Below are 72,089 nucleotides of genomic sequence, written 5' to 3'. Positions count from 1 at the left end.
GATTATGCCAAACATCGTGCGGAAAGTGTCATTTTATGACGTCAGTTTCGTTACCTTCGGAAATTTCCGGGACATTGCCACACGGCTATGGAAGCAATCCGATGTTTTCGGAGATACTACCGCCGCACGGTTTCAATTCTGACGGTCATGTTAGTGACTGTGTTGTGTTGTTTTGCAAAAATGTACTCAAATACCAACGATCGTAGAACAAGTAGACAATGCCACACGTTTGGTAAACTGTTTAAGTCACTCGATTATTAAGCATTCGCTCCGCTCGTGAGTCAAATGCCGTTTACCGCACTTGTTGGATAATATACTATTATTGTATTTGTCTTAAAAATATTTTTCTACATTTACCGCACTTGTTCCTTAATATACTATTTCCGACGGATTTGAGAGCAATCGGATGTTTTGGAAGATATTTCCCACAGCTTAAAGTTTGAAGTTTGTCAATTCTGATGGTATTGTCAGTGAAAACTACCGTAGAAAAAGTATAGTATGCAACAAGCTTGGCAAACTATTTGTCACTCGTTTATTACTATTGGCACACCTGTTTGGTAATACACTATTTCTTTTTTTTATATTATTGTTATATATATAATTTGTTGCTTTTACCGAAGTTGTAAACATTTCTTGATGGCTACAATTTAGTATAATTTTATGTTACACTGTAGCTAATACATAGTATTCATGCTCTGTATGCTCTTTCTTCCACGTGCGACGTTGAGGTTACTCTTGTGGAATAAAAACTATATTTATTGTCTTAGTATTGGATCTGTAATAATATAGTGTAATGTAATAAATGCTATATAATAATCTTAATAATAATTATTATTATAACAAGAGTTCGTCTGATTATCATCATATTAACCATAATGTTATTGCTTTCAAATTTGTTTCATTTTAAAATAATCTTAGTATACCCTCAATATTTGCGAAAGTGTACGGGTCAGAAGGGAAAAAATGCGCCATATCAAAAATATTAAATTTCCGTCAAATACCTTAAGGATGGCGTTTGAACTCTGTTTAGGACATACGTTCAAGTTAATTCTTCAGCCCCTCAGAGAACGCCTTGTAAAAAGCCGTACGTTCCGAGGAAAACCGTTGGGGCAATTAAAAAGCAGGCATAACTCTTAAATGGTCTACCGTCTATAGCAGGGGTTCCCAAAGTGTGCGCCGCGGCGCCCTGGTGCGCCGTAGAATGTAAAGAGGGGCGCCGTAAGTCCATCATCATTCATTATCCGAAACATGTCCGAAACAAATATACGCGGGTACCTTATTTGAGCCCTCGCATCTATAAAAACATAGTTACCTACTAACCATCGCGTCGCGGCGTTTCTCACTCGCCAAAAAACCTACGCCCGCGCCGCCCTGATACCCTACCCCCCCTCCTAAGTCTTTAGTAGCATCGGGCGAGCTGCGACGGACGGACGTGTCATAGTGTTTTCTTTCGCTTTGTTTTTCGTCAAATATCTCACGCAAAATGGACAGATTTTTATTAAATAAACAAGTTGGCAGTCCAAATGACAGTGATAATGCATCAACTAGTAATGGCAAGGAAGCAAAGAAGCGGAAATATCGTAAATACGATGATAGCTATTTGGACTTTGGTTTTACTTCAATAGAAGTTAATAATGAAGAAAGACCGCAGTGTGTGCTTTGTTTAAAAATATTGTCATCCGAAAGTATGCTTCCAAGTAAGTTAAAGCGACATCTTGAGACAATTCATCCAACTATGGTTGAAAAATCGCGTGATTTTTTTCACCGAAAATTACAAAATTTAAATAAAACAAAAAACGTATTCACTCAGCAAGCCTCAGTACCTAACAACGCACTGTTAGCATCATTCAAGGTAGCATACAGGGTGGCAAAATGCAAAAAACCTCATACTATTGCAGAAGAGCTTATTCTACCGGCTGCTCTCGACATGGTAAACATTATGGTTGGAGAATCGGCAGGAAAATTAATTTCCAAGGTACCCTTATCTAACAACACGATCGGTCGAAGAATCCATGACATAGCTGAGGATCTCAATTACCAATTAATAGAAAAAATCAAAAACAATTATTTTGGTTTGCAACTTGATGAGGCTACTGACAGTAATAATGATGCGCATCTTATTTGCTACGTACGCTTTCTGACTGACAATATTATTGTCGAAGATCTGTTATTCTGCAAAACCATTACCGAAAGTGCGAAGGCCCAAGACTTATTTGAAATTATTGACAATTTTTTTGTAGAAAATGGTTTGAATTGGGAAAAGTGTATTGGTATTTGTACTGATGGCGCTCGATCCATGTCTGGCAGGTATGGAGGAGTACAAGCGCTTATTCGTAAAAAAGCACCGAATGCTTTGTGGACCCATTGCATCATCCATAGAGAAGCTCTTGCATCAAAATCTATGAGCTCCGAACTTAACCAAGTACTGGAATCTGTAATTAACGTAGTAAACTACATAAAAACTAGGCCTCTTAAGGCCAGACTTTTTAAAAAACTATGCTTGGATATGGGGGCTGAGCATACGGCCCTGCTGTATTATTGCAATTCACGGTGGCTATCACGTGGAAATGTTTTATTTCGTGTGTTCGAATTACACGAAGAAATTCGAACTTTTTTACAGCAAGAACGTCATGAAAGCGCCAAATATTTTACTGAACCAGACTTTTTGTTAAAACTAGCATATTTGTGCGATATATTTGAGAAACTAAATAATTTGAATCTGTCTTTGCAAGGTAATAACACGCACATTCTGAAACTATCGGAGAGAATTGCGGCATTTAAAAAGAAACTACAGTTGTGGATAAATAAAATGAATGAAGGCGGCGGTCAAGATTGCTTCCCGCAGCTGTATAAATATGCGGCATCTAATGAATTGGTTGTCTCACCAGACCTGATTGCCCTCTTCACGGAACACCTATTGAAGCTCAGCGAATGGTTTTCGGCGTACTTTAAAGATGATGATGTTGAAAAATTTGCATGGATCAAAGATCCTTTCCACGCACAAGCTCCACCAGGGTTCACATCACAAGATGAAGAGAGTCTCATTGAGCTCTCTTGCGACAGCAGTCTTAAAACTAGATTCATCACTTCCGACTTGTTGGAGTTTTGGTTATCAATTCAAAATGAATATCCAAATTTAGCTTCAAAAGCTTTAAGAATTTTCATTCCGTTTGCAACGTCATATTTATGCGAGTCTGGTTTTTCAGCTGTAGCTGTAATTAAGAACAAATATCGCTCGAGAATCAATGTGGAGAAAGAAATGAGAGTAGCAGTGTCAAGTCTTATTCCCCGCTTTGAAAAACTGTGTGCATATCACCAAGCTCACCCATCACATTGATTTGACTGACAATCGTACATATTTTATTTTTGTTTTTCATAAGACTTAAGAAATACACAAGTTATTTCCAGTTTTAATTATTTTATAATATTAAAAAGTCTGTTTGATTGTAAGTGTTTTAATTTATAATCCTATCTAACCTAACTACTATCATAAACAATTATTATAGGTGCCTATTTCTTCTTTTTTAAAGAGCAGGGCGCCGTGATAAAGTACTAAATTTGTAACTGCGCCGCGGGATAAAAAAGATTGGGAACCCCTGGTCTATAGTACTAAATCGCGTCTGTTTGCTCTATATATAAACGGCAGCTAAAGGCGCGCATCCGTGAAAAATTGACGCGTTCGTACGGAAAATTCCCGCGCCTACGCGACTTTTATACGAGTCCGGACGAAAATTCTAGATAATGTTCTTTACAATATGTTAATAAGTTAGTTATCCAATTTTAAATAATTTCGATTACTTTCGGTATTGACTTACCTGGTCGTTTTAATCCGGTATCGTTATATAACCAATTACTCAACAAAAGCAAAAGAGAATTATTAAGAGTAATAACTAAAAATAAAATATAAGGAGAGAATATAAAGAATTCTAAAAATGAAATCAAAACTACACGCGGAATAGTACTTTCTATCTGAAATCATTAACAGAGTTGCCGATAATTTCTATTTTACGCTATTTAAACTAAAAACATTTCAAGCTGTCAAATAATTTCCACCTATTGCTTAATTTCGGTCTTCATACTCCACGTTATACCGTCTCCCGGCTTCCGTGACACCCGATCGTTTCTCGCGCCCTCCGGTAGGGGGCGAATCTACCTGCATTGTATCTTACCGGAATTAAATTACCCCCTTACTCAACAATTAAGCCCTTTCAAAGGCACGTACGGGAGGCGAACGCCTCAGAGGTACGTCCGTGATTTTTGGGATGAATGGAGATCATCCAGCCATTATCGGCAGTTTGGGGTGGGGGCGTTTTGCTTGTGTTGAAGTTCTCCCGTTTAACGAACAGAACGTGCAAAAATTATCGCACCTCTTTTAACAGAAAAAGCCCCCTCGTCTTGCTTAATACATTTGTTCAATTGGAAATTTAAAAATAAAAGTAGAACTAATAGAAAACAGAGGATACAAAAGTTAAATTTATACTTATATACTTATATATATATATATATATATATATATATATATATATATATATATATATATATATATATATATATATATATATATATATATATATATATATATATATATATAAAAGTATGCGTTTTCCCTTGCCTGTTGTTTGTATTTCTAAGTCCTTAAGTTCAACTTGTTGTATTTCAACTAAACTTTCCTGTACTCTCAAAATTGCAAATATTCTATTACTTACTGTGAATATTACAGACCTCGATGAAAAGAAAGCTACGATCGCCATAGCAACCAACGAAAGTTAAACAGCGAAAAAATTGAATTAAAATAGAAAACGTTCTTTATGATCTTAATTAATGACCAAATAACAGAAGAACTTTTTCTGGCATTAAGGTAGTTTCATGAAGTTGAGAATATTTCTTCATTTTTTATCCAACTTCATAGGAAAAATCGCCATTAAATACCCCATAAATATTATACGGTAGGATTAATCCATTAATTAATTAATACTTATTTCGCTAGGTCAATTTTAGTTAACCTTCCTTAGGTTTTTCTATTATTTTTTATATTATTTTCTTATACTGTTTATAAATAAAGGAAAGTTGGATTCAATGATCATGAGAATATTGTCTCAATTTAAGCGGAGACAGCATTATTGTTTTTCTCTTCTCATTCTTCAATATATTATATTATTATTAATCACAGGGTGGATGGATCTTTTTGCATGAGTCTTCCGAGACTTTGTGTAATGGGTTTTTATAACTTTTAAATGGTCCTGTTTGTCTAACGACCAGAGTTGTGGTATTGACCGGTAATTTTTTTTGTGTCAATTAACCGAAATAATTTTTAACACGCAATGAAATTTATATTTATTTATTTATATTGTGCGTTAAGTTGTTCTGAGAACTAAATGGAGTGGATATTTTTATTGGGGTATTGGTATTGGTATTCGGGTATGCCTTGAAGATGGACACTGGACATCACAATCTCATAATGAAATATAATAAAATACATATTATTATTAAATAACGGTAGATAACAATCTAAAATTGGTATTTAAAACATTTTGAACCAATTTGATTATTCAATTAAGAAACTGTCAATTATCGGTTAATTGACAATTAGAAAGTGGTCCTTTGATCAGCCCCAACAGTATTTACGACAAATAGACTATTTTGATTTGATTTTGATTGAATAAATTATTAAGCAAGACTTTTTCCACCCCCGTATGATCCTTGCTTCCGCTACACGACAACTTCGTAAACATTTGCACATTGGCGATTATAACTACTGGCGCGAAAATTCCTCTGGATCGTTTCCAAACCCGCATTATCGTCACGCATTTCTTAATCGTGGCGTTCGCGTTTCTCAAATCGCAACTCTTCGGATTAGGGCTAAACTTCACGGACGTGCGAACGCAAAGTCCTTTTTTCCTCTCTGGTTTAACTAACTATAGTTTTACGACGTACTTTTTCTTTAATAAATAATCCTTTATTATTTATTTATATTATTATAATTATATTGTAATAGACTATTATACTATCTAGACATGTATTAAGGTAACTTTCTAAACAATGCATTAGCATTGGTACAGAAACCATTTTAAGTGAATTATCTAATAATAATTTAATATAATAGGTTCGAGTTTTGCAAGAATTTAATTAAATGTACTATTTCTTTGCATACATATCTTTACTTTTTAGCAAAAATATTATAAGAAGTCTCATGTTTCACAATGTTGTTGCATGTCTTTGAGGCCGCACTTGTTAGATTTTGCAAGCAATTCCTTATTTGTTCTGGCATTCCGTAAATGTACGCTAGTGTAATTTCTTAAGTTGTGTGAGTGTATTTCATTGTTATGGGTTATTTTGGTGTTGCTTTTAGTTTTGTTCTGTATTATTTTAAAGATTACTTTACATTGCTTAAATTTTAATATAATTTGAAGTGAATAATATAATAATAATTTAAATTAAATAGAGTTTTAAGGAAAATAAATAAGAACTAAAAGTTCAAATTTTCATGAAATTATATATTTTTACAAGACAATTGTTTCGACAACACCGTGTCTTTATCAGATGTAATATTTAGTAAAAGTTTTCTATGGTGGTATAGATACGTGGATGATGTCTTTGCTTGCTTTGTTGGAACGCACTGACAATTTAATTCTTTTATAAATTACATTAACTCATTATATAATCGTATAAAATTCACTATCAAGATATTGAGCAGGATAACTCTATTAATATTTTAGACTTAACTATTACGAAAGCGGAAAACCAATTAGATTTTTCAATTTATTATAAACCTTCACACACGGACACAGTCATACATAACAGCTCAAATTACCCTTATACAAACAAAATGGCTGCATTTCACTCTTTTATACACAGACTTCTTAATACGCCACTCTCAACAGAAAATTACAACAAAAAACTTAATATCATCAAACAAATTGCACTGAACAACGGCTGCAATCCGTCCATTATAGATAAAATTATAAATAAAAAACAAATCCAGACAACAGTAAACTCTATTTATCCGAAACCTAATACAGAACGCGAACAATTAAAAACAATTACATACATAGTAGAACCTAGTGAAAAAGTTTCAAAACATTTGTTTAAATGTGATTTAAAAATAGCTTTCAGAACTAACAACACAATAGGAATATATTTAAAAAACAATAAAACGAAATGTCCAAAATCCCAAAAATCAGGTGTCTACAGGTTGAAATGTGGATCTTGTCCTGAAATTTATATTGGACAAACAGATAGATCCTTCAAGAAACGCATTAACGAACATAAAAGAGCGTTTAAAAACAGTAGTCTAGATTCTAATTATGCTACACACTTAAACACAGAAAAACACATTTTTAACGACAATTTTGATATTTTACATACAGCCACAAAAAGTAGAAAATTAAATTTATTGAAAGCCATGGAGAATAACAAAATGAGATATTCAAATGTATTGCTTAACTATCAATTAGAGTTAAATACCTCTCCTTTATTGAACTTAAATTCTCACAACAACGTTAATTATGGTTTTATGGTCATTTTTCGGTATATATAGTAGCAGGTAGTTTGCAAATATTACATTGAGACAAAGACACGGTGTTGTGGAAACAATTGTCATGTAAAAATATATAATTTCGTGAAAATCCGAACTTTTAGTTCTTATTTATTTTGATAAATGGATTTTCATCAAGTAAAAGCCACCTCAGTTCAAAAGTTTTAAGGATTTTGTTTTGTATTATTCTTATTTTATTAAAATTTGTTTAATTACATGTGCCCCAGACTGCCATAACATATCTTATAACCGACAAGAAACACGCATTATAAATTCTATATCTGCAATTTCACTTACAAAATAGTTCCATTTGTATAACGAGCCTTCCAATTTAGCTGCTCGTCAAGCATAAGGCCTAAATATTTTATTTTATTAACTCTTTCCAAAGTAAAATCATTTATCTTAATGTTAAAGTGATTAATTGTTGTTGAAATAAAATGTATTTAGTTGTTTCAATGTTTTATTTTTAATTTTAATTTTTAATTATATTGTAATACACTTTTATACTACTACTATCTAAACAATGCATTATGCATTGGTACCGTGGTATACATACATAAATAAAATAAATAAATATTGTTTAGTATCTCTCCTAACAAAACCCCAAATAATTAAATTCTAAGCATTCGGCCATATTTCATTCTTACGGCTTGCCCGGGTCTTTCCTTAATTCGTATCAGTTAGTCACTTTCTTATATCTATGAACAGACCTTACCTTCGAGGCGTTCGCCTCTCGTACGTGCCTTTGAAATGCCTTAATTGATGAGGAAGGAGGTAATTTAATTCCGGCAAGATACAATGCACGAAGGTTCGCCCACTACGGGCGTACGCGAGGAACGATCGGGCGTCGCGGAAGCCGGCAGACATACGTCGTAGAGAGAATGAAGACCGAAATTAACCAATAGGTAGACGTTATTTGACAAATTTCTAGAAATAATTTCAGTTTAACGTAGAATAGAAATTATTGCCAACTTCTTAAAGTTTGCCTGAGTAGTTTCTAACGTTTCTAAAGTTATAATTCATAATTAATTTTAGTATTCTATTTTGTTTACTATATAATCATAATAAAAAATAAACGAGTCTTTATTTTTCAGAAAATTAGCGTCATAAAACAATAAATCAAAAAATTGTGACATTTTTCTCTAAGTACAACTTCGATAAGTTTCACCTGTGGCTATAAATCTCATAGTTTATCTTTAGCACTTACCGCATCTCCAAAACTTGCGTTCATTTTCTCTATCTGGATTTTCACACAACTGGGTATTTCATCTTTTCAACTGTTCAAACTGTTTATTATCCTTTTTAAACTATTTTTTAAAAAATTTAACCCCACCCCCTTTAATTTTATTAAATAAAAAATTATTATCAGCAATGATTGCAATTCTTGTATAATTTTAATTTTCCTGAGGGGCAGACTGAGGCTAAATAAAGACGAATGAATATTGTTCCAAAGCCACAAAAACAGTCACACATAATCTCGAAATACTATAAGTCGATTGAAATGTCTATTTACATTTTGGGGTAGCAAATTCATTGACGAAGCTCATTCCTATGAAAGCGCTGCAGGGCCAGCAAAAATAAAATATATAATTAAAATACTTCTATATAATAATTGATAATTCTTTCAAATTTCAATCAAATAAGTATCAACTTCGTAATTGCAAAAAATTGCCAATTTTTATAATTATATTAAAAAGACTTTCCCCATTAATAAAAAAAAATCAGAATAAAAGAAAAACATTGAACGCCCTGTATCTTCGCGCGCGCGCGCGCGCGTGTGTGTGTGTGTGTGTGTGTGTGTGTGTGTGTGTGTGTGTGTGTGTGTTATGTTGTCACAATAGGTATGAAAAGCTTCTTAATTTTTTTATCATACTTATGTCCGTTCATTCTATTTTTTAAATACTGGCTTGTTTGTCCTATATACACACTGTCACAATTGCAGCATGGAATTTCGTATAGTATATTACTTCTTTTTTCAACCGGAATTTTTGCTTTCAGTTTAGTGAAGAGATTTGTTTTTTGCAAATTATAACTTTTGTGTCCTGAATTTTGAATTAAGAACAAGTTGGTATACTAAAAAAACAAAATATAGACCAAACGCAATTGAAAAAGTAAAACGCGCACTTCTAGAAAATAATTATCCCAAAAACTTGATTAATAATAACTTTGGTAAATGTACCAACAAATTTTATAATAAACAAAAACCAACATACAAAAAAACTGTCTCTTCACTAAACTCAAAGCAAAAAATAAATAAATTAGTAATTACTTTTTAGATACGTTATCAAACAGAAAAGACATAGTAGTATCTCAAAGATGGAAATGGGGCATCTATCGTTTCACAAAAAGTTACCATGCTGTTGGTAAGCGTTTTAACGTCGAAACTGCCTAAAATGGGACACCCTGTATCTCGAGGCCGCAATATGCCGACATCAACTGACGAAATCCTTTAAAGTAAATCCAATTCGGTTATAATTAATGTTACTTACACAACGTTCGTCTGGGACTACGCCCCCCCCCCCACCCACCCACTTGCCACCAACCCTTCGTCAGTCAACGTTTCGAAACATAAATTATAAATTACACTAATTTGGCGAAAATACCGCGCCGCAAGCGGGCAGGTGGGGATGAGGCACCGCGGGCGGGGGCGGCAAACCGCCGCCTCCCCGTCGCTAAAAGCTCTTTGTTGCAAAAAGGTCGCCTTCCAAAGGAAATTAGTTACGAGGGTGGGTTTCTTATTTGTTTTCGTTTCGAGTCGCCCGGAGACTTTGAAGTTACGAGTACGAGTGGCTGACGAGAGTGTCCCTCATTTGATAAATAACAAACCCGAGTCGACGAGGCACCTGTATACAGGGTGTCGTTGAAATGATTTTTAAAAAATCCTCCGCAGCACTCCTGAAACACTTATTAGCAATAAATTTTTCCTTGTTTTTTTTCTCCTACGCGGATTCGTGTTTCAGAAACCGCGCACCTCATTCTGACATTAAAAAGATACTTGAAGCAAAACGCTTAGAATAACTGTTTTCTAAAACATTGAAAGTGAAAAAAATGCCATTTCCTTCTCTTGGTTGGGACACAAATCACCATATATTTTGTTACTTGATGACGATATCCCTCCAGACTAAAGGCGTAGGCTCATTAATGGGCGGCACCCAATCCAAATTCAATGTTGATCATAAAAGCAGTCTCGGAGGTGATCATCGACAAAAATTGGAGATTCAAATCCCATGTTAACAGATCTGTATCCATTTGCTAACATGGCTAACAGAACGCTATGCCAATTTGAAAATATTTGTCTTTTTAAGTCATTTCAATTACGCTTACGATTTATCAGGAGGATTGGAAAAGAATAAAAAAGCCCGTTTTAGATATGCTTAAAACATTATAACAAAGTAACTCATCAAGTGAAAGCTGCACGGCATCACAGGATATCCTACAGGACCGATGTCTTTGATACCAATGCGGAATATGAAACTGATTAAAATGTCATTTACATTAGACTGTGCCAAATTATTCGAATATTTTTTTTGTCGGTCCCATATCAAAATTTGGTTGATAATCATGAAAAAAAATTATATCAAAACTACAGCCCATTATATCAATTTTTGAGTCAGCGCCCAGAATTTTTCAAAAATATTTTTTTTTGCTTATTTTTTGTTTATAATATAAATATATAAAATAATTAAATAAATAATAACCCTCGATATGGTTTCTTCTACAGCTAATTAAAGTTCAATTTTCTTTAAGATTTTTGTTCTCATTTTCACTTACTAAAAAGTTTTTTAAAGCAAAAAACTGACTCACATAATTTTTGTTATTATATTTAGGATCCAAATAAATAGTTTTCGTGAATTAATGAATATCAATAGTCATTTTTTATGTAAAACTTAGTAAAATCACTGTTTATGGTATAAGTTCTACAATTCCATGAATGTATGAATAATCATTAGTATTGTGACATAATAGACAAAATAGTTTACGAGAGTTTACATCTTAAAAAAAAAACATTAATGTGATTACAATATGCCTATTGCTACTCAATTTATAAAGGAAAGTGATACGATTATCACATTAATTATTTTAAAATTAATTGTAACGAAAAGAAAATTATGCGCACAAATTTTGTTTACTACATTTAGGATATTTTTTGCGATGTTCAGCTACAGCTTGTAACAAAAACTGTCTTCGTTCTTCATTATAAGTGAGACTATCATTATACTTATCAATCAATGCCACAGCTCTTTCGGCTATGCCATTTACAACCTTAATTGATCGAACAATTTCTAAAGCCTGATAATTGTCATCAAATTCCCATAGATCTACAGGTAAACCAAGAAAACTTGTAGACAAACCGAATTTCTCAAATAAAATCATTGACTTCTTAGTAACAAAATCACTTAAATCTTTCGACCTGAATGACTTTCAATCTTCTTGCGTCGTACTGTCTCGATTTTTTATTTGCTTGAACCATTTTTATCTTAATGGCTGATGGGATTCTTTCATCGAAAAATGATAACGCCACAAGATCTTCGGATAAATACTAGAGATGACGAAGAAATTTTGTTGAGGCAGCATTTGAAAATTTTACGTCTACGTGTTTAAAATCTATCAAGCTATTCAAAAACGGAACGTAGATACTGATTGGTGCATGATACCAACCTTTAATGTAAACATCAAATATAAAAATACAAAGTTGCGATAGTTTTGGAATTTCAAGTTTGACAATAGATTGCTTTTGACAGCCATCGAGCCTGGTGATGTGCTCCGGGAGTCTTGAAAGAAACACCTTGAGGTAGAATTTCTCCCAAAAATATGTAAGCTAATATCAGAAGCTCTTTAAAATCTCCTCTTGTTTGGAATATCAAGGAAAAATAAATTTTAAGAATTTTATAGCGACAATAATTTTTAAGCTAATAAAATTTATTAACATCCGACACGATCATCAATTAAAGCACGAAAACTGTTTACTTAGGTCCTAAACATATTTTAAAAAAATATATGTGAGTCAATTTTTTGTCTTAAAAAACTTTTTAGTAAGTGTTAATAAAAAAATGAAAACAAAAATCTTAAAGAAAATTGAACTGTATAAGAAACGGTGTTGATCTTTCGAATTCGACCAAAGATAATTCTATAGAGAATTTAATTCTCTACAAAACCATATCCAGGGTTATTTTTCATTTAATGTGTTTGATTAATTATAAACAAAAAATTAGCAAAAAAAATGATTTTTTCAAAAATTCTTATTTTTGGCAGCGCTAACTCGAAAATTGAGATAATGGGTTGTAGTTTTGACATAATTTCTTTTTATGATTATCAACGAACTTTTGATATGGGACCGAGAAAAAAATATTCAAAGAATTTGGCACAGTCTAATTTACATACAACATATATCTTCAGACCTTCAAAAACAAGTATAAACTCGTCTGCTTTGTCTAAAACATAACATAAATTTCACTGATGATGCTCACTGATATATGAATACTGTTATAGTCATGGATAATACCAGGCGCTCCAGAAATTACCAAAAAAAAATACACACGTCTTCTCATTCATACTTTACACATTACTTCACCTAAGAAGCAATTTCAGAAAGATGTGAGGAAACACAGCTACTACAGATTGTAAATTTGAATAAACCTCTTTGTACGAAATTTGCCGCGGACAAAATCGCTTCAAAACAAAATATGGCAATAGTTCTCTTTCACCCATACTCGTTTAACCGAGAATTAAACTCCATAGAATTGGTGTGGGCGTAAGTAAAGAGGTTTGCAGTAAGGCGCGCCACTTTCAAAAATGTATTAAAATCTTCGTACAAAACAAAGTAAGTGAGTGGTTTGTGAAAAATGTAGTAATATTTAATTTTAATTAAATTTAATTTAATTAAATTTAAGGAATTTAATTTTTATTTACCCAGCAACACAAACAAATAAAATGCGTCATTAACTTCCAAGGTTTGTAATTAAATACCCAAAAGCATTTTTCTCGAAAACGGTGTGTTCTAGAGAGGTGCCACAGGGGCAGCTTATTTGCGTAGAAAACTTCTGCAGTCCAAATTTCAAAAATTCGTCAGACAAAAAATTTGGGACAAATTTTTCCTACGCCCCTCCTGTGTTACCCACCCCTGAAGACAATCCAATACTAAGTTTTAGTGCGTTAAACAGAGCCTAAAAAGTTTAGTAACTGTACCAAATTTTGTTTAAAAATATTTACGTGTTTCGAAAATATTTACATAAAATCGCCATCACATCTTCAAATTTAACAGCCCTGTATGTTAAAAACTAAGACGTTTTGGACCCTACTTTATATGAACTTTTATCCTTACTTTAGGTCACAGAATACGTGGTTAAATTATTGACGTCTAATTTAGGGACACCCTGTATAATAATATAAGCATATTATTTTTCTAGTTCTTCTGTTCTGAGATTAGTCCAAAACCAGTACTTTACTGCGTCAGAACTTTGATCTTTTAAAGAAATATTTTGATCTATTCCGCAAAAAGTTAAAATTTATCCTGTGTATACATATGATTCATTTATCTGATCAATTTAAACGGTAAGAGGAAATCACTTCCGAGAAGCGAACAGAAATAACGGCCCGAACCTGTCGAAACTTCTAATCAATTTTAAAACTTACCCATAGCGTATGCCACGACGACGTCCCGTTTGCCCGTTAGGGGAGAGTAAATAATTACGTATCGAATAAAGGATATGGATTGGAGATAAGGGCCAAGCACCAGCTCCGCGGTCGGGTCGTCTGCGAGAGGTAGCGCAGGGCCACCGGAGCGATCCCCGGATAGGGCAAGTTGGGGTCCACGTCGACGCCCGATCCCGATCCAGACTCCGACTCTGCAAGTGAAAGATAACGACTACGTCACGGGGGTTTACTAACAGACGGAGCGGATATCCCACGTGACGGCATTTTTATAAAATTAATTTCAATTAATTGCATTTTTATTTATGTATTTTTTTATTTCATTTTTTTTTTCGGTTTCAATAAAAATACAGAAAATGATATGGCGTCATTGGTAATACAAACTACTCCGACTCAGCAAGTGAAAGATAACGACTACGTCATGGGGGTTTACTAATAGACGGGGCAGATATCCCACGTGACGGCATTTTTATAAAATTAATTTCAATTAGTTTCATTTTTATTCACTTATTTTTTACTTATTTCATTTTTTTTTCGATTGCAATAAAAATACAGAGAATGATATGGCGTCATTGGTAATAGTTTACCAATAGACGGGGCGGATATCCCACGTGACGGCATTTTCATAAAATTAATTTTAATTAGTTTCATTTTTATTTATTTATTTTTTACTTATTTCGTTTTTTTTTTTCGATTTCAATAAAAATACAGAGAATGATATGGCGTCATTGGTAATACAAACTACTCAGCAAGTGAAAGATAACGACTACGTCATGGGGGTTTACCCATAGACGGGTCGGATAATCCCGCGTGACGGCATTTTTATAAAATTAATTTCAATTAGTTTCATTTTTATTCATTTATTTTTTACTTATTTCATTTTTTTTTTCGATTGCGATAAAAATACAGAGAATGATATGGCGTCATTGGTAATACAAACTACTCCGACTCTGCAAGTGAAAGATAACGACTACGTCATGGGGTTTACCAATAGACGGGTCGGATAATCCCGCGTGACGGCATTCTTATAAAATTAATTTCAATTAGTTTCATTTTTATTCATTCATTTTTTACTTATTTCACTTCTTTTTTTTTTCGATTGCGATAAAAATACAGAGAATGATATGGCGTCATTGGTAATACAAACTACTGCGGTTTAGATCTCTGAACGCAGCGAACGCATAAAACACTGAATAAAATCCTTTTAAGGTCAAGAAAAATTCTCTCACGCATCCATCATAATTTTCACGCATAATTCATGTGGACTACGGCCAAAAGAATAAAAAACCGAAATTTAATTTTGAAATGAAGGCGAGTAGCTCGTACCCGTAAAGTTCTTAAATTCTTTTAGTCACATTTCTGTTAGAATAAAGAATAGATTTTTTAATTTTAATAGATTGTGGAACTAAACGAGAACTCAAGAAGAAGAAAAGGAAGAAGAAAATTTATAGAAACAAGCCTTGTCAAAGAAATTGTTTTATTTGGTGTTAAAAATGCCTGACATTAACTTCTTGACAATATGCTAATCGGATTAAAAATCCCTGCCAAACCATTGCTCAGGATATTTTCATGAATTTGCCTTATTTCATATCTAATTCTAAATTTTTCCTTATGCAAGATGGGGATTATCCTTAACTTCTAATAAATTGTTTAATCCTGTTTCTATAAAGTTTCTCTCAATTTTTAGTCAGATAAATTAAAATTTTCATTCTCTGGGTTTCATTTAGCTGCGTCATATTCACTTCACAAGTAAGAAATAGGATATGCTATGATAATGCTATGCTATTAGCAAATGGTGTTCCATTTAAAAAGGTGTTGGTATCGACATTTACTTTTTGACCTACCCTGTATATTTTCTGAATTTGCCCTTTATTTTAGACCTTCAGTGTATAAGAAAACATACCGGGAACTATGTCGATCTACATAGAATTTTTTTTTTTTTTTATCTATTTTTATCTATCTAAAATGGAGGATCCATCTTTTTCAACGTTCCCAAAGAACACAGTTCCTGGTTGCAGAACGTCATCATTTTAGAGATGATTTACGGATGTGGCAATAAATATTTGGAATAGTCTTACCAATCACATGAAAAGATCAGGGACATCTATCTACCTACTAATAATAAAATTACTTAAATTAATAATAATAATAAAATTAAAATTAATTAGAGAACAAAATTGGCTTTCAGAATAATTACATTGAAAAACAAAATTAATAGCTATTTCAATTTTTTTTTGTTTTTAATAATATATTTAAACCCCACTTGGGACAAGCACCCATTCAGCCATGTTAAATGCAAATTGGCTAATTAATACCAATAAAAAAATAATTTTTTCAATTCTCAATTAATTTTTGTTCGTTTTTTTGTTTTTTTTTTAATATTTTTTATGAACTTTATTCCAGCTTGTCGTATATGATTTTTTTTCAAGTAACTTTTGTTGAGTATAATGACAGTGTTTCTTTTTCTTTTAAAAAATAAAATTTAAAAATTAAAATTTATGACAATTATTAATTATTATTACACCTTCTGCATATTTTTTTATATTTTTTTAAATGATACGTAAAACGGATATCTGAAATTTCTGCATTAGTGTAAATCAGGGTTATTAAACTAAATTGAGCAATTTGAAATAAAACAATGAGAGAGAGAGAGAGAGAGAGAGAGAGAGAGAGAGAGAGAGAGAGAGAGAGAGAGAGAGACGGCGCGGAAAAACGCTCGTTTACAAGTTCGTTTATATAAAAAATACCGCATGAAACGTGTTTGATAAATATGGAAATTATTACCGAACATGACATGAACTACGAGCGGGGATAGCGAGCGGCACGACAAAGCGTCAGAAGTGGGATTATTTTTCGCGTAGCGGGCACTTAAAGAATTACTGGCCGATTTATGGAGCCCATAACCGTGTCGTCGAAATAATAGAGTTATCCGAGCCTATACGAGATGTCCCGCAGTAAAAATGCGTATTTTTGAGGAATCCCCATTTCTGTCACGTCGTTACCGTTCTATTGTCGCAACTCGAAAGTCCTGTTCCGCTAGCGCATATTCTTGAGCGTTTTGCATCGGTGAACGTGAAGAGATGCCTAATTCGGATACGTCCACGGTTCAAAAATTCAAATATTACGAGAAAAGCGAAGCTTACAAGGGACGTCCGTGATAATATGGAACGCAAAAATTAAGGGTGGAGCCTACATTTAGCATGTGTGTGATAATATTTATTTAAAATATTTCTGGATAGCTTGAACTTTAACCCAAAAAAAGTGTGGTGTTTGTTGGCAAGAAAATTCGACGATAAAACAAAATGATGAACATTACTTTTTGCGCAACACTTAAAAATACATTTTTTTCAACAGGTTGCCTACCCTCGCCCAACAAATCCAGTGGCGTGGTGAAATGATAGCAATAACTATCCTTTTTTTCAATTTTCCGAGCCCGGTAAATTTATATTAATATGTATTAGCACTTTAAGAGTTGCAAAAGAAAAAACAATAATTTTTGCGTTCTGGACACCCTGTGAACCTTGCTAGCGGAACTGCGAGGAGCTAACGGCAAAATTATGAATTTAGCTGGCAAGCCCTTCGTCCGTCGGAGAAAGTTATAAAGCGTTCCTCTACATCATCTAGACGTATTGTTAGAGCGTAATCCATCTACAATCTGTCGTTTTCAATACCCCTTTTATAATTTTATGGAGTTAACGTTGTTTGAGGAAAAAACACCCCCTCGCTTCCGCAGACGTATAGACGTCGAAACGATCAATCATCTCCGTGATCGCAGTGGCGTATCGTTTTCTTATTAATGGCAATTGAGATGAAGCGAAACAAATTTATAGACTGAAATTTATAGACAGTTTAAACCAGAGGAAAAACTTATCCACCGATCAATACCAAACGGCAGAAGAAAATAGTATGGTAATTCACTGAATATGTAATTACGTGTATGTGGAAATAACGGAGGTGGCTTTTACTTGATGAAAATCCATTTATCAAAATAAATAAGAATTAAAAGTTCAGATTTTCACAAAATTAAATATTTTTACATGACAATTGTTTCGACAACACCGTGTCTTTATCAAATGTAATATTTACAAACTACCTCCTACTGTATATACCGAAAAATGACCATAAAACCTTAATTAATGTTGTTGCGAGAATTTAAGTTCAATAAAGGAGAGGTATTTAAATCTAATTGATATTTAAACAATAAATTTCAATGTCTCATTTTGTTAATCTCCATGCTTCCAATAAATTTAATTTTCTACTTTTTGTGGCTGTATGCAAAATATCAAAATTGTCGTCAAAAATGTGTTTTTCTGTGTTCAAGTGTGTAGCATAATTAGAATCTAAAGTATTGTTTTCAAACGCTCTTTTATGTTCGTTAATGCGTTTCTGGAAGGATCTACCTGTTTGTCCAATATAAATTATAAATTTTAGGACAAGATCCGCATTTCAACCTATAGACACCTGATTTTTGAGACTTCGGACATTTGGTTTTATTGTTTTTTAAAGAATTTCCTATTGTGTTGTTAGTTCTGGAACTATTTTTAAACCACATTTTGACAAATATTTTGAAACTCACATTTTTGTCCAAAATTTTGTCCAAGCGGTTACCATTATCTAAATAATAAATATAGACTATGGATAAGTAGGCATGGAACTATCAAATGGCCTGCCAAAAGCTCCGACCTGTGACATTTTTTGTGGGGATACTTAAAAAAATTATTAATAACAGAGAAAACCTCGTGTATTAATAGGAAATTAAAAGGAAATATTGTCCGATCTATAGAAAATAATGGAGGTTATGTGGAAAATGTTTAGCATTAATTATTGATATTTGTATTATTTGAATAATATAATTCTATTATTTAGTGTTTTTCTTTGTCAGTATAATCCATTTGAAATATCTTAAGTTATTTAACTTACGCTGCACATCTTTAGTTTTGATAAGTGGTCAAAAGTAGAACATTGTTGAAACAATTGCAAACATAGATAATATGGTTGCTATCAAGGCAGACTTGACCATAAAATCATGATCATAAAATCGAATGACAATTATTTTTAAACTGAAATATCTCAAAAACGGCTAAATGAAATGTCATATATATGTTTTTCAAATCAGGAAAAAATATCTACTATTTAAGCTAATAATATATAGGGCATTCCATTAAAAAAAAGATGTTATTGTTATTTTGACAGATTTCGATCGTCATTTGTCTTTTTTTTTTCTATCTTCTTAAAATTAACCCTGTAGATGGTGTCAAAATGTACAGAATAATGTATGCCAATTCCTTCTGAGGTAACCACATCTAAGAAAAAACATTCGCTTACCATCTAGATCCGATAAGGTCGAATCGCCGCTGTCGAAGACGTCCACGTCCCTGTGCGAACCCCTGGATCCTCTCCGGTGGAGGCCGCTATCCGAACCGGACCGACAGTGAGTGTACCCAGTGTTCGGGTAGTAGTGCATCGTTCGAAGGCACCCCTTGAGAACGACCACCGTAATAATTTACATCGCCCTCTGATGTGGCTGACATTTACCTGTGCGACCTTTATCACCACCTGACCAGCGTGGAAATGCCCGAGCCCTCTGGCGAGGGGTTCCTCTGCCGGGGGTTATTCATCAAGAGTGGAAATCGTCGATCCTCGGGGCGTTAATTAATTGTAACTTGCCCCTGCGGGGGGTCGTTCGGACCGATTGAGGCGGGTAATTGTGGCGGGCGGTGGCGGAGGTGAGGGAGCGCGTCCTAAAAAAGCCTGAAATCAACGGTTTTCGTTATATGGAGTCGAGTTTCATTCACTTTCATTAGTATTTTTCTTGTGTTCATTTTGTTGCGGATCATCTTTTTTGCAATATTAGTGTATTCGTGTCTTGCTATTTATATTTTGTAATTCTGATTAAATGTAGTTCGTGTTCTCCTGCTCTATAATTTTGTTTGATCCTGTTGAGCAGTGTATGTAAATAAATAAATAAATAAATGACAGTGTTTGCCTAAATTTCACTCAAAGCGAAGTGGAGTATACTGTTTTTGCAAGAGTTAAGTAAGTCTCGACCGCAGAAGATAAAACAGTCGGCATAATTGAGCGTTACCAGCGGTAACAGACCACAGCCAATAAATTGGTCTGCCCTTAAATAATAAACCATATGGACGTCGTCGGCAAAAAACAAAAATATTGCTAAAGCTTAACAGATATCAACGTACAAACATACGAATATCTGGGGTGCTGGATAAATAGGAAGAAATCTAAAGCAGAATATAGCAAGAAGGAACATCATTTAAGAATATGCAAAATGTGTTAGGAATTTCCTTAAAAAACACTTATTGCGTTGCAGTGTCTTCAGCATATTAGTATACGATAAGGAAGCGTGAACCCTCACTGCAACTGGGGACAATGTGCAAGAGAATTCGAGTTTTCGAAATGTAGGCTTACCGAAGAATGTTGAAGATATCACGAGTAGTTAGTACCATAAAAAGTAGAAAACAAAACAGGGCAAAAATATAGAAACAACGCTTAGAAATCTTCGTCAAAGGTATGGAGTAAACAGCACACCATTGTTTAGGTCCACTGCGGGCAAAGTGGAGACCATGAAACTGATCGCCAATGTTCTGGGAGGATATCGTGCTTAAAGAAGTAGAATTATTCAGAATCAAAAATAATTTAATATAAACCTAGGTCAACAAATGCTTAGTTTTCGAAATACGGAGTAGGTATAGGGTTGCTCGGGAGAGCCATATTTGAACGCGGAGAAAAATCCCTCAATACAATTATTGACTTTTGTTTAATAATTGTCAGATACGTTGTATATCTCTTAATGCCGTCTCGATATTCCAGCAAATACATCAGTGGCTGTATATTATCTTAATATCTGCATTAACACAATGCAAATTATGGAATTTATACAACACAAAAATTTAATATTAACAAAACCTTAAGTTTTATCCTGGTTAATGTACAAAAAAGTATAATTTTGATGCAATTAATCGGTATAATATTCTAAAATAGTTTGTATACATATTAATACAGGTCTTTATTAATTGTTAATAAAACTGTATAGTAATAATAATAAAAAAACTACCCACTACTACATTAAACCTAGTACATTAAACCTGTCGAAACACATACCACCCCACCGGCTACCGCATGATTTTGCTTTTCGTGCGATGGAGTGCTTTAAGTTCTCGGAAGGCAAGTTTCAAGATTCCTATTTTACTCCCTGCTACTTCCTATAATCTTATAAAGACGGCCCTCATATTCTTACGAGCTTTGACAAGAATTAATTAACAACATTTTGAACTTGTAATTGATAATATATATAATATTATTGAAATGTAATATTTATTTTTTATTTATTTAATATTATTATTTCTTGGAATATTTAAGTTTTAAGCTTGCATTTGTAAGGGGGGTACCTACTAATTAAAATGGCCCGTGTTTGTTAACTTTTTAAATGTATTATTTTATTTAAAAAAATGTATTTATATATTTTTAGCATTTTTTGGGTTAATCTATCTTGTGACAAGGTAGGGTTTTGTACCTTTTGTTTTATATAAACAAATTTTTAAGTAATTTTGTTGTGTTTTATATTTAATAATACTTAGTAAATAGTTTTGATTACCACTCCAGGATACCAATTAGGGAACTTTTTTGCATGGACCAAATACTGAAATATACATCTACCAATGCTAATATTATAGTTACTATATACCTTGACACCTTGGACACTACGATCATTTTTTTGTGTTATATTTTCTTTTTTTTCCGTTTGATTCGACATGAACCAATGGTTTTTTAAATCCAAGGAACCAGAAACAGGAGCAGTTGTAGTTGAGTATAATTTCGCTACCCATTTTTTACCACAGGTTATAAAGCAGCCATAGAAAATAATATTTACATGTGCAATTTTTCAGCCAACCCCACATATTGGTTGCAACCCCTAAATATAGGTGTAATTGTACCATTTAAGATTAAGTAGCGCGAAATATTAGAAAAATGGCGAAAAGAGAGCAGATATTCTAAGACTTAAACCAAAGAACCCTTCCCAGTTTTACTTTCACTGGAACAAAGTTTCAGAGGCTGTATTGATTGATTGCGGACTTCAAAAAGCACTCAGAAACTGTATACCGATATCAGCGATGAGGATAGAACCTTTAACGCTAAAACTGAGATCGAAAGGGATTGTAAATTAAAAAAATTAAATTTAAGTTTATTTTTTGTTTACGCCAAAAGTTTATTTAGTTTTAAGTTAAGAAATGTTTTCTTAGTTTTGTGTATGTTTAACCTTTAGTTCCTATACATACCAAACAATGTTTCTGTTACTGGTTTTGACGAATAAATTATTTTTGTTTCATTTTTATACCTATGTAAAATGTAGATTAGGATGTTTCCTTGAGATTCTTCTTTAATTGTAAGATAATGAAAACCTTTCATTTTTGTAATGAGAAGTAAAAAGCGCCTTAAATAAAAATTTTTCAGCAACAAAACCTATTTTTCTAAATCAAAAAACAAAATATTTGAAATGAATGGTTTTTAATTCTGCGTCCATTACCTTTGATGCTGCTACGCTTTAAAATGCGTTTTAAAACGAAATTAGTTTTTGTGTCAAATTACGCCGGGTAACTCATATACCTTTTTTTTTCTGTTGCTTTTAGAGCAATTTGGAGTATAGTAATCGATTCAGCAGTTGTTATAACTTAATGTATTACACAACTTTAGGATAATAAATAACCGCGTCATATTGAAAAATGTCCCGTTTGACTCACCACAAAGTGTAAACAATCGCTAAATATCTTGAAACTTTTATCACACACAAAATAGGGAACCGATCCGAAAAGTTTACTTCAAATCTACAAAGCCATTATTCTCTCAAAAATTGACCATGGCTGTATCGTCTGCGAGAAAAAGATTGTTATATCTAGTAAATCGTATTCAAAATTTGGAATTAGATATTGCCTAGGTGCTCTTCCAACAACACCAGTCCAGAGTCTCTACTGAGGATCTGGATTGATGCCACTAAACCTACGAAGAAAAATAGCAATGACAACATATATAACGTATGTAAAAGCATATCCAAAAATATATACCTTTCCAGTCAAAGGAGTATTACACGTCCTTTAACAGTGAGATACAGAGAATATCTTGTAAAAATTGAAGTTAACCTACCAATATAACTGAGAGATGATAATTATCAGGTGACAACTGCAAACAACTTGTTACCAAGAAGAAATCAATTCAGACAATTGGTTAACGAAAAAATTCGTCAGGACTGGCAAAGCATCCGGATTGAATGTAACGCCTTGCTTCGAAAAGCAATTCAAGAAGTAACGGCAAAGTATGAGCACGCAGATCTACCCACACTTGACGCAATGAGACCTTTTAGAGTATCTACAGAACACACAACCCTTACCCACAAACCTCTCCTTAACGGTAAACCTCCTCCTAAGTGTGATATGTGTAACGTATATTTCGCCATAGTTCACATAATACCTGAGTGCCCAATATAGTTTACAAAGACAACAATATAAAATAAAACCGATTTTTGAAGACAACTTGAAAAAGGAACGGGTTAAGCACACATTGACATATTTAAAAGAGATCAAAATATTTAACAATATATACAAAGGATATAAGTGTGAATGCAATGGAGATTGACAGCTAAATACGCTAGCAGCCTATGCTAGCGGGTAAACCTGAATTGCACAACTCACTAGGGAGTCCCATACTCCCCTGCGCTTGCCAAGAAGGGCGCCCGTAAAAGATTTCACCTCCAATTCCCTCAAAAAAATAAGAAGGATAATAATAATAATAATATATAGATAATTTTTAATTTGTCAAACAATTTCCTTTTCAATGTTCAAATTTTACTTTACTATTATTTGAAAACTAGTGGTTAAGTAATTTACATTTACGATATTTTGCGAAACGCCGTTTTACAGTTTTGTTTAACTTTTACGAATTTTGCGAATACCGAAAACGCCCTCGTAAATCGATATTTAATTAATGGAAAATTTGAAATTAATTATGCCGGTTTTTTTTATTAATTTCCCCGAGATGGGGCATCGAGGAGGTTGATTAAAACGCTACGGCTCTTTTGTTTTCTCGAAAAGATTCGAGATACTTGGGGGAGCGCGGGAGGGAGAACGTTCCGCCGAACGGGTCGTTAATTTTTACGAATAAATTAATGCCGCGTGGCGGGGGTTGCATAATAATATACGCCCGAGCAGTCATTCGTCAAGTTAATCTGTCCCACGTGTTCGAGGCGAACATAGACGAGCTAGATAAAAAACAAAAGAACGGCGCATATTTTTCAAAGCTAAAAGCTAAAATGAGACCAGAGATCGGGGCGGGAGGGTTAAAAAATTGTTGCGGCGTACCCCGGCAGGGGGTTGGGGGGTGGCTTGTTCGAAAAGTAATCCCGAATAAAAATGTCACTTGTCCTCGGGAGAGAATTATTAAGTATTAATCTTCGCGTTTAATCTTCGATAGGGGGAAAACATTTTTATCGTAGAGGAAATTAAAACCGAGCGGCGGCGGAAAATCGAAACGGATTTGTTGGCATCGAATTAGGAGATAACCAAACGCTCCCACCATTTTGTCAGTCGTTCGCTTAGAAAAGTCGCGTGGTAGATTTTTTTTATGACCTAACTCGAAAGAGATTTTGGATGCCGGTTCGATACGTCGTATTCACACCATATTCTTGGATGTTATACTTGGTAACTCAAGAAACTTTCTATATATAGACATATGATTAACAAGCAGGTTGCAGTACAAATTAGTATAATAGTTATAACACGAATCAAGAAACTTAACCTAAAATCTAACCTAACATAATCATTAACTCTAGTTAAAAAATAATAATAACGTCTTTACCTTACTAATAGATTGGGAAAAAAATTCACATCGGATCGAGCATTTTATTTGGAGCACATTACCAACATAGCTGAAAATTTCAAAATATTTGTTTTTGGCGTGGACAGAAATAATATGTTACTATATCTATGTCTATATATCTATATCTATCATTAATGGCAATGTTGAACAATAATGGCCCCAGTATTGAGCCTTGAGGAAGCAACGTATTCATTTTACCATGAAGAAAGAAGTACTGAATGCAAATTAACAAGCTATTAAGAAAACCCAAACGTACGAAAGATCCAATCAGACACTTCTGAAAAATCAAGATATATCGGGTCCACTTGAGAACCTTCATTGATGGCCTCAGAATTGGTAATAGTGCATCTTCCTTTAAAATAATCTATGTTCATAACAACATGAAATATTCCTCCTTTCCTTTGCTTGTCATTTGAGATATATAGTCGGGAACAATTTTAGATATGTTCCATATCAGACATAGATTAGAAAGTATTACAAGCAGTTTTTCCACCTCACATTCGGAGAAATTATTTATGTAGATATTTTTAGAGTGCTATAAATTGCTAATATTGCTAATACCATTAAAATTGTTAAAAGAACCCCCGTTATAAAATGACCGTCTAAAACACAGTGCAAAAGAGTTGATGATATCTTGCCGAGTATCATTTAAATTTATATAGCTGGACACACCTTGGATTTCTCTTTTGTGTTAGCTATTATCATATCATATAAGTTTACATTAGTCTGTAGTAACCACTTATAAACTTGGTATTGTGTCTATTGATAGATACTCGATAAAAATCCGCATTTATATGTATATGTTGCAGTCAAAGCATTCATTTAGTAAATGTATACATTTACCAGCCAATGCATACATTTGCTAAACTCCGTAGTTAAAGGATTCATTTTAACCGAAATGAACACATTTGCTAGTGGATGTATGCATTCACGGACTGCTTCTAGAAAAAGTGGGAAGTAGATTAAATTTACCGGGAAACCTAAAACCTAACCTCTTTATTCGTGCTGCACCGTTTGCTGTTTTTCCGTTTGAGATTCTTGGTAAGTGAATTGTTTAAATTGTATGTGTCCAGAGTAATTAGCAATTATTAATTATGTTTTTAGTCATAAATATAAAATGGATAAAGAAGCGATGAAAGTTAAATTCTACGAATATATTAACAATACTCCACAAAAAGCTAAAGGCTTTCGTATGATTGCGGAAAGATATACAAAACTAATAAATGATGTTAAATCCGCTAAATCTACTCAGAAAAAAGAAAATCGTCACTGCTGGTTACTAAAACATTATGATATAGTGTATGTATGTAATGTGGATAAACTAATTGCATCAGTAGCAAATGAAAAAGTGCTGTATTATGTTACTGTTGAAGAAATGTTTGAAGTTTCATATGAAACTCATTTATGAATTGGACATGGTGGACGAGACAGAATGAAAACCTTCGCTTTAAAAATATAACAGCACAAGAAATTCAAACATTTTTAAATAATTGTGGAGTGTGCCTTAAAAAAAGGGCGAATGAAAAGAAAGGCTTGGTGTTTTCTCATTTTAATTCAAGCTGTGAAGTAGATTTAATTGACTTCCAATCACAGCCAGATGATAAATTTAAAATTATATTGGTATATCAGGACCACTTAACAAAGTTCTTAGAGCTCATAAGAATAAGACAGCTAATGAAGTTGCTGATCAACTCCTTCGAATTTTTTTACTATTTGAGGCACCATCTATTTTGCAATCGGACAACGGCCGGGAATTTGTTAACCACGTCATTGCTGATTTGAAAAGTTTATGGCCTGAATTAAAAATTGTTCATGGGAAGCCACGCCACAGCCAGTCTCAAGCCAGTGTGGAGCGTGCGAATCAAGATATTGAGAATATTTTAACCGCATGGATGCAACAAAATCAAACCAGTAATTGGAGTAGAGGACTGGATTATGTGCAGTTTATGAAAAATCGAGCCCTTCACGCTGGTATAAAGCGAAGTCTTACGAGGCAATGTTTGGACAACCCTCCAAGGTCGGTCTTACCTCTTCTTCCTTACCACACGAGGTATTAAACAATATAAACAGTGAAGAAGATTTGGAGAAAATTCTTGAAAATGTCAATGGTAATGAAGGAAGTGTCCAGGAGATTCCACGACTTGAAACCATTGTGGAAGATGCTCTAGAATCAGATATAATCTTCAGTGAAGATGTCGGGGAATTGCTAGTGGTTCAAGATGACACGGAACAGCGTTGTTCACCGCTTGACACTACCGTGACCCAACGAAAATGTGATGGATGTGACATTTTACTTAATTCGGAATGTAATAAAATGTGCGATATTTGCAGAGCAGAATCAAAAGAAAACTTACATAAGCAAGCTAAGCGCATGAAATTAATTTCCGATGCTTCGCATCCTCCGGCGAAGGTAGGAATGACAGTAAGAATTAAGGTACCGGAATTTGATAGAGGACGGGAAGATTCTCGTGCAATATTGGGATGTTTATTAACCAAAACGGATGATGACTATTTTCAAACTGGAACACGCAATGGAATTTTAAAAGGGTTATATTCCAGATCTCAGTTTAGCGTGTGTCCCGAAAATATATTAACGCCAAATGATATTCAAGACAATGCCATTGAATTACCATTACGAACTATTGCAACCAAACAGTCGATAGGTACCGGACATTCTAAATGTCAATGTAAAACAAAGCGCACAACAAATAGATGTGCATGCCTTAAAGCAAAAAAATTGTGCAATTCCAAATGCCATGGAAGTTTGAATTGTTCAAACAAATAAAGTGTTTTTCTTATTTATAAATGTGTTTGTGTTTCAAATTATTTTCTTTCTATGTTAGGTGTTTTTGTATTTTTATGTTATAACTAGCTCTAGTGCAATAATCATCGAGTCAATAATTAATTTAATTATTCGCTAAACTAAATTTTATTTTGAAATTATATATATATATATATATATATATATATATATATATATATATATATATATATATATATATATATATATATATATATATATATATATATATATATATATATATATATATATATATCTCACGTATTGATTCACGGATGGAAAAATGTGATGACACTATATTCCGGGATATCATCCGTTCGCTCGTTGAACTCCGACGAAGTGTTTTCGGAGCGCGAGCATTGAAGATGCCAAGTGAGATTTTGGCGAAACGTCTGCAGGATTCCAGTCGGATGCAGGATTTGCAGGATTACAGTCGGATGCAGGATTCCAGTCGGAGTTCAACGAGCGAACGGATGATATCCCGGAATATAGTGTCATCATATATATATATATATATATATATATATATATATATATATATATATATATATATATATATATATATATATATATATATATATATATATATATATATATATATATATATATATATATATATATATATATCGATAATGCAGGAACTTATAATTAAAATATTTTTGAGACGTTGCATTCAACATGCGCATGCTCGAGATTTAAAATCTAGTTTTTAATCACCATTAACTTAGTCACTTACACAATTCTGCAATAAGTTTAGATGCGGCATTTTTACGGCAGTATTTTCGTAAAATATGCCTAGATCTCGTTAATTCTTCTGAGAAAACGAATTAAGTATGTCTAAATTAGAAAATAAATGGCGCAATATGCAATTTAGTCCACTAAAAGAGAAAGTGAGTTTTTGAGATTTTAGTTCGTTAAGTAATAAATTATTTGCAGAAAACCATTGTTGTAGAACCACGTCGACTTTTTCATTGAACATTGAGCTTAGCAATTGACAGAACGGCAGTTTCTTTCGCACTAGGGACAGACAGATGCATTTCTAATGAATAGCAACGGTCCACGAACTGAACCCTGTGGAACGCTGCAGTTGACAGGTAGATTGGTGGTGGATAGGTGATTACATTCCTTTAATTCCAGAAAATTTTAAAGTGGCGGAGGTTTTGGAGGTAGAGATTTAAGAGGGGTTCCAGAGGTACCGCGTTTAGAGCTTTTAAAGTTTTTAAATGGGCATTTAGAGGGAGAGGTTTAGAGGAACAGTTGGAAGTAAAGCTTTTAGAAGAGCTTAAAATTAGTCAATTATGGTTTTGTTTTTATCTGGAAATAAGCGCGGAAATTGAATAATCCTGACGGAGATAACGTTTGCGTGACTTTCGGCCTTGCAATGCGGCGTTGCCAAACCCTTTACTTATTTTATGAAAACGGTACTCCATAATTTGTTACATAAAATTTCGCTGGTACGCGAACATTTGACAAAAATTAATGCTCGTTTTCCGGTATCGGACAACGTCAACGCCCAGAGAAATCGATTGGTATCGGAGCAACCGAACCTGATTTCCGGTTTCCTCCCCCAACAGTTCCCATTTTAAAATTATACGGCACCGGAAAAAAATACTGGATTATTCATAAATGTTTACGGTCGGCTTAAACGGCAAATAAAAACTTTATTGGGCAAACATTATGCGAGCGTATTAGTTCATTAATCATTGGCGAGAGACATATCCCGTCTCGTCCTGACGGGGACTTTGATAAATCGGGAATCTCTGGACTTCACTAGGAATATCGACTGTGGAGCGGCCGCGTGTCACATGGAATTCGACAGGTTAGGTTTCCACTGTCGATAACTATTTGACGCCTGTCAAAATCCACAGTCGGCAATGGTGGATACTGCGTTTCCCTTTTTCTGTACAATTGTTGGTTTTTATGCAAAACAGCCTTGGGAATTTAAAAAGCCTAGAAGAGAATTTGTGATAACCCACGTATCAAGCACTCAGTTTTCCTTTTCTTGATCTAATTTAGAAGAGTACTAGTGAAATTTTTATCTTCTCACATTTTTGAAACTACATCATGATATTTTTCCCCTTCTGCTTGGGAATTTTCTTGTTAGGTATTTTCTTCGCCAACAAACAATTGCAATTGCAAGGATCTGGCCATCGAAAGAAGGGATTTATTTTAAATTATACAAGGTAAAAAGAGGTGCTCTATCGCTACAAAATATTTTCATTAAGCAGTGTTACCGCTTCTATATAAACGGGGCAACATCTTGCTTAGTTTAAATGTCATGTATTAATTTAATTTTAAAGACGGTTCCTGGAAGGGCTCAGGCATATCATTTTGTATATACAAGGTGTTTTAAAAATACGATTTTTTTCTGGAGTTCTAGAAACACAGTTTCTTGATTTTTTAAATAGCACACCCTGAATATTATTTTATTTTTGAATTCTAAGAAAGAACCTAACCCAATTATTTTCAAGGGTCTCTATACCGATCTCTTACCATCTTACCAGATTTTGTACGCGCACACACCTATATCCGATGAATTTAGATCATGTGAGGAAATAAAAAATAGGCTTTCTGGAAAAACTCTGCCTGAAAATTTTTTACGTTGTTTGAGGACGAAGTTATTGATTTGATTTTAAATCTTACATTGTTTTGCGACTTTTAAAAACCAATAAAACAATTACTCAAAGAACTCTTGCACCTGCCATAGATGAAGTGCGTTATGATAATCAAGGTCACCTTACGATTGTTCATGGTAATAAAGCGCCCGAATGAGATGTAGAATCTGCCACAGCCACACAATTTACGTTTGTAATAAGTGTAATGTGCATTTACATACTTCATGCTTTGTAAAATATCACCAAAAATGAAACCGGGTATGGTACGCTCACGCACCATAAAATATTAAGCGTTTTTTTGTATCAAATCAGGTTCTATTTGGAAAACAATCTAATTTTAGTTGTTTTCTGTCGAATTTGAACTTTCTTTTGTATATTTATGTATAAATTATATGTTAAATTACTTATGTGCCCCAAAACATCATTTAATGTTTTTCCCAGTGTATCAAGTGTATCAAGTAGTATCAAGTATCATGTATCAAAAATTGGTTAAGGCTTTCGCGGCCCGTTGATAAGCTATTATCTTGGTTCGGGTTTAAAGGCCGTCGTCGATTGGAATTACTTCCTAACGTTTCGCTAGCACGAGTGGCGAGCTTCTTCAGAGGTCATTCCATCTCCGATGTTGGACGTAGACTGACGATTTCTCCTGCGCAGGTTGTATTTATGCCGATTGGTGGTGGGCGGGACTTGTTCCGCTTCGGTTGGTCTCGGGATATCGATCGTTACTGCTCCGGCGTTCCTAAGGATCGGGTTCCAGATTTGGTTGAGTCTAAGAGTCTCCTCCTTTCGGTTGAAATTGTGTGGGTGTTTTTGTATCTCAATGGCTTCCCTGACTAGTCTGTTGTGATAGCCGTTGACCGATGCTAGTAACTTACAGCTCTCAAAGTGTATCCTGTGTTCCCCGCTGCCCAGTGCGTGTTCAGCTACTGCAGACTTCTCTGTATGTCCTAGCCTGCAGCTTGCTTTATGCTCCTTAAGTCTCGTTCCCATTGATCTCTTGGTAGTCCCGATGTAGACCTTTCCGCATGAACACGGAATGCGGTAGACTCCTGCAGCTGAAAGTGAGCCCCTCTTGTCCTTCGCTGACCTGATGGTCTGCTGGATCTTCTTTGTAGGCTTAAAGATTGTTTTGATGTCGTGTCTTTTCAATACTCTGCCAATCCTGTCGGTGACACTCGGAATATACGGCAGATATGCGTGGGAGGTGGAGGGTCGTTGTTCGGTATCCCGTGATCTTGATGATCTTGAGTTCATTGATCTCTCGATCTCCCTCTTGCTGTAGCCATTTGCCTCGAACGCAGTTTTTAGGTGTTCAAGTTCCATCTGGAGGCTCTCCGGTTCGCAAATCCTTCGGGCTCGTTCTGTCAGGGTTCTGATAACCCCATACTTTTGACTTGGGTGATGGTTGGATAGAGCATGCAGGTATCTGTCCGTATGGGTCGATTTTCTGTAAACTGTGTGGCCCAGCTTCTTACCTTGCTTCCTCACTAGTACGTCCAAGAATGCAAGTTGTTGGTCATTTTCAGTCTCCATAGTAAACTGGATGCTGGGATGCTGACTGTTGAGATGCTGCAGAAAGTTGTTGAGCTTGTCCATACCATGTTTCCAAATCACGAAGGTGTCATCCACGTACCGGAACCACGTTGCTGGCTTGTACTCTGAGGTCTCGATCGCTTTTTCCTCAAAGTGTTCCATAAATAAGTTGGCTATAACCGGGCTTAGTGGGCTTCCCATTGCCACTCCGTCCACCTGTTCGTAGAAGTTTCCCTTCCACACGAAACAGCTACCGGTCAGACAGACTTCAAAAAGTTTGCAAATATCGACAGGAAATATCCTGTTCACCAGGTCCAAGCAACTCTTCAGAGGTACTTTGGTAAACAGGACTGAGAAAGCTTTTCTCCGGGAAAGAATTCACCACACTCGTCATAGCCTTGCGTATCAATTTTTTTTTTATATATGTAACGTATTTTTAAGTGCAACAAAATAAATAATTTCAGAGCAAAAAAGTATTTTTTTATTATTTTTTTTTGCTTGGGATAATATGGGTTAAGGCGGGTACCGAAAAAGTGAGAAATAGTCGGAAAGAAAGTAAAATTAAATAAAAATGAGATTTTACGAAGTTCTAATCAAAACTGAATAAACCGTGTTTCTAGAACTAGCGTACAAAATCTTATTTTTAAAATGCCCTGTAGGTTCCATCTAAAACAGTATCCCAGGAAAGAATGCTTCAATCCTTCCAGGAACTGTCTGCGAAAGTTCAACTTTTTGTTTGATTAAAACAAGATACTTCTACTATTCTCCAAGCGTTGTTATTAATGTATAGCAATGGTAGTAACAGAAAGCGTATTAAAGGAAGATTTTTGATGAAAATATTAATTTTTCTAGTACATCAAAATACTGATTTCTCCCTAATTTCGCGTGAAAAAAACCAGGAATCCGAAACAAAGCTCTATCGAACCTCGCTGGAGGCGCACCGAAAATTTTATCACCATATGCCCGGCGAATTAAAAGCTCTGTTATTGATTTAGTAATTAAAAGTACTCCCGAAACGGGTAAACACACAACGAACGCAACCCACGATGCGTGCAACACACACTGATTTTTGCTTACATTTACCGGATGTGTTTATTTCTTCATACCTCGCGTTTATATTGGGAACGGGAGCCTATCTCTACTAAACATATGATCGTCATAAATGTGTTAGGCGTATGTATTTTATTTTTCAACGCGGTCTCTAATCGAACTAAGTTTAGCGGAATATGGCAAGGGCGACAAAGCAAAACAAGAGCCAATGTCACGGTTTCGGAGAAAAAATCTACTCCATTAGCGCTCCATTAGCGCTTTAATCACGGGTTTCTTTAGACTTTAGCCACCGATGATAATGAGAATTGACGTGACAGTCAGTGAATGTATTACAAAAATGTACCCCAAAAACTAATGGTCGTAGAAGAAGTACCGTATGCAACAACTGCTCTCCGCTGTTGCCGAATCAAATATGTAATGGGTAGCATTAAAAAAGAAAATTTAATTTAGAATAAAACATGTCTACAACCTTTAACTTTTCGGGGATAGTGCGCAATCGCACTCATCCATTTAAAACAACGCTTGGACTTGGAACGAGAAATACTCTTTTTAGTATTCAGGTTTTCACTCAGAGATGCCTTGATATGAATAATCCGCTAGACGAAGGTCGCTTAAAAAGTTTCCGACCTAACAATAATACCAGACATTTTTTCTCAAAATGTTTTCTTATTTTACTACATAGTCTCCGTGCAACTTTATACACTTCTGCCAGAGATGCCCTCATCTCTCTAACCCATCCACATAGTAACAAGCGTTTTTCTCCTTAAAATCATTTTTCACGAAATTGATTGCCTCATCCTTTGACGAAAATCATTGTCCACCGCTTTGTAATAGAAATATGGAACAATAGAAAGTTATTAAAAGTAAAAATAAAAAGAATAACATTGAAAGTAAAATTATATGAGCAGTTAGCAGTTTCAACCTGAAATATTTTTTAAAGAATTTAATTGAATGTAATTTTACTGAATCGGGTATACTATTAAAAATTACCACAGCGTTATGTTGTTTAAATTAGAAATGGAACCTCGAGCAACAAATAATAATTCGCATTCTAAAAGCATGGAATGCATTTATTAGAATGAGACAACTACTGATATGTCGACAACTACAATTGGACCTGAGGCATCTCCTGGTTACATCTTTACCATTCTGTTCTGCAGGTTGCAGCGAGTGACCTTTTTATATCGACGCTGTAAGAGGACCGAGGCATTTGCATATGCATCAATTCAACTACTATTATACAGGCAAAAATAGAAGGACCCAGAGTTCTTGGTCGTCGTAGAACACAATGGCTGAAAAACCAAAGCGGGTGATAAGGTAAAAGTCTCCAAAATGCAGATGGCCAAAAGATAGCTAATCCTCAGTAGAAGACGGGGCCTCAAGAAGAAGGAAACAATGTATTTAACTATAGATTTTCTCAAACTCTTGACTGGAACCTTCGGCACTGCACTAACACACAATAACGCGTTTTACCACAAACCGAAACTCAATTTTACGTATATATATATATATATATATATATATATATATATATATATATATATATATATATATATATATATATATATATATATATATATATATATATATATATATATATATATATATATATATATATATTTATATACATCGGGAAGTGGGAGAGGGAATTACGCACTGTTCATGCAACCAATCTGGGCGTATAATGGGCTAAATGGGATTGGACAGAGGTCCTTGTTCAGTGGCTTATTCCCTCACTTAACAATTTCTAAGCTTTCGTAGGCATCTAATTTTCTACTATTATTTACATGTTTAACTAATTTTAAATTACTTATATCTACATTATGATTATTGTTGAACATATGTTCGGCTACACTTGATTTTTCTAATCTACCAAATTTTAAATAAGCTAAATGTTCCTTAAATCTAACATTAATTGATCTTTGACAATCGTTTGACAATATTTCATAAATTCCAGACTTTTCAAGAGTATCTAGTTTATCCTTGGGATTACGTAAGAGATTTTTAAATTTTGATCCGGACTGATAGACACTTCGAAGACCTGCGGCCCTGAAGAGTCTATCAAGTCCACTTGTATATTGGGGAGAGGAAGGAATTGAGACTACTTTTAAACTTTCCTTATCAGCTTCAAAAGTCGTTGATTTTTGAAGTTTGTTTTTAAATCTAAATTTCTAACTTATCGATAAAACTATCTTCATAGCCATTGATTCTAGTCACCTGTTTTATAACGCTTCTTTCCACCTCAAACCTTTCTTGATTTAAAGGAAATGTGACAAGTCTATGGACTAGAAAATTAAAACTTGAAAAGCATGGTTAGAATCATTGGTTATGTATCTTAAAGTACTAGTGTCTTTCCTATAAATGTCAAAAACTATATGATTTTCACTGTTTTTGATAACGAGAACGTCCAAAAAAGGCAACTGCATGAAATAGAAAGTAACACGTTAAACGCGTTATTGTGTGATAGATTTTCTGCCGATGAAAATAATTTTCACCATTATTCCTTAACAAGAAGAAACAGATTATCCTTATATATATCAATTTTGCATTTTGACATAAACACCAGGAGGTCAAAGCAAGCAATGAAAGAGTGGCATGTAAACTGACTTGGACTAAACTTGAAGTATTAAATGTTTGGAGGGGATTTAAGTTTTTTTTGGTTTAAATTACATTATGTTAGAGTTATTTGAGTTATTTTTCGATGGCTGAAAATAATAATTAGGGAACTAGAGTGGGCGAGGTAACAGAACAAAAGAACGACTTGAAGCAGCTTGGTGGGAACATAAAATCCATTTCAATTAAATATCCCTATCCCAGAAGTTGAACGTGAGAAAAAATTATTACTTTTGGAATAATGTTAGGAGCCATTAATCTAATAATTTAATGATTCCTAATCCACCGATTACAAGAATTCCTTTTTCCAGCTAGCTGTGTAATAACGAACTTAATTCTTCAAATGAAAGAATGAATTGATAAATTGTCCAAGTTATGTAACTCACCAAAAAGCTGTGGTACATTAATTACACCTACACGCGGGCATCATGTATAAGTAAAAACGAACAAAATTTTAACTTTGGATATTTTTTCGAATACGTTTCATTTTTTACCTAATCTATCTTTATGTCTCATTCATTGAGTATTAAAACTTCAATAATATTTGTGGATAACTCAAACCAGTTAGGGGCCATGATTTTGGTATCTGAATTTATAGATAAGAGGAGTCCGAGCTTATAAAGTGGGCTACTTAAAAAAAAATAGAGACCATAAAAATAATCATCACGCAATGAAGAAGAATGAACAATGCATAATAAATACATTTTGATAATATCAATGAACCAAGTTCACCAGGCCTCAGCAATGGTTAATTGACAGTTAAAATAATTATTGAGTTATTTTTGTTTTGGTTTGATATAATTTCTGAAATAGTGGTAGTTTATTTTAAATCATGAAGAATATTAATCAGTATTTGGCGCTAGTTTAACGTAGGTTTGTCTGTTGCGGCATTCTTTAATTGTACATTAAAAAGGAGATGCTCAATAAGAGGAAACTGCCTAAAACAAACTGAGAATCTCCAATATGAATTTATTTTTGAGCCTTTCAGCGGCGTCGCAGAAACCGACGCGTCCGGTATACATCTATTTTTACGTCTTGAATCTGTTGGAAAAAATGCGTCGGTCCCGTCAAAAACTATATAAACAAATTCGGCGTATAAAAACACATTTTTTTATACCATAAACAAATACTGGATAAAAAATTATCGTTAATTTTCAGGTTAGCGCGATTCCCGGGATCGTCGGGCGATCTATTAGGCGTATTTTTGCAGAATGATTGAAGTGGTCTACGGGGTGTTTCTTCAGTACGTGACCAAATTTTAGGGAGAGATTGTATACAAGGTGTCCCAAAAAATGTTGGAAATTGTTATTTTGTTATTAAATTTGGGTAAATTTAGTTAAAGTTGATGGTCAAAAGCCACAAAAAATAATAAAAAGCACAAGTGGGCAGCCTTGCTCCGCCCTCCCTTATGGTAAAGATCTAAAGAAAAGATGTTTAGGAAATCAAGTATTTTTGAGAAAAAAAAATCAAACTAATGATTTATTTATTTATAATAAATTATTGAAGAAAACATTGGCATTCTTTTTCAAATTTGTACAATTTTCTACTGTCTGAATTATAAATTAATAAAAAAATAATAGTTCCCAGCGGCCTTCTTTCGGGAATCATTTCTCCGTGCGGAGGACGCATAGGAATGAAAATTATAGGAACTACACATGTTCTAGATCTAGATCCCATTTTTAGGGACAACCGGTATAAAGGTGGGTCCGGAAATGCTTTTTTTTCCAAGAATATGATAAATTTTCACTACGGCATCGACCCTTTTCTTCAGAAAGGTTCATTTAAATTAATTTAAAAATAATTTCATTTATTTGGAAAGAATACTTTGTCACTTCAATGCCTACAAGTTTGATCTAAATAGCATGTTTTATTGGATTTGATATTAAAAAAGAATATTTTTTATTTTTAGCCACTAGGCATACTAAAATGCACTAAATAAAGTCGTTTTATGCTCTATTTGATTGTTTTTTTTTTAATTTTAAGAGACTGGTTTTTGAAATGTTTTGTTATTAATATGATGAGATGTTGTAATCTGCCGAAAAAATTATAGATTATTGACAATTATGAGGTGCTCCTTGACCAACCTAACTTTTAAAGAAAGAAAAGCACTAGAAAATGTCTGTAGTGATTAAAAGTTGAGAATTTGTTAAAGTTGAGTTGAGTTGAAAATCGCCGTATAATAACTTTAAATGTCATCATTTATTGTACATCTGTTGCACATTTCCCACCAGGTACGCGATAACTGTTTTTACAGCTCGGCGGATAAGCGACTAACCAAAACCGCAACGAAAAACCACCCCCGCGCACTTAGGAATAGGTTTCGGGGCCACCGGATTCGCCATTACGCCCCTCGTTACCCCCGATATTAATTAACCGTTCCCCCCTTACGATATCAATATTCCGCGATCCCGCACGATGATTCCCTTCTCGATTTTCCACCGAAAATATCAACCCCGTTCCCGTCGGCGTTTCAAAAACACATCATCGCCGATAATCGGCAACCGTGTACGAGCAATTTATTCCGTAATTACTTCCCGGTTAGCCAGTTTTCAAAATGTCCGCCCCGAAAATACGGCGGCGGCCCTGGGGCGGCGGGGGGTTGATTGGCGTAGCGCTCTAGTTTCCGCCGGAGTTATTTCTTTCCGGTTGGTCGCTTGTGACAGCAGACGTGCACGAGTCCCTTGTTTTTTTTTTCGTCTAGGAATCCGGGAATTGTTAAGCGTTATGGTTTTCCTTGATCAAAGGACCGACGCTCCCGTATGATAAGATATATAAGACCCATATCAATAGTTCCCGAGATACTTTTAAAGAATCAATTATCACGATTTTTTCAAAAAACAAAATGTATTTGTGATTCCCAATTTGGTTTGAAGACCGGCTGCTCCACTGTGCAGGCGGTTCGCAGGGTTGTGGGAGACGTGGTGGAGGGGCTGGAAAAGGGGGAGCAAGCTGGGGGAGCACGTTATGTAACCTCACTAAGGCTTTGACTGCATCTCCCATGACCTGCTTCTGGAGAAGCTTGGCAGATATGGTGTCCGTGGTCACCCTCAGGATCTTATCCTGTCATACTTAACTGACAGAAGACAGTTCACCATTTGCATCAAACAGTTGTTCCACAATAAATGTACACTTTATGAGGACGATACATCGTTTGTGACTTATGGCAAAGACTCCAATGAACTTATGCACAATGTTGATAATGTTGAGCCGATGGCGTAACTTTAGTTCACGAACAATAACCTTAAACTAAAGACAGATAAGACACAACGCCTTGTATTCTCAACTAAAAATAATCGACTGAAGGGCAAGAATGTAAGACTCTTGGGAGTACCGCTTAACGATTATTTAAATTGGGGCCCCTCATATTAACATCTTGTGTAAAAAACCGTGGGCACATTGCGAGTTACCTATTTTTCTTTTTTTCACTCTCATCTAACTTACGGCATAGTTCTCTGGGGTAATTTTGCCACAGCAGACCAGGCATTTAAACTCCAAAAGAAAGTTGTTCGTTTAATTGCCGGTGCAGGTTATCCAGAGCACTGTCGACCAATTTTTAAAAAGTTGGAAGTTATGCCATTTCGTTGTCTGTATATTTATTATCAATTATTAGAAATACACAAAACATAGACAGCTCCTATTACCATGACTATTTAACTAGAAATAACAAGCTACTTCGTTATTCAAGATTCAAATATATCAAAAGTCAAAAAAAATCACTAAACTTAGACTTGTACAATAAACTACCCGCTAACGTGAAAGTAATAAGTAATATAAAATTTAAAAAAAAAACATCTTAACCTTTCTTTCGGGGAGTACATGGGTACGGTTGTTGATGTTGTTTCTTTTTATTTGTTTATATTGTTCTTTGTTATATACACTGTCATGTTCTTATGTATTATACACTGTTTTTTATAATTTATACACTCATTATATAATTTATGCATTGTCTTGTTTTTTATATACATAATTTTTGGACATATTATATTTATGACCTGCCACAATTGTATGAACAAAACGTGATCAATAAATTCTATTCTCTTCTATTCTATTCTATTCTATTCTATACGAGTTCGAAAATTGAGTTCGGAAACTTGGAGGAAAGATTCAACGTGGTAAAATAATAAATAAATCGTAATATTTTCCGAGTTATAGTTTGTCAAAATTCATTTTTTTTAATTTTATTTTTGACCAACGGAATAAGCTGATATTTTACACACGGCCCAGATTTAGTAAAAGTCATCGTTACAAAATAAAAGTGTTTCAGAAATCTGTCACTAGAGGGCACTTTACTTAAAACATTTTTTTTATTCTCCCTGTATTCTATTTATTTAGACTAATATTGCAAAAGAGAACAGATTACCTTAAGAAGAATCACAAATCCTCAATTGAAAAAATCATTGTCACAGTCCGTTAAAAATTAGTTTATAATAAAAGAGCCTATTATCCAACTACTACTGTGATTATTCAAATACTAAATATCGCAAGAAGAGCAAAAGGAAATGCAGATTAAGCACAACGGCTTTATATCGAGGCTTAGCGCGTCTGCTAAGACATTCATCAACAAACACAAAAGACTTCGTGAAAGAGAATAATTCAAACCTGATAATATGAATAAAGGGAGATCCAAGGTAAGAAGGAACCGCTGCAAGAGAAGAAAGAATACTTCAAGTCTGGAGGCTGACCCGTCAACGAATACGAGAAAACTTGGTTCTTAGGAAATAATTGCTTGTGCTACAGTTTTGGAAGTTTTGCATGAAAATGATCTTCGGTCCTTTCATGTTCAGAGGGTTCAAGCACTGTATGAGGGTGATGAGCAATTGAGAGTAATTTTATGCAATCAAAGTTTAGGGCTGCATTCACTCGTGATGGCACTTGCGAAAAATTGAAGGAAAATATCAGCCCCGGTTTTCTTTAAATATATAGGAAGAGATTATGGGAGATAATCTTATAGCGCCTCATTTCTTTAAGGGATAGCTTAATAGGGAAATGTATTTGCTTGGCTGGATGAGGTACCCTTGCAGTGGCGACAAAGCATGTGGTTAATGCAATATGGTGCTCCGCCCCATTTTACATTGGCTGTACGAAGGTATTTAAATCAGGCATTTGAACATCGATCGAGTTCGGAAATGTGTACGTGTTTTTGGCAAATAACACAAATTTAAACGACCTTCAGACCACTGGCGTTAAAATAGTTCGGTAAGACAACAACGATAAGAAGCCAAATAAGAACGTTCGAATTAAACTTTAAGAGAAGATGTCCACAAGCCACAAGAGCTGACAAAATAAGAACTGCAGAAATTTGGCAATTGGAATAGAATGCTCGATAACAAGGAAATTAGAAAACAGAGCATTACAATGGTATGGTCACGTACAAAGAATGTCAGAACACAGGTAGCCAAAACGAGTACTGGAATGGGAACCTCCAGGGAGAAGATGAAGAGGACGGCCGGCACTAAGATGGGAGACATACATTGGACATGCGATGATTTATGGAGATCTGAGAGTAGGGGACTGGAATATAGGAGAACTGTGAAGGATAAAAACTGGGAACTCGTAAAGGAAAATGCCGAAAAAGAACAACAAGAAGGTAAATAGATAATAAATACATATCAATCATATATCATATCGAATTCTTTTTTTTTTGTTTAGCACTAATGGGTAAAATTTTATTCTGCTTTATTTTAGTTCATAAGAAGTTTACGATAATAAAACATGCCGGGTCGTGACAATCATGAAAGCTGTTATCTTGATTGGCTTGATTCGTGATGGGAACTATATGATGTTTTCAATGAGATAAGTTCTAGGAGAACAACGTAGATATATTCTCCAAAGGTTTCGTTTTCTAACATCGCGCCGATATTTGATTTTTAAATGTTTACAGCGGACGTAAATATGAATATTTTCCGCTCAATTCTTGTTTATTGTCTTTTAAGAACAAAACCTATCGCTTTCAATTAAAACAAAATATCAAACATACCTATTGAAAAATCTTTAGTTTGAGAATATTGTAATCTGAATTTGACGTTCTACCCCATCCCAAAACTCCGCAATGGTATTAAGGTTCGACGGCCATTAAAGGACCTATGCAACCCAAACATACCTATTGAAAAATCTTTAGTTTGAGAATATTGTAATCTGAATTTGACGTTCTACCCCATCCCAAAATTTCGCAATGGTATTAAGGTTCGGTGGCCATTGAAGAACCTGTGCAACCCAAACAAGACGATATGAATGTTTCGGATCATTGTCCTGCTGAAGCACAAAAATCGTAGTGGCATCTCCCGCTCAGCATATGGCAACATAACATTTTAGAATACATGTATATCAGTCTATCCATAGTCATAAAGTATAATGCATCCAGTCTACTTTACTCTTCCTTGCTTTGGCTTTATTGGGACGTCCTACGCGCCTCATTTTCGTCTCAACAACAATCGTCGTCCTAACTTGCAATTCAGGAATATGAAAATTTGAGCAGATATCCTTGGTCCTGACAACCACGGATCTATTTGAGAAATTCTTTTGATCCTTCTATCAACCCAAATTGTTACTTTGCCGACATTACTGATTGTGGTATTTTTTTCTACAAGTCCTGATTAATTATAACTTGAGTGAAACTGTTTGTTGTTAAAAAATTTTAGACTTTAATTCTAAAAAGATGTTTACTACCATTTACTGCATTCCCGTGGAGATAGCATTTCGCTAGATCCTCAATTTTGATCGCAAAAATCTTATCAAATGTAGAGCGCTCTTTGACTCCAATAATCGTGACACAGTTACACCTAACTAATAATAATAACAATTGCAAAAAAAAAATGTTTTCATTATTTACGGAACTAGTGTGGTTTACCAATATGTACTTAAATTTTAAAACTGCCACGGTTACATTTTTATTTTTCTGATATCTAACAACAAAAATGTCTTCTTTGTACTTCATATACGATTGCATTTTCTGAATGGTGAGTGCTTATTTTTTTGAATTATATTATCCCTCATACGATGTGACTCTCGAAAACGGTAGATGTAAAATTGTTCCCACCTCATTAAAAATAAATAAAGCACATTTCGCTAAAAATACCGAGGAATTCGAAAAATTTATATTCCCAAATTTAAATCATCCATCCGGGACGTGATGAAAACGCAAATTCCGGAGAAAGTATTTCATCTCTATAAAACTTACAGGGGTGTATTATATAACATAAAATCGGAAACTCAATAAAAATTTTCAAAAATTGGAGTTCCATTTTGGTGTTTTTATACATTGGCGTTGATTTCCAATTATTTACAATAAGAGATTCTAATGACCGTAATTTTATTTGATTATTTTCTCTTGACTAATTACTAATTTATTTTGCAAATTAAATCCAAATACAGAGTGTTTTAAAGAACGCGGCGCTATTTTCTAGAGTAAAAAGAATATTGAAAATATATGGAAAAAATTTCATTACATGTACTCCAAAACGCCCGCTTGCGAAATGGTCTTCCAGAATGTATCCTTTTTGATTTAAAGGTTCCATTATCACGGTATCGCCTCTAAATTCAAAAATGTTGTTTCATTCGAAACACTTGTATTGGAAATTATTCCGCATATTTTTGTTGGCTATTATAACATATCCATCACATTCCGCTAACTCTAACAATATATCGCTTTGGTCGCTAGTAGTGTACATATTAATTTTCAACGTCGAAAACGGGTTATTTACGTGTTAAAGAAACCAAAACAATGTATCTAACGAATCAGTCAAACAAAATAGCCAGTCTGCACTATAAGCCACACTTAATTTGAATAAATAAATTGAAGTAATTATTTTATTATTTCAGGTAAAACATGTTGAATCTTTAAATACATTACCAGCTCTATAGAGAGATAAAGGCAGGCGAATAATGGACGGGACAGGACAGGACTAAGTACTGCTTTGCTAAATATTGCAGGAAGACTGAAAATACCCACCATTAAGGCCAGAAATTGTCTGGCATATCCACGGCTCAAACACAAAAAACGAATAGAAGCATGAACCCAGAGCGAATATAAAAATTTCTATTCCAAATGCCCAGTTTTTCCATAAACTTCCAATACTCTTGAGTATGTATAGATGAAATGGCAGTTCCAAATGTATTTTTAAATTCCTAGAAAATCCCCAAAATATCACTGCATTCCTTAGTAGTGAGTTGAAGATTGCATAGTCAACGGAAAGCAGACCAGGGAGCATTCAAAATCCTGCTGCAGACGAAACATATTAAATTTTGTAGAGTTTTTAAATTTGAGACGGTCGCCTCTACGCTGCCCCGCTACATGTGAGCGCGAATATTTTTTTTACTTTAAACTAAAATGCCTTTTTTGGAAAACTGATTAAAAAATATTATTTTGATCAAAAAATAAAACATATCTCCGTAAAAAAGTCGTGGGGTAAAATAAGTCGCATCTCCCCTTTAGCGACGGTCCTGAAGGCAGAGATCAGTAATTCTTATGGCCTAAAGGTATAAAACAAAACCGATATTTTGGGGTCCCTTTTACAGGGCCGAATGAACACACCTGTTTCCCAGGAACATACGCCACTGAACTCCAAGCCCTATCTCACAAATAAAATGAACTGCGGAAATTTTATTTGCACACCTCTACCACTAGAAGAGACGAAAAAAGGTGTGTTTATTTTTATTTGAATATGAAAAGCATACAGAAACTTTAAAATGAAGTTCGTCAAGTAAATCGAATTAAGTCATTATTTTATCATGAAAATAAAGGCGGGCGAAGTATTTGGCTAGTTATGAATAGCACTGTTGAAAGTATAATTTTGTATTTTGAAGTGGCTTGTTTTTGAAGGTTAAAAATTTGGTGAACGTTCTTGCTTTCGTATATAAAAGTGAGAAGTGAATCTGTAACAGGCTTGTTAATTTAAGTGAAATGTAATTTAGTAGATATAAAGTAATTTACCAAAAAACATAAAATAAGGGATGTGATTTAATGAAGCTGGTTTATCTTTTTCAACAAACACAACAACTAAGTGCTGCTCTGCTAACCATTGCAGGGCTCAAATGCTAAACAGAAAGACTAGAAAAATGACCAATAATACCAGAAATAATCTGGTACACCCACGACTCAAACACTCAAAAAAGAGTAGGAGCTGGAAAATACGAATTCAGAACGAAAATAAAAATTTCTATTCCAAGTGCCTAGTTTTTCCATAAACTTCCAATACTTAGGAGTATGTATAAATGAAATTGCAGTTTCAAATGTATTTCCAAGTTCCTAGAAAAATCAGATGGTCTGGCGCTCCTGCCCCAAAATACCACTCCATTCCTTAGCAGTAAGTTGAAAAGATCGCATAGTAAACGGAAAGTAGTTCAGGAAGCGTTCAAATTGTTTAAAAAATATTATTTTAATATCTCCGGAAAAAAGTTAGGGGGATAAAAAAATCGCACCCCTCCTTTAGCGGCGGTACCGTGGGAAATATAAAAATGTTGTGAGCAGCAACTTTTATGGCCCGGTCTAAAGTTCATTTAAGGAATAAAAAAGATATTTTGGGGTCCCTTTTACAGGCCCGGATGAATGTACCGTTCCTCTAGATTCTAGATCTACAGCCTCGTATCGAATTTTGTTTATCCTATTTCACAAGAGGTATTTTCGGACCCATGTTTATTATGCATTGATTTATTAACCTTCATAATTCAGGCAATTCCTCTGGAAAAAAATTAAATATACGCCACTGAACTGCGAGTCCTATTTCACAAGCAAAATAAACTGCGGAAATTTCCTTCTACCTCTCTAACGACGATCGCATAAAATCGCAAAAATAAAAAAGTAATAGAGAAGCCGCAAAAAGTTGCGTATTTTTATTTGAGTACAAAAAGCAACCAGAAACTTTCAAATTTCGGTCGTCGCCGCGACGTTATGTGTAAATAAAACGTAAAATATCGGCGGGGCAGGGGGGGGGGGGGTAGCATACCTGGGCGGCACTCACCTAAACTTCAAAAAAAAATTCGCCGAAGAGAGTATCCAAAAAAAAACCGCCGCGCGCGCCGAACAGCTAAAATTTTTCTCTTGCGTATTTTTTTGTTTTTTTTTCTGTGCGGTTGCCGACCGTGCGAACGGGGTGAGACGACGTCGCGACGCGCGACTCTGCGGGGTATCGGATCGCACACTCGAACGTCCGGAAGATCACTGAAGATGCAACAGCGTCCAGCGCGCGGCGGGACACTGCGCACGCGCCGACCACCCGCATATCAACCGGAGAATTAAAATCCCGCCGTTTTGTATCATATTTTTCTCTCGGTGCGGCCCCGTGTGTGTGTGTGTGTTTGTGTGTGCGCGCGGAGTACGCGTTCCGGTTTCACCTAGATTGATTTGCCCCCTCGCGAAAACGGCCGGAAACTCTTTTTTCGTATATATATAATAGAATAGAATCTCTATCTCGAAAAGTAATTGCCTTAAAGGCTTAGGCTGTAAAAAATTATAACTAAAGCGATCAAGAAAAAATACTGGAAATTGCAAATTCTCTGCAAATTCTTCTAGATTCCTCCTGCGTCGGTTTTTGCTAAGTCGAACTTGCCAATCAACAGGATGATTGGCGAAACGTCAGCAAGTTCGACTCAGCAAAGTTTGCAGAAGTTTTGTCAAAAATACTACAGTAGCCTGTGAAGTTTCTTTGAAAAATTAACTGGAAATTGTTCTAAGTTGCTAGAATGACCGCCAGGGGACGCAAGCGCATTCTTCAATTTTAAATCCCGTGTTTTGGGAAATAATCTTACATTGAGGGGGGTGGGGGGCCGTCTGAACATTTTCAGAATAGAACCTAAGATTGGCTGAACGCATTGTGTCAAACCTGGAATTGGTGAAAATTGCCCTTATCAACGGTACCACGGTATCACCGCCAGATGGCGCTTGCGACATCACCAAAAATAAAATTAATTTTCCCAAAAAAATAGAACACATCGATATCACTTTTTTTTGTAAGAACATAGCCCAATAATAACAACACTCAACCAACGAAATACGAGGTGTGTTCAAAAAGTAAGGTGACTTTTAAGTTTAATCAAAAAGTATTTATTTATTCATTCAAATTAATGTTGCCAACTTCAAAGTAATCCCCTCTGATAAGCACTTTCTGGTTTAGCTTTGAGTTCTTCCTGCGATTTTTTTGTGTCCCCAATCATGCCATGGGCTTCTTGAGTTTTCAACAGGAAAAAGTCACAGTTTACCGGCGAATATGGTACATGATTGTGGTTTTGTTTTTGGCCAAAAAGTTAGACACAAGTAACAATGAAAGAGCAGGTGCATTATCGTGATCCATGAATTGTTTTCCCACAATTCCGGACATTTTCTTCGTATTGCCTTTCGCAAACAGCGCATAACTTGACCGTACGATCTGGTACTAAGAACGATAATCAAGGAAAACAGTAACCAAAACAAAACCTTGACATTTGATCGAATTTAACGTACTTTTTTCGGGCGATGCTTCCATTGGGACGACTGGGCTTTGGTTTTGACGCCACAACCATATAGCCATGAATCGTCACCAGTTATGACCTTTTCGAGCATATCAGGATCATCATTGACGTCGTTTAACAGCACTTGAAGGAACCAAAATTTCGGGAAAAAAATGCATGACACGGGGCGACAGATATGCGGACATCTTCAGCCAATTCTCTAATGGTAATTTGAAAATTTCTCAACACCATTTGTTTTATTTCTTCAGCGCTTTCATCAGTTATTAACGTGCTGGAGTCATCTTGGAACACCTTGTACCACTTATAACATTTTTTTTGCTCAAAGTAGATTCACCGTATCAACCAGATCAACAAGTCTTTGCAGCACTGTATCCCGTTTCTTACAAAAAATGTTATGTAAATTATTTGTTGCATTTTTTTTTCGTCAGCAGAAAATCATCGAGCACACAAAACACGTCCAATAATTCTGTCTCACAAAAAAAAAGTAAACATGCAAACTGGCTGAAACTATGCACATATGTTAGGGACACGTGCACCCACATATCAAAAAAATATATATAAAAGATGGAACGTGCCGCCCACCCAATTACTAGTCACCGAACCTTTTGAATGCACCTCGTATATATCAATTTACCAACATTATATTTAAAATGTAAATAATAATTAATAGTCATCCAATATAATTGAATGTTGCCCAGCTATTCACACGAAATTCGAAATTTTTGAATACCAAATGTGTAACATTGTAACATTGTAATGGCGATGTAAGATTGTAGCTATTTATATTGTACTTTGGTGGCCTTATTTGTAAAAAAACTGTTCTTGCCACCTGTAAGAGTGTTTGATATGTTTCGCGTTTATTAACCAATTGAAAACTGGAGTGTTTCGGTTAGAATCATATCGGATAATATAGTGATTTCTCCGCTCATGCCTCTACTTTTCACCCACTAATCTGCACTTTGTGCCATTTTCTTTCTGCACTGTGTTTCATTTAACTCGTTTTCCCATAAAATTTAACGAGATCTAAGCATATTTTGAGAAAATACTGCAGTAAAAATTCCGCATTCAAACTTATTGAGCATCTGTCAGCGGCCATCTCCCGTATGATCATATTGAATGGACTTTTTCTAGATTTTTTTTTTATAGTTGCTTCGTAATAGGCAAGGCCTCTATATCCCTAGTATCTATATATGGATATGTGTAATGGAGTATCTCATCTTATTGTTTTATCTGTGTTATTGTTTTTCATTATTGCAACATATTGTATTGTAACATTGTATGTATTGTAACTTGTTGAATAGACCTCTTTTCAGGCTATCAATGATTCCCTGGGTAGATTGCTCTAGATTGCATGTATCGCCACTAGAGGGCGTTTTGCAACATCACCGCAAAAAATATAATTTTTAAAAAAATAATAAGTAAAACGATATCACTTTTATTGTAATAAAAGAGATCCCAATAAAAAAATGAAAACTCAAAATAATACCCCATTCCAATTTTTCGTAGAACACGAACTTCAAAATTTTTAAAAGCCAAATGCGCTTTGGATAACAAAATAACAAAAATTGTAATGGTGTTGTTTAAGTGTCAATCAATTTTTATATTGTATTTTGGTCACCCCATTTGTAAAAAAAATGCCTATTCCACCTGTAAAAGTGTTTGATTTGGTTCGTCTCTGTTTCTAAAGTTTTATCTAGGTTATTGTATTTCATTGTTGTAATGTGTTGTAATATTTCAATCAGATGGGAATGAGTTTTAATTATTATTTACCGATTGTAGATTAGGAAATAGATATCGAAAGGCAGTTTTCACTAGCCTGTTAGGCCTTTATTTCGCTATCTTTTGTTGCAATACAAGTAATATCGTTGCATTTTATTTTTTTAAGAAAATAAATTTTATTTGTAGTGATATCGAAAAACCGGCTCTACCTACGGTACAAGCAATTGAAAAAATCCTTTCCCGGCAGCGTCGGCGGCCTAAGAAGAGCTCTTTTCAACAACCCCCAGACAAAATGCGTACAGCCACTCAAATGTTATTGACATTTATTTCCGAAAATGTTCGCTTACCCCCAAAACTTCCCCTTATGGGATACATCAAAAATCATTTAACGTAAATGTTTTTGATAAAACGGGATTTAAGAATATTCAAGAACGCGGTTACGTGGCAGCCATTGTAGAAATTTAAAAATAATTTCCAGCCTTTTCTCTTGGCTGTTTTAGTCGTAAGTTCTTCACAGAGAGTCCTTCTTAATTGACCACCAAGCAAGTCAAGTCATACAAACACATATACATATACACAGACAATTATAAAAAAATATCAAAATACCAACAATAAGCACAACAAAAAACTAACATAAAATTCGGTTTATTCATTTCTTTTTCTATCTCTCTCTCAAAGTATTCCTATTGCTTAACTGCTTAACTTAAAAAGACTTCAAGTAATATGCAATGGGATAATGATTACGTTCCTAAAATTATAGGAATGATTTTTCCTTCTAAATGGTGTGTACTTTTTAGGATGAATTTCAATTAAGGTAGAGTATACAAAATACACAGCAAAGGGCATAAAAGAGGAGTCTGCAATGAGCACGATAATGCCCTGCGGAACATACATTTACTAAAAAATAAAGTTTTTTTTTTTATTCTGAAGGTGGTCTGGGAACCGCTGGTCTAAACTGAAGCCTTTTGCTGCTGTAAATAATCTTTTCAGTATGTATCCGTTGTGTCCGAAAGCTATTTGTAGCTAGAAATCTTTACTATTTCACACAATATCACTTTGCTGCATTACTCTTTATTAGAATGGCAAGTTAACCTTATTAAATGTCGTCTTGTTACTGCATTAAAGAAAACTTCGTAAAGTGTATTTGCTACAGTTGAATTTTCGATGTAATCTATTATCTACGAAAAATCTAAGAAACTCATAGTTGGCGAAGAATTTTTTGGATTTGTTATGTGGATAGATTTTAATTTTGAAAAACTTTTCATAATACCTTCATATAATATAATAAAATAAAACTACTAACAAAAACTATGTTAGAAATTCGCATTTAAAGCAAGCAGAGCTGAAACACAAATCAACAATTTTAATGCGAATTTAAAAAGAACTGGAGGTTGTATTCATTTTAACGTCATTAGAAGTAGAGCTTCAAACTTTAAAAGGTGAATTATTTAAAAATACCAGCGAGTGAATACACTTATTGATTAATAATCATTCGTTCGTATATATGTCCATTAAAAATATGTAAAGTCAGTTTTTACGGTAACAGGGTGGAATACATGCATACCTGCGTTCCGATGTTCGACGTCAGAGACGAGAAAAATCTCAGTGGAATTCGGAACATGCTACGCGTGAGTCGCACTCGGCACATTTCGATGGTGCCTTTAAAAATGGAATTTTAATAATACTTGCCTCGACGGCGTCGATGTCTGCTCTTGAAATTAAAATTTTCTTGTGACCAGAATTGAAGCAAGCCGCGACAACGATGTATAATTTTTGACACGTGTGCCAACCTGCTTCGAATAATCAAAGCCGACTTTACAGTTTGAAACGTCATTGCACGGAACGTTGATTTAGTTTGTTGCAATAATTTAAGTTTTACAATATTTAACGAGTCCGAAACACATAAATGGTAAAGAGTCGTGTAATTTACTATTTATTAATTATGCTGGATTTGGATTTCTTTTAGTGAGTTAACATATTTTAGAAAGTTTTAAATATTTCTTTAGATCAGAGCTACAGAAAAGGAAAAATTTTACGTCCCCACGGAAATTTTAAAATTGTTGTTTCTCAAAAATTTTTGTGGAAGCCAAAAAAAATCTTGGAATCGGGAAATAGAAATGGAACGTTAGAAAGCATTCTATTATGTGATATAGATAACAGTGATTTTAATAGATTCAAAAGGCTTGTTTCGTTTTAACCTATTTTTTTTATAGATGGAAATGTCATAAAAATACCATGAGTAGCAAAAAAACAAATTTTGCAGGTTATAATCTTGCTTTTTTTTCTCATTTCTATCAATCATTGTTATGATTTCTTCATAGGCAGTAAAAATTTTCCTGCTTTCTTAATAGAAATTTTACAAGAATAATGCAACCTGACATTTTAAGGAAACTCGCCTATTTTTTGCTTTTTGCACACAATATTTGTATTTCTTAAAATTCAAACACAGTGACCCTGTTTAGAAAACTATGCAATGTCAGAAATAAGTATTTTTTTCAAAAAATGTATTTAGGCTCTAAGATTACGACTAAAACAGCTCAATTGGGATTTCGCCGTAAAACTAATTACTACTGATCAGGAAAAATATTAATTTTTCATTAATGGCTTGGAAGACAAAAATGTCGCCGTCAGATGACGAATTGAGCGGACAAAGTTTTTAATGTATGTAACCTTTTTCCAAACATGTCCCTTTCATAACAAATTCTGATATTGTCACTAAATAAAAGAAAAAAAATATTGACAAATTTCACATACAACTAATATATTTTTTGCAACTAGTTTTCGATATGGTATAAAGTTATACAGACGCACTGGACTATGTTTCCTGGTCAAATTGATTAAGAATGAAGCTTGCTCTTACCTGTTCGCCACATTTACTGCAGTTAATTTTCCTTTTACATATACAGGGCGGTCCGAATTATAATAGAGAAAATTTAATGGCGTATTCAGCAGATGATAATAAGTAAAAACGTTCCTATAAAGTTATGTAATAACGTGCTTTATTTCGGAGGTCATCTTTTTCTATTTTTTAAAAATATTTTCTAGATTTCAAACTTTGTAGGTATTATAATAATTATCATTAAATTAATAAAATTACTTATTATTAATTTATTATTATTTCTGGAATTGCTATATAAATAGAAGGAAATGGAAGTAGAGAAAGGATTTTTTTTAAGATTCATTTTAGAGAAAAAACAGCAGACAATTCTTGTTTAGAAATTGATTGGTGTATCAAAATTTATTAACAAAATTTTTATTATTTAAAACAGTATCTCTAACGCTACTGCTTACACAAGTTTATGCTATTTATTTGTTTTGGCAGTAATTCCTACTAATCTTGCAAGCAAGATCTAGACGAATTTTTCTGAAAATAACATTTCTTTTGCAATATTTCACACCCTGGGGTCATTTTTATATGAACTTTGTTCTCTATTTCTCCATTATAATTCGGACCACTCTATGTTGCCATGCAAGACAAATAAAATCCCAGTTGAATATATTATTTTTTTAATTAAACAGGTTACCATACAACACTTCTTACCTATTCCAACATATAAACATTTTCCGCGACGTACCTAATATCACAATTTTTTTTGAGCCCTTCGGGCCACGCTCTCGTCAATTCCATATACAAGTGTGGTTCATATCCCACTTCAACGACAATTATTGCGACCTCTTAAGGTCGAAAAACTTCAAAAATTAACACTAAAACGGCCTCCAAGGAGACCATCTAAAACTTAAAAATGTCCGATATCACAACTTTTGCCGATACGGCAAATCGAAGAAAATAAAAACGTTTAGTAACATCCCTCGCTCTACTTCTCCCCCCTCTTCAGACACCAACCACGAAACATCCCCGAATAATATAAAAAGCTGTGGTGGGCACAATATTTAAGTGAAATTGCGGCCACGACTAACGACGATAACATGCAAATAAGGGTTTTGAATTTGAGGGATGAGGGTTCCCTCCACCCTCTCGCACCCGACGAAATTACCATTTCGCTTTGTGATTTTAAGTGATTTTACCAGGGGGACAGACGCTGGAAAGAAAACGGGTTGTTCTTTGCCGAGGGAAAAAAAAACATATTAACATTCATTTCGCTTCTTCCATTACGAGCAACAAACTTCATTTGCGCCAAGAAAGACATTTTGTATTTTTTTGTTATCGTTTGTTTAACCTCTTATCAATGCGGGACATAATCCTTAAACATTCTCACTAGATTTATAATATTATACAAGGTGTCCAGTCTAATATTTATGAAGATATCAAAGCCAAGGATGTACTAAATGAAATGGATAATTTTGAAGAGCCATTAATGAAATTCTCTAGAATAAAATAATTAGGATTCAGAATTAACCTAACAGATGACTAAGTCAAAATTAAATATTAATAAAATATTTATATATTGTATCATATTTCCCAAAAAAAAATAATGCTAAATGACCTGCAATTATATTACTAATCACTAATCTAATCTCTATTATTTGTTCATGTATGTTTTCCTGATGTTGTATATTGTAAATTTTGACAGATGCATTAACGAAAAGCAAGCAGGTTACAAGTTATCACCAAACACCCTGTATAAATTAACCTGTCAGCAAAAAAAAAATTAATCCAAATTAAATTTGGCAATGGAATAAAACCACAACTGTTAGGAAAAATAATTTTAAATGAAGGATATCTTACGAAGAGTGAGGGTGAAGAAAATTTGGAAATTCTGTCGAAAAAACTTTCCTGCAATAGGGCCCTTGCACGAATTTTAAATTATTAATAATTATGCTGAAGTCCACCTGATAATTATTATTCGTGGAGAAAAACTATTTGTATTAAACCCCTTTATGTATGAATTCTATGGTATATTATATTATATTTAAGATTGACGACCGTAACTCTATGTTATAGGTTACTTTGTATAAGTTATCAGTTATGGTCTAAATTTACCAATAAACATTTCAAGCAAATAAAAAAAATGGGTACACGTGGCCTATTGCTGCAAAATTTCCAACCTATTACAAAACATACATATATAACACGAACTGGCGTCAAAATAATCCAAACTTTCGGAGTTTTAGGGAATAACTTCCTATTTGTTTCACCGCGCATTAATTTAAACGACTAACGGCAAATGTTGCGTATTTTTACGCGTTCTGCGCACATTCTCGCGTCACACCTCCTCGTTATCGAGCGACGTTGCCAACTCGTCCGGCTCGGTAACCGGCAGACTGCAGGTGAAGTTCCTGCACACGTAGGCCGCTGGTTTGCCCCCGATGGGCCTCAGCCTCGACAACGTCTCGAGCCTTTGGTACAGGAGCCCCGCTCGTCCGCCGGGACCATCGGCCACCGCCAAAATCCGGCCTGGTATAAAACTGGCCCGGACCACGTCCAGCAGAGCTTGAGTATGGTTATCTTCGGTGTGACCGGCGATAAACACCTGAGTGGCGGAGTTGTGGTAAAGCATCAACGCCGACGTCATCTCGGGCAAGGCGAGTGGCATCGCTTTGAGTCGTTCCGAGAAACAGGCCAGAGTTTTTCCGGCTTTTTCGCGCATGTCGTCGCGATGAAGGTAGTTCGCCAGCCGGATCAAGTTGTGGACCGCCACCGAGTTACCGCAAGGTTCGGCACCGTCCTGATCTGCACCAAGTGACAACAAACTACTTTAAACCACAGTATAAACTCAACAACTGTAGGGGGAAGATTGACTCGATTGATTTGGAAACACCAAGTACAACAAACAAGTATCAATCGTGATTGTTTTTTAAAGTGTCTAGACTGATACAAGGCAACATGCAATATGAAGATAAACAAAACCCTCGGAGCGTAAAGTTAATATGCAGAAAACAGAATTCTATGACTTTGAAATTCAATAAGTAGCAAATTTTAAAAAACTAAATTTCAATAAGTTTACGTCACTGTTTAAACCAAACTATCCCTTTTTTGCAGTTTTTCATTAACGGCCAACAATGTACCCACGAAAACGGCAGTTTTCATTTTTTGCCCATAATCGACACACCCTGTACATAATTGAAAAATGCCGTTAATAGAAGTTATACCCCTAGATCACCCACATTTCCTGGTCCAAGAATGTTTGCAATAGTGCAAATGGTTTTCGAGAAAATAATTTCTTTCACAAACTATGCACTCCGCCGTAATAGTCAATGACGTCATCTTATCATTTTTACCACGAATACCCTGTACTATGAGTTAAAACCTTAAATACAAAAGATTTAGCTGTCTCCACGATCTATAACGTAATGTAATCATAGTCTTTCAGTTATAGCCAATTTTTAATAATAGGAGGAGCCATTTTTCTTTAGAAAAATTGTCAAGAACAAAAATTTATGGAGCCGAATCTTCTGCGGCTTTTTGTTCAAGAATTTTTTCGACTTTATAAACGGTTTTTGAAAAATTATCTTTTTGTGGACAGTTGCACACGCGATTTTTAATTTTTTTTAAATACTTATTTTTATACGAGGGTAGATACTTTCGAAAAATTCGATTTTTTCGATTTTCGAAAGCATCAAGAACGTATTTTTTTAAGAAGTCTATTTGATTATTTACCTTATTATGTGAAATACGTTGCACAAAGTTAGGTTCGTGATTTTATATTTTATATTACTTTATTACTTTATTTTATATTTAATATTACTTTTACTTGCTAGTGGATCGCCAGTTGACGCAAGAGTTCATAGGGGTTGCGACGTTTCTTCTCTTAAAATTTATCTATTAATATATTTTTTTATATTAATATATTTATTGAGCAACTAATTTTAAAATAAGTCATTTTTCGTTTTAATGATGAGTTAAATAAAGAAAAAACAAGTGACAAAGAAAATATATGATGTTGCAGTTTATGGAAATAGACAAAAACAAATTCTGAGAAATCTCTGATCTCGGTAGTGCCGCTTTTGGCAACTCATTTTGCGAGGCAAAACGTTACGTTTGTAAATTTTTAAAGAAAAAACTTATAAAAATTTACATAATAATTCAATACTTTTACTTTTTAAGGCGCAGTTATGATTAATAATAGATTTTGCCGCAGGAAGTAAACATATTTACCCGACATTCGACCTAGCAAACGAAATAAATGGAGGTGAATTTATCTTCCACATTTAGATCGCGCAAGGTTATCCACGCGATTTATTTATTTACCGGTTTTCATCTAATCAAGCGCAACCCGCGGATCTTTTGGTGAAAAATAAAATGAATACCAATGTTTGACAAGAAACTTGTGCTTTGTTTAAAAACAAAAGATCACAGAAGTAACGAAAAAAATTTTGAAAAATCGGTAAAAGTTAAAATTTAAAAAATCTAGACATTATTTTACATTATTCATTTATAGACTTTTTTGATTTATTTATCGTAGCCGTCAAAAGAGATGAATAATTTTCTCATTCAAAACGCCGCGATACATGGCGCATGCGCGGGGATCTCCAAATAGCATTTACATTCGACAAAAGGGCGCCAGCATGTAACTAAAAGCGTTATTGTTAATTGATCATCGGTGTCGTGTTGGCACCGCAACAAGTGATGTCATAAAGCAAGAAATACGAAAACTGCAACGCGTACCGTCCTTCCTGCGTATAAGCACGCTGGCGTCTCCTTCGGGGCTCGTAAAGTACCCGTCGCGCTGCGCGTCCCAGAACAGCTCGTCCTGTCGTTCCTGCAACGTCTCCGCCCACTGCAGCCAGTCAGCGTCTAGAGACGCTTCGTACAGGTCGAGCAGACCCCTGATCAGGAACGCGTAATCGTCTAGGAACCCGTCGACGGGGTGCGTCCTGCAACCGAAATTTATGAGGGGTTTATAAGAAACCTTAGCTTTCAGGATAGTTTTTATAGTGTTATAAGATTTTCCAACCAAAACGTATCTGTGACTTTACATATGAACCAATGGTAATTTCTACTTCCTGTTTTTTAAAAAGGTTTTGTAGCATTCTTAAAAACATACTCAAAAAACTTTTACTCCTAGAGCTTAAAAAACATGATCATAAAACATCTAATACATATTCTACAGGTACTGTGAAAAGTAAAGAATGTAAAACTTATAGCTCAGTAGTATTTTTTTTTTCGGGTAAAAAGAAGGCCGCCATGGTTTTGAGGTTATGCTAAATAGTTGCTTTCTTAATAGTGCGACAGGCTAAGAAAATTTGACAAAAAATTAAACACGGTAACAACTTTATTAAATAATGTGATGAAACTCGCAATATTTTGCGGCGATAAGGAAAATTCGAAAAAAATAAACCAAAATATAGAAGACTACCATGGAACTAAGGACACAAATCGTCTCGGTGAGTTTTTCAGTCGCCGAAGTTTTAATACGATAAAAAAATATTACTTGCCGATTTTAGACAATAGCCTGCTTAATCAAATGTAAACCAAAGTTAATTAAATCCATTTTTTCAATTTAAATTAATAATAATGATTATATACACCCTACTACATCTTTGGAAGGACCTGAGCTACAGTTTTCCCAAATTCTTTGAACAATTTTATAAGGCACGTTTACCAATAATTAAACAACTGAAAGGTGAAGTTATGATTGCAAAATTGGCATTTTGCAATCATAACGTAGTTTGCAATTTAAGGTGAGTTCCTGGAAGCACCTGGACTTTTGGAGCAGAACTTCAAATATAAATGTGAAACAGCTGCTTTGGTTTATTATTATTTTTTTCTACTCCATTCTGTAAAACACCTACTTGCCCACCGACCTAGAGTGCGGGAAGCGTCACTTTACCACGTCAGTTTGCTTTCCCATGAATCCGAGCCACTTCGGACATTTCCGGGATTTTACCGCACGGATTTGGGAGCAATCGGATGTTGTCGGAGATATTTCCCACGATTTGAATTTTGACGTTTGTCAATTCTGACGGTCATGTCAGTGAATGTATTTTGCGAAAATGTACCCAAAAACTAACGGTCGTAGAAAAAGTATAGTATGCAACACGTTCGGTAAACTTTTTAACTCACGAGTTTATGTTGCATAATATACTATTATCACTAATGAATAATAATTTAATATTTGTGCGTCTGTTTAGTTTTGGAAAAAAAATATCGTAAAAACAATATATAATAATGATAATATATGATAATGAAGAAGTCAATGTAATTGAAAAAATTGAAAATTGTCCATGACGAGCTTCTTAAAAGTATATTATATTAATAAATAAATTTAATTTCTAAATGAATTTGCTCACCAAAAATTTGGTTGGTGCCTTATATAACATACCAACAAGCAATAAGCAAATTCGACAGTTTCACAATTTTGCGCATGTATGCTTATGATGTAGAACCTTTGGAGTGAACCCCATTCACAGCACTCCATATAATCGACGGCAATCACAGAACGAAAATAGTGTATACGCAGCGTCTCGAAGTGCACCAAGTGAACACACCTTTAGTTACTTTTGGTTTTTTACCGGTTACCCAGGTTTTTCTAAATACCTATTTGGTAACTTATAAAATTATAAGCAATCGCAGCGATATTGCTGTAAAAACGAAGACGATTCCGTTTTAGAACGGGTAAAATATAAATTAAAAATAGGATTAAGTAGTCGTAGCAAATTTTTGAGTTGTTAGAATATTAATTAAAATATTTTCATAAAAATGGCAAAGTAAAATATATTGTAAAGAAATAATATTGGAAAAGGTAGCGGTAACGAAAATAATAATGCTTGTCATTACAAAACTTTTATAAAGGTAACAGCAACCCCTGAGTTCCAAATAAATATGGAGTCAAAGTTTTATGGATGTCCGTTACCTTTATAAGAAAAGGAAACGTTTCGAGAACAATTCATCAATTCTAGGTGATGAAAACGTAACCTGCACCAATATGAAACAAAAAAAAACTCTTACGTCTGTGCGACGCCGGCGCCGTCGCCGTAGCAGCATCGTAGCAACGTCCCGCGTTCCTCGTCGTATAGAAAACGGCGAACGAAGTCGGCCGCCCGGATCGCCCGATCTATGTACGATTGATTTTTCAACACGAACCCGGCCTTGGCGAAACCGGATACCATCAGGCCGTTCCAGGAGGTGACGATTTTGGTGTCGGTGTCGGGGGCGGGTCGGCGTCTTCGTTCTTCGTACAACGTCGCGTGCGCCTCATCCAATATCGTTTTGACGGCGTCGACGGTGATGTTGAAGTTGCTGGCCGTCGACTCGTACGAGCCGAAACAGGCGAGTACGTTTTTGGAGCGTAATTCTCCGTGCGGATCTTGAGACCGTTTCACGTTACCGTCGGGCTTGACGCCGTAATGGTGGGCGACGACGTCGGAATGTTTCAGGCCGCTCGTCTCCTTATCGCCGAGCAGCCGAACAATCTCGTCGTTCTCCCACACGCAGAAAGCACCCTCCCGTTTGCGAGGCGCCCCCGCTTCGGGGTAAGAGTCGGCGTCTTGGGCGCCGTAGAACCCGCCCATCTGGTGGCTGAGGTCGCGCGACACGTACGTCAAGATGTCGCGGGCAACCTCGGCGTAGAACTCGTCCTTGGTGACGACGTACGCGTCACAATAGGAAACGGCCAATTGCGCCTTAGGTGTAAAGAAGAAAGCAATTAGATTGTTGGCGAAAATGCCAGGATATTTGAAGTATTATTTGTGGCTCTCCATAAATGTACCCGAGTTCCCTTTTCATTCCAGTATTAAACAAGAAAAACCCAAATAAAAAAAGCTAGAACGAATATTTGGAGAATTAGAATTTTGGAAATTACTACCGGACGTATCCTGAATTAAAAAAGGCTACTTGTCAAATTAGCTCAACATTCGGAACAACGTACTTTAAAATTCGTGAAATCCAAACACCAATCAGTACTAACTAGAATTACTCAGTTATTATTGAATTATTCACCAAATTTGAAAAAAGTAAATTAGATGTGTTCAATTTTTAGTATTTAAATATAATACATATGTTTTGTAATTTTATTTTTGTTTTCAATAAGTATAATTTCTGGATTTTTTAAATACCTTTGTTGCATAGCTTTTAAATATATATTAAATATATATTAAATAGTATTTATAAGTAGATATTTTACTGCCAATGTATGTTTTTTGCCGGCTATGTTTAAAATCCCTTATCATAAAATTAAAAACATTTACCAGAGCTTTTTTGACTATCGATTTCATAACAGGCAATGCAATGCATAAACTTGGCAAGCGCGCAAGACAAAAATTAAAAAAGCAAGCAAAAAAAGTATGTTTAGATATAGTGACGAAAAAACACCTCCAATATATGTTGGCACAAGGGTCAGAATTTAAGTACCGGCAGTTGACAAGTTTTAACAATTTTCATTAATCAAACAGAAGATTGGCTGTATCAGCTCGGTACTAAAGAAGGAATTATTAAATTCCTCTATGCTAGGTCGCGGTTTACAGTTTTTAAGAAAATATTTAAGAAGATTAAAGATATTCCTGGTAATAAAATAACACTACGTTCAATTTTGCCAAATGTATTTGCAACAAATGCTGTTGAACAACGTGGTGCCTGGAGGTTAAGAAAAAGATACTTTATTTAAGTAAATTTCACTGAACTTTACCTTGCAAAAGTAAATAAAAAAATCCGTTGTAATAGTTTTTAAGCCATACTTGTGCTACGTTTGCCACGTTTCTGTTATCTTTGTTTAGTTAAACGTTTGTATAGACTAAAATCAAATATAATTAATTTTTTTATAACTTTTATTTAATACGTTTCGTAATCTTACTTAGACCATATATTAAATTACTAGGGTTTGCATGAAATGTCTAGGTAAAAATAAAACTGATGAATAAAATAGGTCGATTTAAAAATGAACTCGTAAATTTATATTTTAAACTAGGGAACTTATTTGTGCGTTGTTTTGAACTTTTGTTGTTTTGTTTTGTTGGGCGGGGACTGAACTGCATTACCTTACGTTAGTTTATATATTAAGGTAAGAGGGTAGTATAAAGTGTTCTTAGAAACCTAGGCACAACCAAAAATTAAGTGTATGTAAATAAAACTCCTTGGCCTTGAAATCTGTTTGTGCTGGTTAACCCAGCATGTTAAATAAATAAATAAATTAATTAAATTAAATAAATAAATAAAGTGTATAGAAACATCTAAATTAAAAGTATTTTTCAGTACTTTGTTAAATTATTTAACTGCTGTGTATAGAATTTTTTTGGAAACCAACAGGGTCCAAAGTGATAATTTAAACTGTTGAGAACTAGTTCAGATATGACATAGATTGAGTGCTTTTAGAATTTCATTTATTTATTACTGACCATATGGTTCGTCATGAGTTACTATACAATTCTAAAAAAGTCTTAAAGTAAGAAATTTCAAACTTTGTAAAGAAAAAACGCAATAATAACAGAACAATCCAGAAACCACACACAGTAAGAAATTAAAAAGGCGTCACAGAAAATTGTATCTTGATACTGGCAGACCATAGGTGAAAAATATACGCAGGAGTTCTGTTCCCCAATGTTCTTAAATAGCTAGCTAAATAAAAAACTATTTTAAGAACATTTATTTTATAATATGAAACAAACAAATTTTAACCAATATTTTACTTTTAAACTTCCGTTGCTCGTTCAAAAATCCTACCCCAATGAACAAATATTACTTGATTTGGGTGGAAATTTTGACAAAAACTGTTAAACAAAACGAAAATATTTTTTCAAACCAAAATATAAATAAGGAAAAATCGAGAAAATCCCAGGTTGGGAAATCAGATTCTCTGTGCTTTGAATAACTTAGGGGCTGTTTCCTGCCTTTTCCAGGTTTTGCAGACTTGTTCCCGACTTACCTGATCGTAAAGCATCTTCTCAAAGTGCGGCACGTGCCAGCGCTCGTCCACGGAGTACCGGGCGAAACCTTTGCCCACGTGGTCGTGAATACCGCCGTACGCCATCCTCTTGAGTGTGTGCAGGCACATCTCGAGACACTGAAAGCCGCGTTCCGTATTCTTCTCCTTCCAGTACATGTGGAAGAGGAAGTTGAAGTTGGACGGTTGGGGGAACTTGGGGGCCATCGAGAAACCGCCGTAGTCCGCTTCGTACGAGCGGGACAGCTGAAGGGCGCACTTTTTCCAGCAATCCTCGCCGGGAACGTCGGCGACGGAGGAGGCGTCGCGACGCTCCGATTCGGATATTCTGCGCAGGATCTCGACGCAGTGCTTCCCTGAAATTCAATTTTCTTTTTTGCTTGTTTTGGTGACAAATTTTCTATAATAATGTTATTTTTCTCTGATCTCCAACGAGGTTATAGTGACATATGGTCCATAATGAATGTCTCCAATTCAAAAAAAAAGCTACATATTCAAATATTTTACAAAACTTTAATTTACAAATATATTCATAATCCTGCATATTAATTTATCATGTTTAATGGTACTATCTTTCTGATGAAAACTTTTCTTCCCATCATCCTAAAATCGATCCTTAATATCCCCCAACTTTTGATCGCGATTGTGAAACGTGTTTCTGTATGAAGATTACCGATTGCCTAAGTTTTGCATGTCCACCATGCTGGTATTTAGCATAGCAGTTCTGCGGGTTTTTTTTTACATTGAGGCCAGCCGAATCGCTCACCTTGCGTACGTATTATCGCAAATAACGGTTCACCGAACCAAAACTGTTTCAAGTACGAATAAACAATACAAAAAAAAACTCCTTGGCGGAATATATTAATCACCCATCAATGGGTACTAATGCGGTTGCAAGCGCGGGACGAAACATTTTCAAATGACTTTTGAAAACTACCAACTCCACTGCATACATTTAATTAGCAAATTTAGAAAATGTCACATTACTGTCAGATTTTAGATGAAAAATATCAGGGATATCAAACAATCTGGGTCTACATTTCTTTAGTTTCTTTCTACAGCTCTTTAAAGGCAGTTAAAAGAAATTGTAATTTAAATTTAAAAAATACATATACACAAAAGTTTGGAGAATAAAAAATAAAAATGTTTTCAAAACACATAAAAAAAATAAATAAAAAAAATTTAAAAATTGGAAATCAATCCAGGCAACATTAAAATACCACTTTTACTCACCGGATTTCAGTATGGTCGCCTTGTTGGTCTTCCACTGTTCGGCTATGTTGGTCAGAACAGTTTTAAAGCCAGGTTGTCCGTATTTGGAGTCCTCGGGGGGAAAATAAGTGCCGCCGGCCAGGGGCTCCAAATCGGGAGTGAGAAACACAGACATGGGCCAACCGCCGCCGCCCACTGTGGCCTGGATGAAAGACATGTACATTTTGTCCACATCCGGCCTCTCCTCCCGATCGACCTTAATATTAACAAAATGCTCGTTCATAATTTTCGCCACCGATTCGTTCTCAAAAGACTCCTTCTCCATTACGTGGCACCTAAAAGGAGAAGGTACCGATCGCCCCCAGTTTAAGGAAAGCACGGGTTTCTGTTTTACCAGTGGCAGGTGGAGTAACCCACCGACAAAAAAATGGGCTTGTCTTCGGCTTTCGCTTTCTCGAAAGCCTCGTCGCCCCAAGGGTACCAATCGACGGGATTGGTAGCGTGTTGCAAAAGATAGGGGCTCCTCTCGCTGGCCAGGCGATTGACTTTTTTACCCCCCGAATCCGTCGAAGTGCCCGCCCCCGACATATTGAGGCACTGATTTCGAAAGTTCACAAAACGCAGCGGCCTATAAAAATTAAAAACTTGTTTACACTCCTACACGGCTTTATCCCCACAGACGCACGTAACAAGGTTATGGACGACGTGACATTCGAAACGTAAACAAAACAAATGAGTAAGAAGCAACAAGAGACGCAACAAAATAATTTCTATATAACTTAAAATAAATAAAATTACCTGTATATCGGGCCACGGCTTTCAACCTCGTGACGCAAAACACCAGCAAAATGCGAACTGGCCGATACAGGGCACTTAGTGCAAGACGCGAATCTTCTAATTGCACCGCTTAGCGACGAAAAGTTCAGAACCGCCCGGAAAATCATGTCAAAAGTGTTATATAAACGGCGTCAAAGCTCATCCTACGATGTTTTTCGCCTTTTTTACGTAACGCTGCCGAATTTATTTTTGTTTCGAACTACCAGAGAAAGTCATACGTACAATACCGCACATGCGATTTTTTTTGTAAACAGTAGGCACGCGAATAATCGAGAACGCTCTCGGTCGTAAGATCGTATCGATTCAACTGCGTTGTTTTCGTCGCGTAGGCAACCCCGTTCGAAAATATTTTCCCACTTTTTTAATCCTTCCACGCGACGATAAGACCTTGCGCCGATCGAAGCGAGTTGAAAACAGACAAAACTATCACTTTGTTTAATTGCGGTGTATTTACATTTTTATGCAACAAGATAAATTACATTCCACTTTGGGTAGGACAAACGTACACAAACAAAACGCGATAATCATGTAGAAAACTAAATAAGTTTGAAGACGTGCCCCGTGTTGGGAAATTTTAGATTTGCATTGACGCACGGCGTCTAGTGGTTTCGATAAGTAAATTGTAAGGAAGTAATGACCAGACTACAATGTTTGTTGATTATAACTCAAAAAGTTCTAATTTGGAAGTCGTAATATACAGATAAAACGCAAGCTTTTGATTTTGTAAATATGATCGGCCTGTTATTGAAACCTGGACCAGGTTTGTTACTTTTAATTGCATTCAACTGAATTGCTTAAGTTTATACAATTAAATTTTGGTAGGAAAATGTTCAGATGTATTGATAAAATTGTCAGTCCTTATACAATCGTCGTTTCCGCGAGTACGCCCTTATAGGTTATAAATCGCTTGCAGAATATGCAATATTTCAAAAAATCCACGATTAAACCGGAAGAAACATCAGATATTGTTAAATCGCGTATTTACTTTTGTGGGAAAAAATTCACTGCTTTAAATGAAGTTGCGAAATGAATCAAAATTTTAAGCGCAGAATAAGATCCAATCACGTGTTCGTATTAACAAGATTAAGTTTTATTTAAATGAATAAACCAAATGATTTAATTTTTAGAATTTATTAACAAGATTAATAATAAATTAATCTTCCTCTTCTTCGCCGCCGCCACCACTGGCTCCCTTGCGAAGGTTCTTCCTCTTGACACGTCCAGCCCTACCACCACCAAATGGCGACTTCAGGGAGAAGTCAATGTGCTTTTGCGAGTCCAATCGTACAATGAACGATGGAATATTAACCACTTGCTTCCGAACCCTGCCAGAAAAATTAACCAATTAGTTTACTTCAAAAGTGACTAGGGTTAAAATTCCAGTGTCGCCTCACAAGGTACCCATCTGAATTACAATTAACTCAGATGGGGCATAAGTTGGTATCATTCCTCTGCGAGTATCTTTAGCACTATTTTAAGCATTACGTAACTTAACTAGTGACTCTAGACTCGGTACACACATTTTCACTACTCAATTTTTACCTGTCTCAATCGGACACCAAACGAGGCAAAAATTTCTAGGCATTAGTTGTTCAACTAAGTGGCCTGTATGATTACAACCAAATCACCAAATCATTACCGGATATGTCTTTGCCTAATCAGCACTCGAGCGTGATGGATCGATTTCGCCAGTCCCAGTTTGAACACTTGAGTCTGCAGCCGTCTCTCTAAGAAATCCTCAATTTTCAAACCCAAGACATAATCGAGCTTCATTCTGTTTTCATCTAGCACACCTATTCGCACCAACCGACGCAACAACGCATTGCCTGAAAAAGTAAACTTTTAAAGCAAAAGAAGAAATCTATAAACAAATGTGCATTATAAAATTAAATGTATCCAAACTTTCGGCACAGACAAAGTCATGAAATTGGCTGTAGTCTGTTTCCTAGCTGGACATAATCTTCCCCGTATTCAAATAAATTTGGCACTCCTAATAAGCATAATAACTCACTGGAGCGTGGCGAAGGGGTGCACGCACAACAGTAACTAAAATATGAAAAATACCTTCGAACAACCTCTTGGGGTCTTTTTCTTCCAAAGTAAGCAGCTCACGGGCAGCTTTACGGATTTTGGCCAGGGTTAGTTTTACTCTCCACACTTCACGTTTGTTACGAAGCCCGAAGGCGCCAATAATTTTTAATTCTTGGTCCAAACGCGCCTTTTCATAAGGCCGCCTTGGCGTTATGTATGTTTTAGAACATACTGACGGTATCCTGCCGTTCACCATGACGATAAATTAACCTATAACGAAAATTAAAAATGTTAAACACGCCATTGCTAACCTCGAAATTTAATGATGTAACCTTGCCATGAATCAGAAAGGCAAACGATTGGTGCCATCTGGGATTAAACATGGTATTCATATTGCCTTGAACGATTAAGAGTTTTATGAAACGTTTCACAAAAACTCCTTGCCCAGAGTACAAGGCTTTATACAATCAAAAATCCGTAAATATCTCGCCCATCCCATTTCTTTATGCCTTTTTTTTTTTAACAAATCCTCAAATATTTAATGACCAGGAATATTCAAATAATATTTTCCAAAATTTTTAACAATTTAAAATTTTGTAACATTACTCACCTCAAACACCCATTCAACAAAGTGGATCTTTATAAAAAGAATATTTCGCAGCATGCACTAACGAAGGTAAACTTCAATCCCCTCCACTTCACTCAGTGTCGCCAATTTGATGGCACAGAATACAAAAATTTATCCTTTCCTATTAAAAACCATTTGTATTTAATTAATACCATAATCCACATACATTCTGCACCAATTTATTAAAACAATTTAATTAATAAGGCATATTTAACATTCTATTTACAAACTTTTCCCATGTTTTGGCAACCACCAATACGCCGCAGAGATCGTACGGTTGCATACCATCGTGGAAGTGAACGCGCAATTTTTAAAACAATGAAAATCGATAGAAATTATGGATTTTTAAATTTTCCTCAGTGAGAAATGCCTGCATCCCCTTCGGGAGGGCGACCTCGTGTTTATATCGTATGTTTTTCGCGCAGAATCATGCGCTGAAAATCAGTGTCCGGAAAGGAAAGTGAAACTATGTCGACACAGACGTGATTGACCTGTTTTGTTATTGTCTAGCCCGTGGTTTAATTTTCGAACGCGAATGTTTTCGATTTTCGGTTTGTTTTATCCGACTCTGTTGGTCACATTGCGAGATAAAGGAAGTTTTCATCACGATGTTGTAGCAATTGGTTTTGTAAAATTTTCAATCCTTCTACGAAGTACTTAGAAACAGGTAGGTAGTTTGTGCTAAATTAAATTATTCTCGGCAGCTGCTAATAAAGTAACAAAATTGATGTATTAAAAAAAAACAGTTCATGTAAAATATACAAGGTTCTAATAAAAATGTGACTCATAAAACAATAAAGGAAATAGACATAAATACAAATTCCTAAACATTATTTTGACGTTACGTGTATCTCAAGCCTACAGCGCATAGAAAAATAGTTAGAGGGTACCTACATAGATTTGACCTTACTTTTGTAGTACCACGACATTAAATTTTAGGTGTAAACCGTGCTTAAAACCCTTAACAACGGGTCTAGTTTCACCCCCGACCGCGAGGTGGCGCAAATCCAACATTTATTTATGAAGTGTACGACAATAATCTTATGTACCGAACGGAACCTGTAGTTTTAAGCGGTCATTAGTGTTTTCGCGCGAATATTGAAATCCGTGCTGTTGAATTTCTAGCCGTCCGCATGCGATGCTATCACATCGCGCCTGGCCGCACCGCCTGTCGCCATCTGCCGCCCAATTTTATAGCACCGCGTTGGCGCATGCGCAGTCCGAGGAATCTGGCATCGAACCGGGCCACATAGCCACCATAACCGGCTCGTTCGTTTCTTTTGCGGGCAACGAACCCCTGGATCACTACGACACTGACCACACAGAATTGGGGAGCGAAGGTGACGACGCTGAAATCAGGAGGGACCTATTGCGAGATGTAGGTGTCGGAAACGTGATAAAATGAAAAACTGTACTCAAGCTTGACTTGCGTTTTGATTAGAAACCCAATCTCGTAGGTGCCTTTGCAAAGCTTGCGTATTGAATTTTCACTCGAACTAGGACGTTTACTGTTCCGTGACGCCATGCGGTTTTTGACGTAAAAGTATAAGCGCCAGTGTAACTTTTGTCGTATTTTCAGCAATGGAGGCAGTTTTTCGATAGGGTGAGTGAACGAATAGAAAAACTCGATCGTGGGCCAAACATGTCGTTCCAGTTTGATCCGGAAGGTTTCGGGGAGATTCCATGGCCAGACTTCTTGAGCGCGCTGGATCATCCGGAGTTCCGGGAGCGAGTGAACACAGGCAAACGGCAAATTTTGATGGAGAAAGCGCGGGTGGCGACCACCCCAGCAATAACGTTTCAAGACTTCGTCAACGTGGTGAGTTTTACGAGAATAATTTGCTATCGATAAGGACGCACCTTGCGTTGGGATGTAATAAAATCGTAACTTCACGGTTTCCACCTGTCGTCGACGCACGTGCGCGCCACCTGTCTTTAAATATCGCGTCGATTCATGCGTTTTACGTCCGCATAGTCGCGGGTAGTTTGATATTATGTTTATGCGACATTATTTATTAATTATAAGGCACAGAACACGGAGAGAAGAAAAAGAATTGTCGAACGCAAACTGTCATCGCATTTTTTCAAGGGCATGTAAACTTAATTTTTTCTTTCGTTGAAATAAGACAATAAACAGGGTCGAAATGTGGGTGAAAATGGCGTAATTGAAGTAGCGCAGTCGCAGTGTTTGCTGCTAATTACGTTAAACCGACAAGCGACGGAAAATATTTACACAAACGGGGTCGCCAACTGGCGGAATCCAACCCCGAAAGGAACAAACTTCCGGGCGCGCCGAACCCCCGTCTACAGAGCGGTTTGTTTTGTTTGCCAAATGCTCGCGAGGGAAAACATATGGCGGACCACGTGCCGGTGCTTATAGAGCAAACGCAGACACACACACACACACGCACACAATCAAAATTAAGAACCCTCAGGGATACCTACCGGCGACGGCAGGTGGTAGAAAACAAACAAAGCCGCAATTGAATATAAATCGTCGAAAATGGCGAGGAAACAACCTATGTGTACGCGTTGGAACCACAAGTTTCGCGAAAATGTTTTTCTTAAAATATTGTTTGCCATATTTTGTTATTAAACTTATTCTACGAGACCAGTTATATATCTACGGGGTGTTTATTTAAGTACTTTTGTAAGGTTTAGAGAAATATTATCAAAAATTGTGTTTGCCTCATTGAAAGTGGGAAAAAAGAACTTTTTCAATTGTTTACGAAATCGTTAAACGAAAAAAGGCAACATTTTGGAAAATTTACTTTTATAAATTCGGTGATTTGTTTGTTTTTTAAAAAGGTTTTGACTGATGAGAAATCTCTAATTTTGTTGTTTTCTTGGTTTTATTTACTTCAGAATAGTTAAGGAACTCTGGAACTGACCTTGTAGTTGTCCCTGCTTGTAGTCCTTGGATTTTCCACTCACCGTATAAAAGAACTAGTCTAGGTACTGCTTATGGCCCTTACAAAAGAGAGATGCATTATTGAATTGTGTTAATTGTGAATAATACTAGAGTTTAAGTGCTTGTATTTCTTGTTTCTCGCGTTCCAAGTTTTTATCCCTTTCTTTGAAGTTAAAGTTTCCTGTTTTGATTTCATGTGCTAATTAATCCGTACAAAATTATCTCGGTGTCTGCCAAACATCGAATTAAAAGAGAAAATAAATGATAAAAAGTAAACCGTGTAATACTTATAAGAAAAAACATATCTAATGAATGCAGTATTATTTTGCATTATTATTTATGCAAAACGAAAAAAAAACTTTGAAAAGAGCGTAACTAGAAACTGATTGTACATAACGACATAATCAATAATCTATCTAGAATTAAATTTTGCATGGCACCATGCAATAACATTCGAAAAAATGATATTTGGACACCCTGTGAGCGAAAGGACGATATTCTTATCTCTCAAAATTTTTAAATTAATCAAGATATCTAAGAAATTATTTGGATTAAGTACAGGAAAATCTTAAGGAACCTAACCATGAAAATTTTCCAGAAATCCAAATTTTATACCGGGGGTTCCATTTAAGATAAGAAATTTAGGTGCTGTGAGATATTTATTCAATGACAAGTACTTTCTTTTTACTTTTTATAAAACTTCTGGATTTCTCCTGCGTCGGTTTTTGTTGACTCGACTTCTTCAGAGCTTGACTGAAACTGGCTTGGAATTTAGTCTCTACCTGCTTTTATATTGTATGAGGAGCGGGGCATAAACACAGTCTCGGATGACTGATTCCCATATTGGCGACAGGTAAAGATCTGAGTCGCGGTTAAGATTGTTAGGTTGCTTATAGATTTCTATAGACTCTGGCATTTTTCGTTGGTAGAAGAATTGATTACATGAAAGAATTTTAGTGTTATCGAATAAAATTTTATGTCCGGTTTCGTGATTGTGTTTGGTAATTTGCGTTTATTTGTCTTAGTCTTAAGGCTCTTTAATGTTCTTTGAGCCTAGTTGCGGTCTCTCCATTTGCCGCATACGCATGGAATGCTGTAAACTCCTGGCATCTCAAATGGAATTTTGTCTTTGACGGATCGAAGATGTTGAGAGATTTTTGGACAAGTAGTAAGTCTGATTTTGATGTTATATTTCTGTGGCAAGTGGTAAATCTGGTTTTAACGTTATACTTCTTTAGAACTTTTGATATGTGGTCAGTGATATTTTGAATGTAAGGAAGGACAACAGTGGCAAGTATGGGATTGCTTTCGGCTTCATTGCTATTGGAAGGTGAAGTGTATTTTGTGATGGAACGCTTAATATCTTCAATTTGAATATTATTAGAGAGAAGAGCAGAGGTAAGGTGTTTTCATTCTGGGTTCAATGAGTCGGGCTGAGATAGTTTTAAGGCTCTGTAAACAAGAGAGTTTAAAACTGATGATTTTTGGGCCGGATAGTGATGTGACAATGCATTAAGATTTCGGTCTGTGTGCGTAGGTTTTCTGTAAACACAATGACCCAATGTTAGGTCTGAGTTTCTATTGATAAGAGAATATCTAAGAATGTGAGGTTGTTGTTAGTTTCTATTTCAATGGTAAAACGTATGTTACGATGTAGTTTAAATGTCCAAGAAAATTTACTAGGGATTCCTGACCATGAGGCCAAATAACAAAAGTATCATGGACTTAACGTTTTCATAATTTTGGTTTTAGATGGAAGGTGTCTAGAACTTTCTTCTCAAAGGCTTCCTTCCATAAATACATTAACTATGACTGGTGATGGTGGAGAATCTATAGCTGTTCCCGACGTTTGTTCAAAAATTTGACCGTTATAAGAAAAATATGTTCCAGACAAGCATTTTTTAATTTGGTTCCAGATTCTCGGATTTTAATATATCTGAAATGATGGTGAGAGTTTCAGGAATAGGAACTTTAGTAAAGAGGCATTCTACGTCGAGACCAACCAGAATATCTTGTATATCTAATGTAATGCTTTTTATTGGTTCAGTGAAGTGAAAGGAATTAAGTACGAAACTGTCAGTTTTCCCTGTAAAGGATTTTAATAAGGTAGCTAGATGTTTCGCTAGAGAATATATTGGAGAACCAATGGTGCTAACAATAGGCCGACTGGGGTAATCCTGGTTTGTGAATCTTTGGGAGCCCGTAGAGATGAGGAATTTTAGAGTCATGAGGGGTGGCAGATTTTTTTACGGAGTCTGATAGAGAAGAACCCTTTACTAAAGTTCCTATTCGTGAAACTCTCACCATCATTTCAGAATTAAATCTGAGAATCTGGAACCAAACGTATTTTTCTTATAAGGGTCAAATTTTTGAACAAACGTCGGGAACAGCTATGGGTTCTCCATTATCACCAGTCATCGCGAATATATTTATGGAAACCTTTGAAAAGAAAGCTCTCGACACCTTCCATCTAAAACCAAAATTATTGAAACGCTACGTCGATGATACCATTGTTATTTGGCCTCATGGTCAGGAATCTCTTGTAGATTTTCTTAGACATTTAAACTCTATACACCCTAACATAACACAACATAACATTTTGTCATTAGAAAATCAGACCTGGGTCATTATGTTTACAAAAAACCTACGCACACAGACCGATATCTTAATGCATTGTCACATCACCATCCGGCCTAAAAATCATCGGTTATCAACTCTCTTGCTTACTCTCTTGCTCTTACTGAACCCAGAATGAAAACACCTTACCTCTGCTCGTCTCTCTAATAATTTCCACATTAAAGATATTAAGCGTTCCATCCCAAAATACACTTCACCACAACCTTCTAATAGCAA

General features: G+C 35.2%; 4 protein-coding genes across 5 annotated transcripts in view; 1 reads left to right on the top strand and 3 right to left on the bottom strand.

The window, feature by feature from the left end:
• Positions 1-14,132: 14,132 nt before the first annotated feature.
• LOC132700021 (voltage-dependent T-type calcium channel subunit alpha-1H-like) lies at positions 14,133-45,809 on the bottom strand. The gene is made up of 4 exons (XM_060667073.1): positions 45,637-45,809; positions 19,721-19,936; positions 19,511-19,664; positions 14,133-14,379 (listed from the first exon to the last, which is right to left on the bottom strand). Exons 3-4 carry the CDS (start codon positions 19,647-19,649, stop codon positions 14,222-14,224), a joined length of 297 nt encoding a protein of 98 aa, XP_060523056.1. The 5' UTR covers positions 19,650-19,664; positions 19,721-19,936; positions 45,637-45,809; the 3' UTR covers positions 14,133-14,221.
• A 6,522-nt stretch (positions 45,810-52,331) lies between these two features.
• Positions 52,332-64,073, bottom strand: LOC132699231 (spermatogenesis-associated protein 20). Its single transcript, XM_060665836.1, has 7 exons — positions 63,628-64,073; positions 63,224-63,457; positions 62,851-63,164; positions 61,600-61,973; positions 58,692-59,365; positions 56,409-56,617; positions 52,332-54,473 (listed from the first exon to the last, which is right to left on the bottom strand). The coding sequence occupies exons 1-7, from the start codon at positions 63,771-63,773 to the stop codon at positions 54,007-54,009; spliced, it is 2,418 nt and encodes an 805-aa protein (XP_060521819.1). The 5' UTR covers positions 63,774-64,073; the 3' UTR covers positions 52,332-54,006.
• A 708-nt stretch (positions 64,074-64,781) lies between these two features.
• LOC132699232 (small ribosomal subunit protein uS4) lies at positions 64,782-66,429 on the bottom strand. 2 transcript variants are annotated; one of them, XR_009618484.1, is made up of 4 exons: positions 66,308-66,429; positions 65,731-65,967; positions 65,209-65,492; positions 64,782-64,991 (listed from the first exon to the last, which is right to left on the bottom strand). XR_009618484.1 is itself a non-coding variant. In XM_060665837.1 (4 exons), the coding sequence occupies exons 2-4, from the start codon at positions 65,951-65,953 to the stop codon at positions 64,820-64,822; spliced, it is 582 nt and encodes a 193-aa protein (XP_060521820.1). In that variant the 5' UTR covers positions 65,954-65,967; positions 66,308-66,429; the 3' UTR covers positions 64,782-64,819. The 2 variants fall into 2 exon arrangements, 1 of the variants encoding a protein (XP_060521820.1); XM_060665837.1 differs by having other exon boundaries at positions 65,306-65,492.
• Positions 66,430-66,743: 314 nt separating this feature from the next.
• The window catches only part of LOC132700159 (protein rhomboid-like), a 152,754-nt gene continuing 147,408 nt past the window's right edge, over positions 66,744-72,089 (top strand). The window contains exons 1-4 of the mRNA XM_060667320.1: positions 66,744-66,992; positions 67,451-67,703; positions 67,905-67,928; positions 67,980-68,144. Of these exons, the coding sequence (XP_060523303.1) occupies positions 67,464-67,703; positions 67,905-67,928; positions 67,980-68,144 (429 nt within the window). The 5' untranslated portion in view covers positions 66,744-66,992; positions 67,451-67,463. The remainder of the gene's footprint in view (positions 66,993-67,450; positions 67,704-67,904; positions 67,929-67,979; positions 68,145-72,089) is intronic.

This window comes from Cylas formicarius, unplaced genomic scaffold (genome assembly GCF_029955315.1).
Source record: "Cylas formicarius isolate icCylForm1 unplaced genomic scaffold, icCylForm1.1 PGA_scaffold_3__17_contigs__length_32017465, whole genome shotgun sequence".
NCBI classification, from domain to species: domain Eukaryota; kingdom Metazoa; phylum Arthropoda; class Insecta; order Coleoptera; family Brentidae; genus Cylas; species Cylas formicarius.
Note: the sequence above shows the minus strand (reverse complement) of the source record. Positions and strands in the feature narration are given on the sequence as shown.

Coding starts and splice junctions, on each gene's coding strand:
- LOC132700021 (XM_060667073.1), bottom strand. CDS start 19,649: ATGCACTACTACCCGAACACTGGGTACACTCACTGTCGGTCCGGTTCG. Junction 14,380..19,510: donor GACCTTATCGGATCTAGATG/GTAAGCGAATGT, acceptor TTTCACTTGCAG/AGTCGGAGTCTGGATCGGGA.
- LOC132699231 (XM_060665836.1), bottom strand. CDS start 63,773: ATGATTTTCCGGGCGGTTCTGAACTTTTCGTCGCTAAGCGGTGCAATT. Junction 63,165..63,223: donor GGTTACTCCACCTGCCACTG/GTAAAACAGAAA, acceptor TTCTCCTTTTAG/GTGCCACGTAATGGAGAAGG. Junction 54,474..56,408: donor GCTTATACGCAGGAAGGACG/GTACGCGTTGCA, acceptor CACTTGGTGCAG/ATCAGGACGGTGCCGAACCT.
- LOC132699232 (XM_060665837.1), bottom strand. CDS start 65,953: ATGGTGAACGGCAGGATACCGTCAGTATGTTCTAAAACATACATAACG. Junction 65,493..65,730: donor CCCCAAGAGGTTGTTCGAAG/GTATTTTTCATA, acceptor TTACTTTTTCAG/GCAATGCGTTGTTGCGTCGG. Junction 64,992..65,305: donor ATTAGGCAAAGACATATCCG/GTAATGATTTGG, acceptor TTTTTCTGGCAG/GGTTCGGAAGCAAGTGGTTA.